This window comes from Papio anubis, chromosome 7 (assembly GCF_008728515.1).
Source record: "Papio anubis isolate 15944 chromosome 7, Panubis1.0, whole genome shotgun sequence".
Taxonomy (NCBI): domain Eukaryota; kingdom Metazoa; phylum Chordata; class Mammalia; order Primates; family Cercopithecidae; genus Papio; species Papio anubis.
The window spans coordinates 10465806-10537894 of NC_044982.1; the positions used below are offsets into that span (position 1 = coordinate 10465806).

General features: G+C 45.3%; 1 protein-coding gene across 6 annotated transcripts; it reads right to left on the reverse strand.

The window, feature by feature from the left end:
• Nucleotides 1-1172: 1172 nt before the first annotated feature.
• Nucleotides 1173-42714, reverse strand: C7H14orf132 (chromosome 7 C14orf132 homolog). 6 transcript variants are annotated; one of them, XM_031667867.1, is made up of 4 exons: nt 41662-41821; nt 40561-40708; nt 17313-17376; nt 1173-1761 (listed from the first exon to the last, which is right to left on the reverse strand). In XM_031667867.1, the coding sequence occupies exon 4, from the start codon at nt 1753-1755 to the stop codon at nt 1537-1539; it is 219 nt and encodes a 72-aa protein (XP_031523727.1). In that variant the 5' UTR covers nt 1756-1761; nt 17313-17376; nt 40561-40708; nt 41662-41821; the 3' UTR covers nt 1173-1536. The 6 variants fall into 6 exon arrangements, with proteins under 6 accessions (XP_031523727.1, XP_017817001.1, XP_031523726.1 ...); XM_017961512.3 differs by lacking the exons at nt 40561-40708; nt 41662-41821 and adding an exon at nt 42493-42691; XM_031667866.1 differs by lacking the exon at nt 17313-17376.
• Between the last annotated feature and the right edge of the window lie 29375 nt (nt 42715-72089).

Here is a 72089-nt window from a genome sequence, read left to right on the forward strand (position 1 = left end):
TCGTCAAGAACGCTCATTTCTCCTGAGACCAGAGTGAAAAGTCCAGCTTTCTTGTAATTGTCCCTAAACCTACACGTGAGCTTCCTAACCAGCTTTTTAAGTTTCTCTACCACAGAGGGTGTCATTGACACAATTTTTCTCTTTTTTTTTTTTTTTTTTTTTTTTGCAGTGTACAAAGTGAGGAGAAAACCTCTCTGGGCCTAGAGGTGAGTGAGCCCCCTTCTGGGACCTTTGCCACTCTATCTGCACAGGGAGGCTGCCTTGGGAAGGTGTGGGGGTGGGGGTCGTTCCTGTGCAATAAGATTTCCTAAGGAAGAAAGAAAAGTGTGCCCTTCTTTCTGGTTTTTACTTGGAAGCTTCCTTGTTTGCCAGGACCTCAGATGCTGATTTTTGAGAATTTAAGGAAGTGGCTTGGGCAGAAGCACTTTCACGCTGCAGGAGAATGCACGGTATCCACACTGAGTGTAAAGGACGGGTGACTGAGCAGCCTGCCAATCTTGCATCCACCTTCAAGATGCCTGGACATTCTCCCCAGGGCAGCTTCTCAGCAACCTCCTCAAGGAAGTGCTTAGTTGGGGCAGAGAGAGCAGTGAGCTGAGCAGTGAGAGAGAGCAGTGAGCTGAAACAGAAAGGACACATCTTCCTGTCCCAACTCCTCCATGAACGTGCCTGGTGACCACAGGCAAATCACCCCCATCTCTGACCCATGCATTGAATAATTCAGTGGACATGAATCTTGTTCATCTTTAAAATTCCACGATTCCTCAGAGAAGAAAGAGCATCCTCACGTGGGTGGCCTGAAGAGTCCACTGCCTGGCAGATCCAGCTCTTAAAGACATCCTCTCCCATCCTCTCCCCTCCTCTTCTTAAAAAGAAGAGAAAGTCCAGCCAGGAGATACAAACCACTAACAACACTCCCAGAAACTCTACCCTATGACCAGTAACCTCCCATCCCTGGGTCTCCGGATGCACTTGGGTCTCGGAAGGGACCGGGTGTCTCGTGACAAAGGTGCCATTTCAAAGTCAAATTAGGAACATCCAATGGCCCTACTAGGTGGCCAAGGGACTGAATGTTAAACCAGAATTGGGTCGGGAACACTGAAGTCCTGAGGGTCGCTCCTGCCCCAGCACCCCACACCCTAGGTTCGATAAGTTTGCATAAAAACAAGACACACGAGTGATTATTTACCACCAGCAAGCGACCATCAAACCGTGCCTATGTTTTAAACCTAACTAGCTGTTCCATCTAGTCTCCTGTTCCTGGAATGTAGTTTCAAGGATCCCCAATCTGCCCTCCGAAGGCCTTGCCCCATCATGCCTCTAGGGGTGGGAGACCCATACTTCCATGTCTTCTGACTCAGCTTGACCACAACGTGGGATATTTGAAATCAGGGCTGCTGGGTGGGAATTCCAGAAGGATGGCTGCTGCCTCTGGTCAAAACTCCTGGTTCTAGAACATGAGAGCAGCCAAAGGCCAACAGCAAGTCAGAGCTACGTGCCAAGCCTCACCCCATGGTGGTGGAGGGTGCGCCGTCCTCAGAAGGTGAAGGCGTACACCACACCCACCACCACGATGTTCCCCAGCGTGGCTATGATGGCAATCCATAGCAAGACCGCGTCGTTGGAGGACCGAGGAGGATCTTCCGGCTGGCCCTGGCCGTTGGCAGCTGCGTGGACATTGGCAGAGGAGTTAAACAGGGAGTATTCGGTGCTGAAGTCCTCGTTGGGCGAGTCCATGAAAGCTCCTCCCATCATGGGCAGCTGCAAAGAAGGAGAGAGAGAGACAATTATCCAGGGCCATGGGAGCTTGGGTAGATGTGCCCTCCGAAAGGGAAGTGGCCTGGCCAAACAGCCCCACATGAAGCTACAACTTCTACTGCACCTGCAAAACAGGGCTTTGCTTTCATGGTTTTATAATTGATGGTGCATATGGTAATCTATAAAAAATTAATGTTCACAGCAGCCTGTTGAGGCAGACGTTGTCATGCCCACGCTACTATGAAAGCATCAAGGAACTCACCCAACAGCTAGCTGGTGACTCACTAGGACTCACAGCAACCCCTCCAGCCATTCCCCTCCCCCAATGCCAGGCTCCTCCGTGACAATATGGGTTGTAAATACCTTCATTCCTCTTCTAATTTTAAAAATAATATATGCTCAGCATAGAACACTAAGAAAACACAAAACAGGATAAAAAAACGAGAATCATGATCCCACCACATAATCACTGCTAACATTTTGATGGTTTTTATTTCCAATCTTTTTTCCTCTGTGTGTGTGTGTACGTGAGAGAGAGAGAGAGGGAGCGAGTGAAAACACATTTAAATGTGTTTTTTAATCCATGTTTCAAAATGACCATCAAAATTCCATTTTAACAGTTGTGTATTATTCTATCACGAACATAAGCCAAAATGTAACCACTGCCCTAGAGTTGGAGATTTAGCAATTTCCACTTTTCCTATGAAAAATAATGCACCGATCAACATCCTTGTACATCCTTTAGCATGTACCTGCATCCTTGTACACACATTGTTATTTATTAGGGCAGACTCCCAGACACACAATTTCTGAGTCGATGAGTATGAACACTGTATACCTGCCGGTGGATAGGAACAAATGCCCCAGAAGAGTGACCCTAATTCCCACCGCCTGCGCCGCACACCACTGCACACGGGATGCCAGAATGTTTGCATTCATGGATCAGAACTTCCCATCTCTGTTTTTAAAGGTTCTCTGCTGCTCAGACTTCAGGTGGGAAGTGAGGTGCTCCAAGGGAGGGGGTGATCCTGGACACAGCAGTGAAGAGGAGGCCCCTCCCTGCCCCAGCCCAGGAGGCCCACATCCAGGCTTCCCAGGCCCTCTCCAGAGGCAGAATGTGCATCTGCATTCCCGGGCTGGCACTGACACCTATTTGGCCCATAATCAATGTTTCTTTTGAAGGGAACCTGAGTGAATGAACACGACACAGTGATGCCTGCGTTGGATGCACAGTTACCAAGCACTGCATGAAACAGTATTCTGCGTGGAGCTCCTGCTATGGTCAGGGGCGGTGCTAGAGATATTAAAATACTCTCAATCATTCAACTATCCTGGCGGAGGCTACTACTGCAGCCCCATTTTACAGATAGATAAGCAGAGGTCAAGGACATAGCACTAATCTGTGGTGGTGTCAGGGTTGAGTGCCAGGAGTGTCCGACTATGAGCCCAGGTACTCCCTGCTCCGCATGCAGCCCCATGGGCTTCAGGGTCAGGCTCCTGGAACATGAGAGGCACACGGGTGCCTGGGCAGCTGCTGCTCAGAAGCTCTCTGGCCTGCTTTGAGTCTCGGTGGCCTCTTCTTAAAGGATGACCATTACCAGGTCACCAGGTGGCCCTTGAGTATCTGCTTCTGATGGGCTCCTGCCAGGAGGCACTCGGCACCTATATTCCTAACATGGTGCTGTCCTTGAGGGGATGGAGCAAGGCAGTTGTGGACCTTGACAGTGCAGTGACTAGAAGGGACTGTTGTGGGGCTCAGGGCAAGCCAGGCGCAATTTCCGAGTGGGGGCTGCAGGTTACCATGCTGTGTTCACCCCTCGAGGGGTACATTTTTATATAAGTACTTCTTATATGTATAACATATTCTATTAATATATTTAAGTGAAATATAATGACCAATGCAAACAAGAATATTACAACAGCTTTTTTAGGCTAAAAATACAATTATAAGTGGAAACAAAAGAATTGCAGGTCAGATGGGGTGCGGGTGAATCAGACACATGCCAGCCTAATGGGCGGCTTCCCCTTCCCCAGGTGACATCGTCAGTGCCTTTGCCCAGCCTGTCCACAACAGAAGGCCTCCCAGGCTAAGGTAAAGTCACCAACATTTGCTGGTGGCCTCTTGGGAAGCAGGTTCAGTGTAGGAAGCTGTGCTTTCTTCCTCTTCGGTGTGACGAGGGCTGCGGGGGCTTGTTCTGCCCCCACGTCCCCCCATGACCCCTGCCAGATTCCCCGGAATTAACCAGAGTTCCCGTCCCTTCCCACTCATTGCTTCTTGTCTCTCCTCCCTCACCAGGCCCATGCTGCTGGGTGCTTAGACAGATGGCTTCCTGGACTCCACGCATGGGATCTGATCCACTCTTCCACCCCATGGAGCTCTCTGGGCATATGTCCCGTCTCTCTCCTCTCTTTAGAGCAAATATGAATGAGATGAGTATTTTCATCCAAATTACTGGGGAAAGAGGGAGGGAATCTGGACAGATCCTTTTGTAGGACTCCCGCACCTCCCGTGCCCTTGAGCACCTGCTTCCGATGAGCTCCTGCCAGGAGGCACTCGGCACCTGTATTCCAAACTCTCCTGCCAAACAGGTCAGAGTGATGCCCTCCAGCCTCTGCACCCCTCACTTCTCTGCCTCCCTGCAGGTATTTATTTAATACCTTTGCATGTCAGTTTCCTGTTGCTGCTGTGACTAATTACCACAAGCACAGTGGCTGAAAACAGCACTAATTTATCATACAGTTTCAGAGACCTCACTAGACTAAAATCGAAGCGTTGGCAGAGCTGCACTCCTTCTGGAGGCTCTAGGGGACAATCTGTTTTCTCCTCTTTCCCAGCTTCTAGAGGCCGCCCACATTCCTGGGCTCATGACTGGGCTCATGGCCCCTTCCTCCATCTTCAAAGCCAGCCGTGTAGCATCTTCCAATCTCTCTCTCTCATCTTCCAATCTCTCTTTCTCATCTTCCAGCCTCACTCTTATAAGGGCCCTTGTGATGACACTGAGCTCCCCTGGCTAATCCAGGCCACTCCTACCATCTCAAAATCCTTAACTTAATCACACCTGCAAAGTCCCTTTGGCCATGAACGGTAACCCGTCCACAGGTTCTAGGGGTTAGGATGTGGACATCCTTGGTGGGGGCATCATTCTGCCGACCACACCCCGGACTTCTGTTCCAGAAAGGAGTCAGGATGGTGTGCATAACTGGATGTCCACTTCCCATTAGACAGAGAACTCCTGAAGGCAAGGATATGGTCTACTCATCACAAACTCCCTCAGCCCCATCCTTAACATACAAAAAAAGTGACAAGTAAAAGCATGCGGAATTAATGAATATGAAATCAGCAGGAGGGTTCCCCACAGGTGGTACTTCATAAACCCCAATCCTGGAGCTCCCAGACGTGGGGCAGGCCTCATGGGGAGTCCCCTTTGCCCTGCACCTGTGGTGGGAGCTCAGAACTGCCAGAGAGGATGGTCAGTGTTGGATGGATTCTGCTGTCTCGGAGCGTGGGAAACGAGGGTGGGTTCTGGTGTCAGAAAGGCTCGGGGTGAATCCACATACGGTGGGGCTTGGGTGAGTTACTTACCGACTTGCCTCAATTTCCCTTCTGTAAGTGATGAAGAGAATGCAGTCCAACCAGCGAGACTGTTGCAAGCAATGAATAAGATCATGTATAAGAAAGCATGGCCCCAAACAGTTACACAACAATTACCAACCAGTATTCCTTCCCTCTGTCGTCCTTGTAGGAGAGTATTACATGCATCTCTTATCCAGCTGCTTAAGCTAAAGTGAGGAAATCAGGAACACGGCATTTCTAGTCATGTGCTTTTTGTGTGATCGATAACTAGATACTCATTTTTAGTTGTCAGCAGATGGCCGCCCGTGCCCCCACCGTATGCTGAGACAGGCGGCTGAGAGGTGCTCCAAAGCCGGTCAGCCCTGTTGCTCCATCCGTCTCAAGTTTGTTGGTTTTATTTTGTTTTGATATTTTTTTCTTTGTAAAATAGGTTCTAAATGGAAAGTGCTGAGTTAGACATAAAAACAACTTCAACCATCCTGGCTAACACAGTGAAACCCCACCTCTACTAAAAATACAAAAAATTAACCAGGCATGGTGGTGGGCGCCTGTAGTCCCAGCTACTCCGGAGGCTGAGGCAGGAGAATGGCGTAAATCCAGGAGGCGGAGCTTGCAGTGAGCTGAGATCGCGCCACTGCACTCCAGCCTGACTCCAGAGCGAGACTCTGTCTCAAAAAAATAAAAATAAAAATAAAAAAATAACTTCAAACAGCAGAATTCCATGACTCGAAAACAAAAAGTCAGTCTCAATTCCAACACTTGGAAGTTACGAAAATTTGATGAGGATCTGGCTTGTGGTCAGCACAAGGGGTGTTGGCTGAGGTCATCCTGGAAGCAGGTGGTGAGAGAATGTCACTCTCAAAGCCCGCCCGACCAGCTCCAGTCTACTTTTAGCCACTTTTAAAGATGGCCTTTTGGTGGTACGCCACTGCTGGAAACGAGCAGCTGGGCTTTCTCACACCAGTGGGCAGGGGTGGCCACCAGCCTTCAGAGAATGGGACTCTTGGATGAGGTTTTGACTCAGATTTGGGGGTGTGATCCTAACCTTAAACCCTAGAAAAGCTACTGTGCAGAAGAGAGAGTGGCTTAAGGGGGCAGAACTAGAAAACTAGTCTCCTGTTGCTGAGTTAGACGCTGGCAACCAGGACAACACGAGGTGACCTGGGGGGCGATGGTGGCCTTGATTCCCTATCGGAGGAGATATTCATGTCAAGATTAAAAACAAACAAACAACAACAACAAAAAAACATTTGTTGGCCGGGTACGGTGACTCATGCCTGCAATCCCAGCACTTTGGGAGGCCAAGGTGGGAGGATTGCTTGAGGCTACGAGTTCAAGATCAGTCTGGCTAACGTAGTGAGACTCCATCTCTACAAAACATAAAAAAAATTAGCGGGGTGTGGTGGTGTACACTTATGGTCCCAGCTACTAGGGAGGTTGATGTGGGAGGATCACCTGAGCCCAGGACATCGTGGCTGTAGTGAGGTATGATGGCACCACTGCACTCCAGTCTGGGCACCAGCAAGACTCTGTCTCAAAAAAAAAAAAAAAGAAAACAGAAACACTTGTTGGCTTGTCGAAGAAAGAAGGCTGTATTTTTCTGCCTACACTTTTCAGAAGGCAGGGATCTTCCACAGTATCACAGTATCCCCAATACCTAGACTAGAGCAGACACTCAAAAAATATTTGGTGAATGAATGAATCCTAGGAGCGTCAGTCAAGAATCCTGAGGGCATGATAAGATTTAGCCCCAGGGCCAACATTGCCTCCTGGTGTGATCTAGGCCCACTTCTTAACCTCTCTGAGGCAGAGGGTTCTCAGTTAAAAACAGGGAAAATAATAAAGACAGCTCATAGAAGGGGGCTGCTGGGAGGTTCTTAACACTGGATGAAAAATGCTTTCTAGGGGAAAAAGGCAAGTCACAAAATAAACTCATTCTTGAAATCAAAAACATGCATGCATAATATTACCATGTACTATGCATGGATTTATACAAATGTTAGTAAAAGTACCAACTTGGATTGAGAAGCCAGACTTGATCGTGGCTGCCTCTGGGAAAGGGGAAGATGGGACAAAGGAGACCGATTTCATCTGCAGTCGTTTCTTATGAGGAAAGACAAGGCAGACATGATGAAATATTATAAATGGCCTATTCTGGTCAGTGGGTATATGAGTGTCTGCTATAGTTTGGTATTTTTGAACTTCCTAAAATTAAGAGCAGTGCTTCGAGCATTGGAGTGCACCGCGCGTGATGGTTACAATCGACTGTGGCTGTGGGATTAAGCACTCTCTGAATTCAGGAGGGTGCCCCAGGCTCGGAGTCCCTGCCCTGCAGTGTTGGGGCACCATGTGGCATGTGGTGGCTGAGTGTGATGTGGGGTGTTCCAGGTGGTCCGGGCCATTGTGGACAATGGGATGACACCCCCCAGGGGCCTCAGAGGGCCTTGCCTTCCCGACAGTCTCCATCCTGCTCCCAGAGCAGAGCTGCTCTAAGGAGTGGGGTGGCCTTTAGGTCTCCACCTGTTCCTGCTAAGGAGGTGACTGTTATATAAATCTCCCCTAAGCGCCACCTGTACAGAGAAAGGAATGGAAAATGCTTTCAGAAGGAAATCTTCAAAGCATGGTTATCAGAGGTGACCTTGGCAGGCCTTTCAGAGGACGGGTAAACACAAAACAACAGAAGTGTAATTGTGATGGCTTGTGATACGGGGGCCACCAAACCCTCCTCCCTTAGATGCAGTCTCAGTGCCCGGCTTGGCTTCGCCCGTCCTGTGGCATCCTGGCCCAGAACAGTTAGAATCTGATGCTCCTGGGCTGTGAATTTTAAAGTTAAATTTGTAGGGGGGTAAAGACAGCCATGTCCCCAGTGGGCTGTGCTGCTCCCATGCTGCTCTGGGTCTGGAGAGCCGAGATCTGGCCCTGCTCCAGCCCTGCCCTGTCTTGGAGCTTTACGTACTAGGGAGCAGCTTGGATGGGGTGATATCTAAGGTCAGAAGTCCCTGCCCAATACTAAGAAGGCTGAAGTCAGTTATAGACAGGCCTAAAGTGACAGCCTGTGTGGCAAATATTGCCACACAAAGCCTTCAATAAAATTCTCAAACAAAATATAAGATGCCCAGTTAAATTTGAATTTCAAATAAACAACACAATTTTTAGCATAAGTATATCCCACATATTAGCATAAGTGTATCCCACATGTTGCATGGCATATACTTATCCTAAATAATTATTTGTTGTTTATCTGACAATGAAATTTAGCTGTGCATCTTTTATTTGCTACATCTGACAACTCAATATGTGGCTAATCTAAAAAATAGCAGCAATTTCAGAATTTGTACAAGGGACCACGCCTTCAGTTTTGTCTCTTCAGAACACACCATCTGTGGCCCAGGCTCTCCGGGGGACCTAGCACATCAGAAAATTCCAGAGAAGCCTCCAGTTAGTGTACAAACATTATAAAGATAATTTCTCTCATCGCTAAATTCTCGCAGGCTCTCTGTGGTCTAAACATAAAGCCCGGATAGATTTGAATACCATCCATCCATCCTTTCGTCATTCATTCAACAAATACCGAAGGCCCACTGGCACCAGGAAGTGACAGACAGACATTAGGCACACCAAGGGTTACTCATGACCTCTGAAGGGCTCAACATTTTAAAAGAATATAGACTTAAACACACAGTCACAAAATAGTGTCATGTGCACTTTCACAGAGAGAGGAAAAAGGCGATGGGATTTTGATGGGGTGAAGACATTTCGGCTAGAAAGAAGCAACACAGGCCGGGATTCTTTACAAGAGCTGCAGAATCAGGCATGAGACTGAGCTCCCGCGTGATTCCTTTTTAGCTGTATGATGAGGGCAAATGACTAACCATCCCATGCCTCAGCTTCCTTATCTGTAAAATGAAGATAAGAGCAGGAACCACCTCCTAAGGTGCTGTGGGGTGACAGAAACTCACAGCACCCGGCTGTGTGTGTTCCATGCTTGTGAGCTGTCATTGTAAGTTTCATCTTTGCCGTGTGGCCCCGTGACTTCCAAGGCAAAGAGCTGGACCTGCTGTCTCAGGCTCTCTCTAGAGTGGGGTCTCTTTTGATTTTCTCCATTTTCCACTTTTGGGTCTGGTTTACTTTATGTGGATTCCACTGGGAACGTAAGAAAAGAAATGAAAGGCGCATGGCGAGGTACACGCTGATCCCCTCATAATGTCCTCTGATGGGGAGGGCTGAAGCCCCACAGAGCAGGAGGGTCAGCAAAGGATGGAAAGGCGCCTGAGTTTTCATTGCCCACTCATGGGCTCTTACAAATCAGCAGGAACTGCTGGGAGGCTGGGCTCTGAATGGCACAGTGGCCTCCTGACCTGGGACGGGCAGGACCGCAGGACCGTGAACAGGCAGTCAGGTCCTCCAGAAGGAATGGGTGGTACCTGAAGGGGCCCCAAGGGAGATGTAAGATCCTGGTGCCAGCCCAGTCTGCCTGCTGGACTAGGCCACTTCTATTGCTGGATCTGTTCCCTGTCTCAACACGAGAACTCCTGCCTGGGACCCACGGGACCATTATGAAACTAGGAGAATATGATAAAATGCTTGCAGTGCCGGCGCAGATAGAGTAAGCCCACTGCAGATTACAACTAAGAACCCCAGGCAGGCTCCAATAAGCAACGGCGAGGCCCCTGACAAGAAAGCCGCAGCAGCTGGCTCGGGGAGGGAAAATAAACCTGGAGAAAGACAGGCGTCATGAGCTTACTGGGGTTTTTGCCATTTTTATCTCCCAGGATTGAGCACAAAAGCTCTAGAAGAAACCCCCTCTCTCTAGACAGAAGACTGAGAAGCCAGGCTCCTGTGAGCTGGCAGTTTGAGGGGAATCCCTGATTTTTGCTTGTTTTCTCTTTTTTATCTCCTGGCCCTGCCTCACAAGGCAGTGTCAGTTGCTGAGCTGTGTTGCCACGGTCGCGACGGCAGCAGTGACAGTGACCTAAACACAAGAGAAAACCTTCCCACTGGCCAGAGGAACCCGGGGAAGGGCCTCATGTTCTGAAGAGTGTGGAGGGTTCCCTTGATCTCTTCCATTTTCTCTCACTGCTTTGCCTACAGGGTGCCCCGGCGGTGCAGACCGGTGTAGCAGCACAGGAGGATGCAGCAGGCAGAAACACCGGCTTTGCAGCCAGAGGTTTAGACAGAAAGGCTCCTGGGAGCTAGACAGTGTCAGGGGAACCCAGAGGGAGGAAGCTGGAGAACGGAATGCCCTAAGTTTGTTGTGTGAACCTCTACGCATTTTGGGCTCACCCCAAACTGCATGCACAAAAGAGATTCAAAGGAGCACAGTAAAGGCTCTGATAACTACGGTGCAAACCCCTGCCATGTCGAGACTAACCCTTGAGGGGTGCACTTGCAAGACACACCCAAGCGACATGCAACCACTGCTTATAGAAGGTGACAGAGAATTTTCAGACCAGACCCAACCTGCTAAAACAAAGCAATGCTCTAAAACTTTTAACAAGACATAGTATACTAGTTTGCTCTGGCTGCCATACAAAGTACTGCAGACTGGGTGGCTTAAACAACAGAGATTTACATCCTCACAGTCCTGGAGGTTGGATGTCCAAGATCGAGGCGTAGGTAGGGCTTGTTTATTCTGAGGCCTCTCTCCTTGGCTTGCAGGTGGCCGCCTTCTCCCTGTGTCTTCCCATGGTCTTCCCTCTGTGCATGTCTGTGTCCTAATTTCCCATTCTTATAAGGACTGCAATCATACTGAACTAGGGCATACCCTAGTGACCTCATTTTAACTTTTAAAGACCCTATCTCCAAATACACTCACGTCTAAGGTATTGGGAGTTAGGGCTTCAGCATGGGAATTGCGGGGGTGGGGCAGGGGGCAACAACTCAGCCCATAGCCGCCAGCATCTCACAACATAATATTCAAAACACCCAGAATCCAATCCAAATTATCACACCTCAGCACTTCTCTCTTGGTATAGGAAGAAATAGGAAATCAACAAGGACACAGAAGACCCGAATGCCACCATCAACCAACAGGATCTAACTGAAGTGTACTGAACCTTCCACCTGACAACAGAATGCACATTCTTCTCACGGGCACGTGAAATAGTCACCAGGACAGATCATATCCTGGGTCACAAAGCAAACCTTCACAAGTTTAAAGGAATCAAAATCCTATGAAATATGTCCTCTGATCATAATGGAATTAAACTAGGAGTCAATAACAGAAAGATATCGGGGAAATCTCCCAAAACTTGGAAGCTAAACCACACACTTCTAAATAATCCATGGGTCAAGAGGGAGGTCTCAAGGGAAACTCGCAAATATTCTGAACTGAATAAAAGTGAAAATACAAGTTATCAGCATGCATTGATGCAACTAAAGCAGTGCTTAGAGAAAAAATTACAGTACTAATTGTTTATATGAGAAAAGAAGAAAGGTCTCAATTCAATAATCTAAACCAATCTTGTCCAACCCACAGCCTACGGGCTGCACGCAGCCTAGGACAGAATGTGGCCCAACACAAATCCGTAAACTTTCTTAAAACATTACTAGATTTTCTTGCGTTTTTTTTTTTTTTCTTTTTCATCAGCTATCACTAGTGTTAGTGTATTTTATGTGTGGACCAAGGCAATTCTTCTTCCAATGTGGCCCAGAGAAGCCAAAATGTTGGACACCCCCGATCTAAACTATACCTTAAGAAATTAGGACGAGGGGAAAGTTGAATTAAACCCAAAGCATACAGAAGGCAGGCAACAATACAGATAAGAACAAAACTCAATAAAATTGAAAACAGAAACAATAGAGGAAAATCAATGACTCTAAAAAAGGGTTCTTTTAAAAGATCTATAACAATGATAAATACCTCTCGCCAGGCTGAGCAAGAAGGGAGAACACACAAATTATCGATATCAGAAATGGAAAAGGGATATTGCCACAGACATTACTGACAGCAAAAGGACAGACAATAAGGAATTACTGAGATGATTAAAAACAACTACATACCCATAGGTTTGACAATGTAGGTGAAATGAACCAATTCCTTAAAAAACACAAGCTACCAAAACTTACTCAAGGAAAAAAGATAAACCACATAGTCCTTTTAGCTATTAAATAAATTAAAATTTTAGTTTAAAATCTCCTGGGAAAAATCATCAAATGATTTTATTGAAGAATTTACCAAAAATATGAAGAAGAAAAATGCCAGTTGTAGACATTCTGTTCCAAAAAATAAGAGGAGGGAACATTTACCAACTCATTTTATGGAACACTTCCCAAATCATCTTAATGAGGCAGCATTACTCTGCTAACAAAATCAAAGACATTACAAAAGCAGAAAACTGTGGATCAATATCTCAATTGAACACAGACAAAAAGCAGTCAACGAGATATTGGCAAATTAAATCCAGCAATATATAAACAAGATAATGCAAAGCATTCAAATATTCAGCATTAAAAAAAATCAATCCATATAATTTATGCCACACTGACAGAACTACGAAGAAACAAAACAGTCATATCAGTAGATGCAGAAAAAACATTTGACAAAAGTAAACATCCACTCATGATTTAAAACACTTAGTAAAATAGAAATAGAAGGGAACTTCCTGGATCTGACAAAGAACATCTAGAAAACAAAACCAAACAACCTATAGCTAACATCACACCTAATGGTGAAAGACTGAAAGCTTCCCTCTACGATCTAGGGAATACGAGAGGATGTCTAACCTCACCACTCCCATTCAAAATCACACTGAAAGTTTTTGCTAGTACAATAAAGCAAGAAAAAGAAATAAAAGTCATATATACATAGATGCCTTATATATAAAGAAGACATAAAACTGTCTCTAATTGCAGAAGACATGATTGTCTATACAGAAAATCTCAAGGAATTTCCAAAACATCATATAACTAATAACTGAATTTTGAAAGATCAGAGAACACAAGGTCAATATTAAAAGATCAATTGTATTTCCACACTCAAGCAACAAACAATATGAACTTTAGCCAAAAAGCACTATTTACAACAACACCAAAAAATAAAATATTTAGCCTAGATCTAACAAATACGTGCAGGATCCGAATGCTTCATGAAAGCAGCATACTGATGAAACAGCAAAGAAGATCTAAATAAATGGAGAGAAATACTATGGTCATGAAATCAAAGACTCCATATTGTTAAGATGTGAATTCTCCTCAAATTGATGTAGAACCTCAATGCCATTCCAATGAAGGTCCCAGCAGGAATGTTTGTTGATGCCAACAAGCTGATTCAAACATTTATTTGCAAAGGCAAAGGACTAAGCATAATCAAAACAATTTTGAGAAAGAAAACAAATTTGGTGAGCTCATGCTACCGTATTTCAAGACTTATAATAAAGCTACAGTTATCAAGACAGTGTAGTGTTAGCAAAAGGATGGATACACACATTAAATAGAAGCTCCAGAAATGAGATGCACATAATATGGCCAATTAATTTTTGAAAAAATTGCAAAGGCAATTCAATGGAAAAAGGATAGTCTTTTCAACAAATGATACTGGAACAAGTGGACATCAATATGCAACAATATATAGAGAGATAGATATGTGAACTTGGAACCCAATCTCTTACACAAAAATTACAAAACAGCTGCAGCAATAAAACAAAACTCATGCCTCATACCAAAAACTCAAAATGAATCTTAGACCTAAATGAAATCATAAAACTATAACACCTTTAGGAAAATACGTAAGAGAAAAATGCCTGTAACCTTGTGTTAGGCAGAGTTATTAGCTCCAACATCAAAAGCATAATCCATACAAGAAAATACTGCAAACTGGATCTTATTAAAATTATAAAAGTTTTCTCCATGAAAAACACCATCAAGAGAATGAAAAGACAAGCCACAGGCTGGAAGAAAATATTTACAAATCATCTATCTGACAAAAAAAAAACTTATAAGTAGAATATATAAAGAACACTGAAACCAGTGTCCCCACATGTGTCCATGTGTTTTCATCGTTCAGCTCCCACTTATAAGTGAGAACATTCAGTGCTTGGTTTTCTGTTTCTGTGTTAGTTTGGTGAGGATAACAGCTTCCAGCTCCAACCTTGTTCTTGCAAAGGACACGATCTCATTCCTTTTTATGCCTGTGTAGTATTCCATGGCATATATGTACCACATTTTCTTTGTCTAGTCTATCATCAATGGGCATTTGGATTGATTGCATGTCTTTGCTATTGTGAATAGTGCTGCAATGAACATATGCATGCATGTATCTTTACAATAGTATAATTTATTATATATTCCTTTGGGTATAGCCCCAATAATGGGATTGCTGGGTCAAATGGTATTTTTGCTTCTAGATCTTTGAGGAAGTGCCACACTGTCTTCCACAATGGTTGAGCTAATTTACACTCCCACCAACAGTACAAAAGCATTATTTTTCTTTACAAACTTCCCAGCATCTGTTGTTTCTTGACTTTTTAATAATCACCGTTCTGACTGGTGTGAGATGGTATCTCATTGTGGTTTTGATTTGCATTTCTCTAATGATCAGTGATGTTGAATTTTTTTTCATAGGTTTCTTGGCCACATGAATGTCTCCTTTTGAGAAGTATCTGTTCATGTCCTTTGCCCACTTTTTAATGGGGTTGGAAAACAACCCACTTTTAAAAATAGGTAAAAGATCTGAACAGCTAAATAGGAAATATATCCCTGAACAAGAGATACATACACAGAGGGCAAATAAACACTTGTAAAGGTGCTCATCATCATTAATTAGGGAAATGTAAATTAAAACAACCATGAGATAACACTACACATCTACCACAATGGCTAAACTTAAAAAAAAAAAAAAAAAAAAACCTTCGTGTTACTAATTTCTGATGAGAAAGTAGGGCAACCGGAACTCTTCTACCTTGCTATGGGAAGCAATTATGCAGCCATTTAAAGAAAACAGTTAAGCCAGTTCTTACAAAGTTAAACATATGTTTATCATATGACCCAGAAATCCCACTTCTACATATTTACCCAAGAGGAATAAAAACTGATGTTCACCAAAAACCTGTGTGCAAATGTTTACAATAGCTTTATTCATAACTGCCCCACACTGGAAACAATGCAAGTGTCTTTCAACTGGTAAATGGGTGAACTGTCTACATTCACCCAATAGAATTCCACTTGACAATAAAAATGAAGAAGTTATTGATGTCCACAATGACATGGGTGAATCTCAAATGCATTAGGTTACCTGAATGAAGCTATATGGGAAAAGCCATTTAGATGGTATTCTGGATGATGCAAAAAACAATGGGGTGGACAACAGCAGAGACAGGGGTGTGTGCAGTAGGGGGTGGTTGGCTGCAAGAGACAGCAGGAGGAGATATTTTGGGGCGATAGAAAGTTCTAAATTTTGATTGTGGTCATGGTCACAGGGTTCTGTGCATCTGTTACCAGTTAGAGAACCATATCATCCCCTCCACCAAAACAATCTTCTGGTATGCATATTAGCAAGTAAATCAAAAGCACACCTGGGAAGGAGACTGCGGCATTTGCTCTGAGCCAGGCGCTGTGGCAAGCCCAGCGTTCGCCATTCCATGCAGTCCTCAGGGCCCCTGGGAGGTGGTGGTGGCCTTCCAACTGCACAGTCTCTCAGCTGAGGCCCCAGCGCCCAGGGTCAGGCTGGACCCCAAACCACATCTGCCTCCATGTCCCAAGCTCTTTCTACAGCGCCAAGATTTTACTGAATGTATGACAAAGGTGCTTGGCAAATCGAGACTCAGTGGACCTCGGCCCACAGCCGAGATCCCTGTGGCGTTTCGACAGGCCTGCAGAGGGCCTGCAGAACATGTGACAGCTTTCCTGAGGAAGTGCTCAGAAGGAAGTCTCCAGCAGCGTGGCACGGCTCTCCAGGTCCCAGGCCTTTCCATTCACATCTCCCACCTTAACCCTGATGTCCATTCCGACCTGGGGGCTCTCTTGAGCCCTGCATGATCAGCGTGGAGTCTGAGTCAGAGACAACTGCAAAGAGAGCTTCTCCCTTCACACCAGGTCTCCCTTCACCTCTCTGTGAGGCCACATTCACATGGCTCTCCCAGGCATGCCCTGGAGCTGAGGCTCAAGGTGGTTGATTTCAGCAAAAGTCCTTTGTGATGAAGGCCCAGGGCTGGACAGGCACAAGGAGACATCCCCCAGCCCTGGCAGAGCACCCTGTGTGCCCCACCTCCCTGTAGCTCTCCACACTCCCCATGGGGCTGGTCTCCTGCTGAGACATCTGGGGCTGTCACTCACCACAGACCAGGGCCCAGCTTCCCAAGGTTGAGCGGCACCATCCCTCAGGGTGGCAAAAGGCTGGGTCCACAGGCTGCCACCTGAACCCCTTCAGGAGAGAGGGCTGGGACTGTGGCAAGCTGGTCAAAGACTGGGGATCCCCAGGGGGAAGTGTGTGTGTTCATGGCTTAATTGGGGTGACAGCAGTAGCAATGATGACAATCAGAACACTTGAGTTTATGCCACCAAATCCAGGGAAGGTAGAGAAGAGACAGGGGCTTGCTTGCATTTCACTATAGGAGAAAGACCCCTGGTGATGAAGCCTTGAAGGGAGACATGGGCCACAGAGGGAGAGTGAAAAGACTGTGTTCCCACCCAAATCTCATCTTGAATCGTAGCTCCCTAAATCCCCACGTGTTGTGGAAGGGACCTGGTGGGAGGTAATTGGATTACCGGGGCAGTTACCCCCATGCTGTTGTTCTCGTGATAGTGAGTGAGTTCTCACACAATCTGATGGCTTTATAAAGAGGCTTTCCCCTCTCTTGCTCAGCACTTCTTCTTGCCATCATGTGAAGAAAAATGTGTTTGCTTCCCTTTCTGCCATGATTGTAAGTTTCCTGAGGCCTCCCCAGCCATGTGGAACTATGAGTCAATTAAATCTCTTTCCTTCATAAATTACCCAGTCTCAGGTATGTCTTTATTTGCATCATGATAATGGACTAATACAAACCTCATTGGATGTTGCTTCCCCTTCTCAGCACATCACCGAAGGCTCAGAGTGAGCTCAGCTGTCTCTGCAAATGGCAGACAATGATCAATGACCTTCACAGTGCGGCAGTCATTAACTCACAGTGGTTTAGCTGCCTTTCAGAGACCCTACCACCCTAGGGATGAAGAAACTAAGGTGATATAGGTGCACCCCACGAGGATGCAGGGCATGCAGCTACTCCCCTGCACACCTTCCATCGGAATCTTCAGAACTGCCAGTGACTCTGGTGGGGTAATTTCTATCCATGCCTTTAACAAAAGGGGATGCAGAAACTGCCCCTAGAAAGGGTTAAGTGATTTGCCCAAGGTTAGTCCCTCAGCTAGCAAGGAGTAGAAGGGGTCAGTGCAGTGTGTGTGTGTGTGTGTGTGTGTGTGTGAGAGAGAGAGAGAGAGACAGAGAGAGAGAGAGAGAGAGACTTCATGTACACTGGTGAATGAACCTTTGCAATCCAGTTCAAATCAGAATCTGGGTTTCCTGGGACATGCCTCAAGTATCTCCTCCTCCCTGAGGACTTGCATTTCTACAAACCTGGCTTCAGTTTTATCTGCCATGGGCTTCCTCAAGGAGAGAGAAAAGGAGAGATCTTTAGATGGTGCAGAAGAAGAATGAGGCAGCGATAGGTAACCGGCTCCAGAAAAGGCAGGCTGGGCTGAGGTCAGCTCCAGTGATCCAAGGGAAGGATGGCTACCTGGCTCATGACACACTGAGGTAGGCAATCAATTATTTAAAAAGTAAACAACCAGGTAAAGAACGTAGGACTCTAGGCACCTAGACTTAATTACCAAGGAAAAGGGACAATTCCAAGGGGCACAACTTGAGTGCCCTCCACAGTGGAAAACCCTCATTTGTCCACAGAGTTCCTACATTACAGGCTCTTGGTTTAGCCCTGGCTACAAATGGAGGTGAGGTCTGGGGGTGCATTTCAGTAAATCTGCCTGGCTTAGTACAAAAGTCAACCCCTCTTCCTGGGGCAGGGCTCTCCGCTGTGGAATATTAAGTGGAAGCAGGACAATAGCATGCTCTGTGAATTTCCTCCCAGGGGTCTTTGGAAGGCCCTGGAAGAAATGCTAACGAGCACAGGCTTGAAGACTTCTCCTTAGTGAGATGTCTGTGCCAAGAGCATCAAAACAAACTTCCAGGCTGTAAAAATAAAGGTTGATTGGTGTTTGCTGGGAAGAAGGGATCTCAAAGTAGAAAGCCATCCTCTCTAAAATAATACATATTGAGGTCCTTCAAAACTTAATAAAAAAGCAGGATTTTGTGGCGTGCAATTCCACATCATCAAGGCCCTCAACACCATTACATGAGTAACTCATGGAGGTCCCTGGTCAGATGTCAGCCTCTGAGTCCTGGGCCCTTGAAGCCAGTGCAGGAGGCTGAAGCCTTCGAAAGCTGCCTGTCTGCCCAGGCTGACTGTGCCAGCTCCAGACTGGGCTGCCTGTTGTACAGCTTCATGCACACCCCGTGCCTGCCCTGGCTAATCACGGTGTGTCTCACAGTGAGGTGGAGGTGGTGTCTTCCCACCACACAGGTATTATAACTGAGACTTTGACAGTTTAAATATTTCCAGAGAACCAGAAACTAAATTCAAACTGCCTGAGTATCATGGTATACTCTGCAATATTCCAGGATTATAGAAATCAATAGTCTCTATCAAACCTGTATTAGACCAGGTTCTCCAGAGAAACAGAAACAGAACCAATATGTATATATATGAACAGAAACAGAACTAATAACATATATATATACACACACACATACATACATATATGAAGAGATTATGAGGAATTGGCTTACGCAATTATGGAGACTGAGAAACCCCACCATCTGTCACCAGCAAGTTGGAGACCCAGGGAAGCTGGTGGCATAATTCAGTCTTAAATCCAAAGGCCTGAGAACCAGAGGAGCTAGGGTGGTAAAACCCAGTCCAAGAGCAGAAGGCCAATGTCTCAGCTGAAGCAGGCAGGCAGGAGATAAAAGGGGCGAATTCCTCTTTCCTTCTCCCTCAGTGGACTGGTTGATGCCACCCACATTGGGGAGGATCATCTGCTTTACTGGGTCCACGGATTCAAACGCTAACCTCATCCAGAAACACTGTCATGGACACACCCAATCTGGGCATCCCAGGGTGCAGCCAAGTTGACACCTTAAATGAACCATCACAGTCCCCTGGTGCTCAGCACAGCGCCTGGAGCACAGCACGTGCTAAAGGTGACAAGAGCTAATGGGAAGAATTTTGCACAGAAGCCAGGTACATAGGCTTTTGCTGATGAATGTGGCCAAGCTTTTCTCCCGGGGGTACTAAGCGGCTGCTGCTCTCTATGTGGTCCGTGTGCTCATCCTGATGGAGGTGGAAATAGAGAGCTCCAAAGAGTCCCTGCTTTGGTCACATCTGGAAGTGAGAAATTCTTTTCTACTCCCTGTAGAGGTTATCAGTGGGTGGGGTCTGCCTCTTTCTACAGACAGGGGGCTGAAGGCTGGAATCAGTGCCCACGCATCTACAGTGAGTGTCTGCTGGACGGGGCACGGAGCACCCCGCCTAAGATCACTCACATCACACACCTGGGAATGGCGTCCAGGCCTCCTCCGATCCCCAAATCCCAAAGGCTTTCTCGTTAACTTGCCCAGCCCTGCAACACGTTGGGGTGACATCCTGCAGAGAATTGGCCTCCGAATCTGGCTGTTTTGCTGAAAAAACATAATCTGCCCTTTCATTAAGCTTTCCAGTGCACAGGGAGCTCCCAAGCCTTTCTGTGCTGCTCGCCCATGCAGGCTGCAGTTAAGGGCAAGATTTGCTACTGGATATCAGTACTTGCCACTCTCCTTGGCTAATGTTTCTATGCTGGAGAGTCTTCAATTTACAATGAGGTGGATGAAATAAAAATGAAAGCTAATATTTATTGAGAGCCTGCTCTGTGCCAGGTATGGGCTGAGCACATTACAGGCATGATTGGGTTTTATTATCGCAACCCTATGAGGTGGGTACTATTGTCACCCTTGTTTGACAGGCGAGGACACAGGCACACATGGCAAAGAAGACAGAACCCTCTTTGGAACCCCTGTAAGTGGTCACCTGCATGTCCTTACATTGCGCAGGACAAAGAGGGCTGCTTTCTTCCCTCAAAGAGCATCTAAGCTGGTGGAAGGTAAAAGGGCACACCTACGGCACTCCAAATGTGACCAGGCACAATGACACTGGGACCTAAGCTGAGTGATGCAAATTTTTTTTTTTTTTTTAAATACAGAGTTTCACTCTTGTTGCCCAGGCTGGAATGCAGTGGTCTGATCTCCACTCACAGCAACCTCCGACTCCTCGGTTCAAGCGATTCTCCTGCCTCAGCCTCCCAAGTAACTGGGATTACAGGCGCCCACCACCGCGCCCAGCTAATTTTGTATTTTTAGTAGAGATAGGGTTTCTCCATGTTGGTCAGGCTGGACTCAAATGCCCGACCTGAGGTGATCGGCCCGCCTCGGCCTCCCAAAGTGCATGCTAATTTTTAGAGCAGTGTTCATGTTTGTTGCGGTGACTCCCTTGTAAGCACTTTACCGCTGTGCTATCTTTCTGGTTCAGCGGAAGCTTTCAAAAGGGGTCCCACCCAGAGCCCAAGGATGGCAATGGGTTCAGATCCAGTTCCCCGCACTGGCCACACTGGCTGTCCTATCTCCCCACGAACTGATGTGTCAAGTGTGCTCACGTGGCCGCCTTGCTGCTGGCGCGACTGACTTTGACGGAAGTGCTGGCCTGCCTCTTCGCTGCCTGCGGGTCCCTCTGTCTATGCTCACTTCCTCTCCTGAGCCCCTTCTGGGCGCCCCAGCACCTGGGCAGGGAGGAGCAGTATCTTTCGAGTAACAGCTGCTCCGGGACTGGCTGTTGTAACTTTGTGGTGTCCCCTTATTTTCACAACAGCTCAGGATGAGATGGAGGATTGGAGCTCAGAGAGGGACGTTCATTTCCCTGAGCTGGCACAGCTCGTATGTAAGTGATCAGGAATCAAACTCCAGATCTACCAACTCCTAACCCTCCTCACTCCAGGCTGAATTAACAGCTTTCTCTACTGGGAGAGAAACAGCTTTCTCTCCCAGTAGAGAAAGGAATAAATACTAATTTATTCCTAGAACTGACAAAATATTCATTACATTATATTATATTTATTATATTGCATGTATTATAGTACATTACATTATATTACTTTACAATATATTATGTTATGTTACATTACCTTATAGTTAGATGTGTACTTATGTTACATTATAGTTAGCTGTGTACTTATCTATTTTTCTTAGGGACTGTGAGCACTTATAGGATATGAGTTGAGTCTAACTTCTCTTTGAATCCCAGTGCCTAGCACATCTACTGACATAGAGCAGATGCTAAAAATATTTTTTATTAAAAAAAAGTGTACCCAATCAATAGCTGTGCATTGAGCTACTTGGTATAATATATACATGGCGGAGGAGATGGCTGTATTTTCTGTGTGTCCGACATGTAGGACCCAAGGAAATAAGGATATTTTTGGAAAGCCTGAGAGCATTTCAGAATTAAGAGGAAAAAGCAAATTCACCTCTTCTGAAAGTGTTGCCATAGTACCTCAGCACAACGCAGGGGGAGAAAACGCTGTCTCATCAGAGTACATCATCTCAGATTAGCAATAATGGAGGAAGCACTTGCCCTGGGGGGACAGAAAGGCTCAGATGGTGTGGTCCAGGGCCCTGGGAACCTTGTCCTCCATATGCATCCCATGGTCCATGGTAAGAACTCAGGGGACTGGGACAAGCCCCAGAGCCACAGCTTGCATTCAGAGGAGGCTGGCTAAGAACCTTAAGAAGAAGCAGCCAAGGCCAGTTTGAGATGCCTCACCTCCCTGGCTGTACCTGAGGAGCTCCTCCACCTGGCTGTGGCTTCCTGAGGTGGGGATAGCGGGGAGGAGTCTGTGCCTCTGTTTGTTCAGCTATGAGAAGTTCAGGCCACTCTTACTGGATCTCAGCAGTCAAGCAAAGCAAGAGGATGGGGAGTTTAAAAATTTTCCCTTAGGGAATAGCTGGCAAAGATTGCTATAAATTAGTATTTATTCTACCCCAATTAACTCGATGGCATCTTTCAGGTGATTCAGCAGTGTCATTGGAACCAAATGGATGTCCCCTGTGTGGGCCAGCAGCCTCCTAATCAGATTAAATTCCTTTCCGCTGTGGAGAATAAAGTATCAGGGCCTTAGGAGGATGGGTGGGGAATTTGTTTGTTCCATTGTTATCTCGTTCATTGGCTAAACAGACATTTTACTGGGCACCTACGACATGCCAGGGAGTCAGGTTGGAAGCCAGAGGTACCAAGAGAAAAACTATGTAATCCCTATTTTGGAGGAAGAGAGAGAGAACGGGAAAGTGGTGGTGGGTGATGAAGGCTGAGAAGAGAAGACAAAAGGAATGAAAGTGAAATTGAGCATCATTCTCCATCAGTGAGCACGTGTATCCTGGAGTGAAGCGGGGGCTGGGGCAATGGCAAGTCCAGCGTGTTTACCTCCCTGAGTGGATCCTTTTGGTTTATTTTTAAACATCTTCTCCTCTATATGGCAAAATTGTCTTCAGTCGTAATCACAGCATGAAACAACAGCAACAAAAGGCCAGATTCTCCACTGGAGGTGCACATCGGAATCTCCAGGAGAACATTCTAAAATGCTACAGTCTCCTCCAACCAATGTAGCTCTCAGGGGAACTCACTGCACCCTCCTCCCCAGGGGCACCTGTATGAGCAGAAGAGGAAGGCACAGAGGTGGCCATCCTGTGCCAACATAATCCGGCTCAGGACTCTGCAGCCTCAAAGTTATTTCAGTACACCCAGCTGGGTCAGAAGCCAGAGAAAACTCCCCCCACCACTACACATGATGTTCAGGAAGTCACGTCAAAACCCCCGACCTGTGTACGGGAGGAAGAGTGCACACTAGGTTAGGAAGAAAACAGGGCCAGAAAAGCTAAGGGAGGTGGCACCATGTGTGTGCACAATCCCTGCCAACCAACAAGCCTGTTCAACAGAGCTGGCCTGAACAGAATCCCAGCATGGAAAATGCAAAATGCCAGGAAAGCAAATTAAGACTAGGATGTGACTTTTTTCTTTTTTAATTTTTTTAAATTTGATTTTTCCATAAGTTATTGGGGTACAGGTGGTTTATGGTTACATGGGTAAGTTCTTTAGTGGTGATTTGTGAGATTCTGGTGCACTCATCACCTGAGTCGTATACACTGCACCACATTTGTAGTCTTTTATGCCCCCTTCTACTCTTCCCCCAAGTCCCCAAAGTCCATTGTATCATTCTTATGCCTTTGCACCCTCATGGCTTAGCTCCCACATATCAGTGAGAACATAGGATGTTTGGTTTTCCATTCCTGAGTTACTTCATTTAGAATAGTAGTCTCTAGTCTCATCCAGGTCATTGCAAATGCTATTAATTCATTCCTTTTTATGGCTTCCTAGTATTCCATCTCATATATATATACACACACACACATATATATATATGTATACCATAGTTTCTTTATCCACTTGATAATTGGTGGGCCTTTGGGTCGGTTCCATGATTTTGCAATTGCAAATTGTGCTGCTATAAACATGTGTGTGCAAGTATCTTTTTCTCATATGACTTCTTTTCCTCTGGGTAGTTACCCAGTAGAGGGATTGCTGGATCAAATGGTAGTTCTACTTTTATTTCTTTAAGGAATCTCCACACTGTTTTCCATAGCGGCTGTACTAGTTCACATTCCCATCAGCACTGCAGAAGTGGTCCCTGTTCACCGTGTCCATGCCAACATCTACTATTTTTGATTTTTTGATTATGGTCATTCTTGCAGGAATAAGGTGGTATCGCATTGTGGTTGTGATTTGCATTTCCCTGATCATTAGTGATGTTGAGCATTTTTTCATATGTTTGTTGGTCATTTGTATGTCTTCTTTTGAGAACTGTCTATTCATGTCCTTAGCTCACTTTTTGACGGGATTGTTTTTTTCTTACTGATTTGTTTGAGTTCGTTGTAGATTCTGGGTATTAGTCCTTTGTCAGATGTGTAGATTGTGAAGATCTTCTTTCCCTTTGAGGGTTGTCCGTTTACTCTGCTGACGGTTCCTTTTGCCGTGCAAAAGCTCCTTAGTTTAATTAGGTCCCAGCTATTTATCTTCATTTTTACTGCATTTGCTTTTGGGTTCTTGGTCATGAAATCCTTGCCTAAGCCAATGTAGGGACATGACTTTTGTTGTTCCTCAAAAGGACGCCACATGGCTGGGCATGGTGGCTCACCCCTGTAATCCCAGCATTTTGGAAGGCTGAGGCAGGTGGATCACCTGAGGTCAGGAGTTCAAGACCAACGTGGCCAACATGGTGAAAACCTGGCTTTATTAAAAATACATAAATTAGCCAAGAGTGGTGGTATTTGCCTGTAGTCTCAACTACTAGGGAGGCTGAGGCGGGAGAATCACTTGAACCCAGGAGGCAGACGTAACAGTGAGTCAAGATTGTACCACTGCACTCCAGCCTGGGTGACAGAAGAGACTCCGTTTCAAAAAAACAAAACAAACAAGCAAACAAAAAGGATGCCGATGCCACAGTACTGTTCCTTGGGTGGACAGCACTTTTCGAGAGGTCAGTTCTTATAAGGAACCTCCTTCCTATTCACCCTCTGTTTCTGAGGGGACGGCAGCTTGGACAGGAGCAAGGAGGCCTGAGACTCACCCCAGCTGCAAGTCAATGGCTGCTTCACAGCTCCCTGGCCTCTGCTTACCCAGCTTTCAAACAGACATGATGATCCCTGCCTCATCCACCTCCCAAACTCTTTAAAAGCATCAGATGAAAATAAACATTTTCTGTGATAAAGGTACTGATACCCACTCTTTTTGTGACTCTGGGCAGAAAGGGTCTGTGGTATCTCTTTGATCCTCAGTGTTTTGCACATAGCAGGCACTCAATAAATGCTCAGTGGCTTGTTTGGGCAACATCAAGTCTATATTATGCTCCATAAGTAACCTGTCTGTTGGAGAGAAAATCATCTCAGAAACAAGATTGGATTCGTCCTGAGAGTATGTAAGGGCACTCCGAAGGCCGAGAAAGAATGTACCTGGCAGCCCAGGAGAGAAGACAGCACTTTAATCCGCTGTTGAAAAACCTGAGTCCAGTTGCCGAAATGTTTGGCAAAGGGATCTGGGCCACTCTCTAGGGGTTCTGATACGGACGCAGCTCAGAGTGGTGGAATTGAGGGGGTTGTAAGCGTTAGCATCCGTGAGAAGGGAGCTAGACAGGAGGACTTTTTCTTAAGAGGCAGAAAATGTCTCCTTTCCAATTGAAACAGACAGTGCTGGTGTTTCAAATTATTCACATAAAGACACATGTGGAGGGCTGCGATCCCCATGTCAGCTTTTGCAAAAGGCAGGGGAGATATAAAGTAGATTAATGAAAGGAAAACACGAAGATCCATTGGTCCTTTTTGCTTTCTTTCTTGCTTAATGGGGAACATTTAGAGCTGGTGATGCTCATCTCATGGTTGAGGGGGAAAGAGGACTGGGGGTTCAGGCCAGGGTGCAAAGTCAGGCTCTGTCTCCAACTGGTAATATAGCCACACATCCACTCCTTCACTACAAGCCCATTTCACTCCAGTGGGCAGACTGTGGAAGGTTCAGAGATGACATATGTACATAGCAGGGACACAATCCATGGAGCGACTTGCTGGAGAAAAGCCATGAGCAGATAAGAAAAGCTGCCTGCAAGGGCTTTTGACTTCAACCTGTACCAAAGGACCAGACCAGCTGGATACAGGGTTTATCCTCAGGAAGTTTGATTAACTCCTCGTTAAGGGGGAATGTGGTGACTTAGATAGAGACAAAGTATTAGAATAATGGTTCTGTTGAGCATTTGTAAGAAAGTTGTGGAATTATGCTGAGATGTTTATTTATTTATTTATGTATCGATTTATTTATTTTTAGAAAGAGGGTCTTACTCTACCACCCAGGCTGTATGCAGTTGTGTGATCTTGGCTCACTGTAGCCTCGAAATCCTGGGCTCGAGCAATCCTCCCGCCTCAGCCTCTCAAGTAGCTGACACTACAGGCATGCACCACCACACCCAGCTAACTTTATTTTTTGTAGAGACCAGCCCTGGCTGGTCTCCGACTCCTGGCCTCAAGCCATCCTCCTGCCTCAGCTTCTCAAAGTGTTGAGATTACAGGTGTGAGCCACTGCGCCCACCCTGAGATGTTTATTTCTTTAAATATTGCCCACCCCAAAGCACATGATGGCTAATTAGTGCTACTTAAAAGAAAACACAGTAAGTTAAATCCACACACAATCAGAACCCCCGTGAATCATATCTGCCACTGCAGACGTTCATCACACACAGCTCTAGCTCTGGCAGTGGGCTCTCCAGGCAGCCACATTTGCTGTTTGTCACACACACAGGTAGCTCCTTAAATGAACCTATGAACTAAAATGAGGGGTGTGACTACACATGCCCAGTGGCAACAGATAACACCAACCCCAGCTACTCCAACAGGGAGAAGGTGCAGGAACAAAGAGCTGGGCCATCCGCACCCCTGTCTGACTTGGCTACCATGGAGCTGTGTGACTGTGGACTAATCCCTCACCCTCTCTGGGCCTTATCGTTCTTATCTCTAAATGTGGGTAATGAAAATATTTCCCTCCTTGAGGTGCTGTGAAGGCTTCTTGAGCTGACAGAAGAAAAGCCCTGAGAATGAGACCCAGTGCATGGTTCTAGGCACAGAGCCTAGCACCAGGGAAATGGTAATTTAATAAGCTGCCGTTGTGTTTAGTTTTGGTAGCACTAGTAGTAGGTGACGGTCGTGGCACTGTCTTTGTTTTTACTAATTTAAGATGGTGCATGTTCTGGGAAGAACTTTTTCAAACTTGAGAATTATGAGCTTACTGTTTCAGTTCCTATTCAAAGGTCTACAGCAAATACACAACGGGCTATGGAAATGCGCAGGGGTGTGTCTCGGGGCCTAGGGAACCCTTTACCCAGACCCTTCCCATCTCAGCTCTTTGGAAGTCTGGCATGAGAGATGTGGGACTTATTCCTCTTTAGACAGATGTGTTTGCTGGATTTGCTGATGCTGGGCTGCATCCCTGGCACTGGGCACGGGTGGGAGGGAAGAGGCCTCTGGCCAAAGCATAGAGGTGAAGTTCCCGCCTCTTTCAGGCACACAGCGTGGGAATTGGGGTGGCTAACGAGGAAATCAGGTGAATGGGTGAGGCAAGGGAGGAAGACAGAGTGAGGAGGGACATTGCTCTGTCAGGAAGCTGAGCCCTGAGTCCCCAGATGGTAGCACAAGAATGAGGGTGCAGAGGATAAAACAAAAATCTGCTGAAGAAACTCAACATTCTGTTTAGCCACTCAAGCAACAAACATGCACGGCGCTGGAACTCTCTACATGTCACAAAGCACATCGCAGCTCCCTTGGCTGGTCAGTGCTCGCTGTGACAATAGAATGGCTGTCATTCCACTTTTACTGTTGCAGAGACGGTGGTTGTAGGGGGTCACCTTTGCAAAGATCCCACAGCCAGTGTGGGGGCCAGCAGAGACCTGGGCCTGTGACACCAATCCCACCTCCTTCATCTTCTGTGCAGAATCGACTTCATACCAGCCCTATGTCCTGTGCTAGGGGGAGCCACACAAGAACCGGCCAATCATCTCCACAAATGACAACCTAGCGGATAGGGAGGGAGAAGTCCCCGGGAATGCTACAGAAGAGCACTGGCCACTCAGAAGGTCAGCATCTTAGAGTGTGGGATCCAGGCACCTGGTTTTGTGGGAAGGGGATTCTGAATCCAGCATTGAAGGAGGGGAGGGGGGCATCCCAGGGACAAGGCACGGAAAATTTGGCACACCACTATGGAGAGCTACATGTGTCTCAGCCTGGCTGGTGTGGGCACCAGGAAGACGCATTTCGGGCCCAGGCCTAGAGATGGGGTCTGTTCATGGGAACAAGGGTTGGACCAAGGCCTTGGCACTGTATCCCATGGATGGAGGAAGCCACAGAAGACCCTCAGCAGGAGGAAGCTCCCTCTGGCAAGGGTGAAGAAAGGAAACAGATCAGGAAGCAACTGGAGACACCCCCCAGGTGAGAAGCACCTGCAGTGGTCCAGGGAGGAGGAGAGGCGGGGCCGAGGGCTGCAGCAGTGGCATGGCGATTTGGACGGATGTTACTGGGTCAAGAAATACCCAGCCCATCTAGGACCCCCTCGGCAGAAACTGCTGCCAGGTTAAAGAATATCCTACGAGCTATGCTGCCGTGTGACAGGTGAGCACAGCACAGTGGCTGACAGCAAGGATGCCCAAACATGACCTGCAAATCCCCCTCTGCCACTTCCTCCCTGTGTGGCTTGGTGCCATAACCCTGGAGCCTCAGTTTTCTCATCTATAGAATGGGAATGATAAGAAGTGCTGAGAGCAGAGCCTGGCCTTTCATGAGTGCTCAATACATGTCAAGCTGTGTCATTACTATCTGTTATATTTACAAAGCTATTTGCACAAATTACCCCCTCCAACGTTCAAAATAAACCCATGGAGCAGGTTTTTTGTTTTGTTTTGTTTTCTGAGTGTCTCATTCTGTCACCTAGGCTGGAGTGCAGTGCTGCAATCATGGCTCCCTGTAGCTTCGACCTCCTGGGCTCAAGCCATCCTTCCTCTTCAGCCTCCTGAGTAGCTGGGACTATAGGTGTGCACCTGGCTAGGCTAATTTTTTAACACCACGCCTGGCTAACTTTTTTGTAGTTTTTGTAGAGACAGAGTCTCACTCCGTTGTCCAGGCTGATCTTGAACTCCTGACCTCAAGCAATCTGCCCGCTTCAGCCTCCCAAAATGCTGGGATTATAGGTGTGAGCCACTGCGCCCAGCCTGGGGAATGTAATCTTGAGCCCCTCTTCAAATATGCAAACAGGCTCAGTCATGACTTTCTGGGGACATGCAATCAGGCTCACTGGGGAATTGAAGCCCCTTGGGCAACCTGTGGCTACCCTGCACAGAAGATAGCCCCCAGCTGTTCCCAGCCCTGCCAGTGGCAGCCCTACTGCCACAATGCTTCGGGAGGCACCTGAGTGGGCTGGGCCAGGTAGGGGAATCTATGGAGGCCCATCCTTCTCATTCCCTGTTTGAGATGCATCCTGTCTGATCCATGAGCCCAGGTGGCTGCTGCTTTCTGCTTGAGGGCACAGACTCGTGGATACATTCTCCGACATCACTTTTAATCTCCCCAACATGCCTCAGTGTCTGGCTGTGTGGGAAAAGCCACAATAGTAACTTCAATTAAAAACTGTTCTCATGCATCTTGCTTTGCTTGAAATGTTCTCAGCATGGGTGAGGGATTGGAGTCTTTCAAGATGTCTCCAGCAAGAAGGTAGATGATTAAAACCTGCCCCGGGAAGCCTGAGATGGTGCATAAGTATAAATAAACCAATGTTCACAAGATTCTTAAAAGAAGGGGAAGGTGAGTTGAGAGTGGAAGTCAGGGAAGAGGGGAGGTAGAAATGGTGTCATTAAGGATCTTTATTCCGGTGGAATAAAATAGCACTGGGTCACAGAGGCAGTTATTTCCAGGAGCCACAAGTTGTGTTTGTGAGTAAGTCGGACATAGATAGAGGTGTAGAGTGACCAAGTGAGGAGGATCTGCCCCATGAAGTGTGGGCAAGGAGGAGAGTGGAGACCCTGAGCTGAGGGAGTGAGCCATGAGACGCAGCACGTGGGAGCCAGGTGGCTGGTTCAAATCTGCACCTCAGTTGCTTCACCTGAAAATTGGGCTTAATTGTAATCCTGACTTCAGAGCATGGTGGCGAGGCTTAGCTGTGCTGCTCCGTGTAACACAGAGAGCCTGGCACACAGCAAGGCAGGCGTTAGCATGGTCGGTATGGTCAGTTCTGGTTATGGTGACTCAAGCGACCAATGGCACCTGAAGGTTAACTTCTCCAACCTTCATGATAGGAACCAAGAGAAGGAAAAAGCTTCAGTGCCTTCACGTTGTTCTCCACAAAGGATTCAGGGGTGGAGGCGAGCTTCCTTCCAGATAGACTACGGGAGGCCTGCAGGATCCTCTCCCAGGATGTCTGCTAGCACCATGTGATTTTCCCGACCAAAAATATAAAAAATGGACTCCACTTCCAAGGGCCGATAGACATCATTCATCAGCAGGAGGCCAAACAGATTCCCCTTTTGCAGAAGACATCACTCCTGCAATGTTGGGCAGAAAGGAGTCTGCTGCTGGGCCCTCAAGGGAACCTCAGAAGGGAGGGATGCCCTGATGGTGAGCTGCTTGGAGCTGCAGGGGCAGAGGAGAGGCATGGCCCCTCCCCGGGGGAGCAAGCTTCCTGTCCTCCAATGCCCCTCTCAGTTCTTTCAGCCTCCTGTGGGGTCCTCACCTCCACCTCTGGCACCAGCCCGTCTGAGTCGTGGGACACCTGTCTTCAGCCACAATCCACTCTGCCCGGACAGGCTGCAGAGACAGCCAGGCTGGAAGGGGTTGTGACAGAGAACCACACTCTCTGAGGTTCAGATCTGCCTCCATCTCACCCCAACACTCTACAATCCGTCAGCTGTGACTCAGACCTAGCCTTGGGCTCAGATCTAGCCTTGACCCCAGCTTAGCCTCTTCTCACCTGGATGACTTTAGGCAAGGCCCCAAAGCTCTCTGAGCCTCAGAATCCTCTTCTCTAAAATGGGCATGCTGAATGTGTTGCCTTCATAGGCTGCCCGTGCAGCACAGAACCTGGCTGTTAGCAGGTGCTCAAGATTCACCTACACCATCTGTCCTCTTCTTCCACCAGAGGGTGGGGCTCCTGTCTCACGGGTCTTCGTGCCTAGGAATGATGTTCTGTATGCAATGTGTGCTCTCACGCTGTTGGTAAGGATGACAAAGACGATGAAGGCTGGCAATCACTTCTTTCTGGCTTTCCACATTCCTCAACACAGCCTGCCTGCAAGGCTGGCCCTGCCTGATTGACTGATTATTGGGATATGCAGCAGGGCCCAGATGGAACCTCCTCAGGGAGAGAAGAAGGATTGGCAGGAGGTCAGAGAGAAAGCAGGAGATGCAGGAAGGGCTGCTAGGACTCGGTGCAGAGTGACGGGGGTGCAGGGTGCCTGGGAGAGCACATTAGTCACTCCCCCTCAGGTGTCCCTCAAAGCTGCTGGAAATCAAGTCTTAATTCATTTCTAATCAGCTTCCAGAGCTTCATGCTGAGGATATGGATGCGGGGTCTTCACGAGGGCTGGAGGAAATAAGCAATATTCCACCTCTTGGCTAAATGGTAGGCTGGCAAACTGCATGGGCCTCAGGCTGGAGCAATCTGCTTCCACCATTTCCCTTCACTTTCATCCTTCTGGGGAACCAGACTTCCTAGGGCCCAGGTATTTGGAATGGAGGCCTAAATAACCCATCCCTGTTCACTGAACTACCCAATTCTGGCTCCTGGTATGCAGACCCCACACCTGAATTACAGACTGGCTCCCTCAATGTCTCATGGAACATCCTGTCACAGGATACCCAGAAGAACTCCAAGTGGCAATGGCAGGATGGAAAGGAGTTAGGCTGGTCCATGCATGATTTGGTTTTCTCACTGTTGTTCCCCATGCTCACTTGACCTGTAGAGTATGTATGTATGTTACTCACATTCTGTGGCATTTGGGAGATGGGGAGAAAGAGAAGTGCTGGCTGGACCAGGGTCCATAGCTGGGAGGTAAGTAAGGGTGACGGTCTAGATTTAGATTCAAGTGTTAACATTCCTGTTCCCACAATTGGAGAAAAGGAAGAAGGGTGGAAATATAGCTGTTAAAAACACAGGCTTAAGAAAATTCCACTTCCAGTCAAAATGGAGTAATAGGGACTAGATTTACTTTCCCAACTGAAACAACTGAAAACCAGATAAAATACTTGAAAATGATTTTCAAGACACTGTACATCAGACAATGAAGGACAGTGACCCTTGAGAGATGGGAAATTAGCAAGGTGAGCTCCAGGTTACTGCCAGTGGAAAGTTTCCAGGCCATGGAGCAGGAAACTCAGGCAGGGCTCAATGGACTCCCTGAGTTGAAGAATGGAAATGAGTCTGGGGAGAGTGAGGCAGCTGGAGACCACAGGGCAGAGTACAGAGAGAAGACAGCTGCCCAGAGAGAGAACCCTGGGCTTTGAGAGAGGGACCACTCAAACATTCAACAGTGCATGTTTGTGCAGAAGCTGCCTGAGGCAGGGAAAGAATCACCCAAAAAATTGCAGGAACAGTGCCTGGCACCCATACAGGGCCAAAAATAGTGCCTGTTTCCCTCAGCCGTTTTGAAAATCTCATCATTTATGGGGCACTGAGTAGGTAGAATACTCAGAACAGCATTGCCTTAGTGATGGGGAATAATTACTCTTAGATTAAATATGGCTTGATCCTGCCTAACAAATCTTAAAAACAGTACTTACAAAAATCAAACTGTTCTCAAGCATCTGAACCGCATCCCAGAACAAAGCACAAGAATATTTATGGGAATATAAAAATATCTAGCATATACCACAGTAAAATTCACAATGTTTGGCATCCAACCAAGAATCATCAGGCATGTAAAGCAGCAGGAAAATATGAACCATATGTGGAGAAAAGGCAATCAATCAAAAGCAATCCAGAATTGACATATTCATAATTAATAAGTGAGGACATTAAAACAGTTGTTATAAGCATATTCCATATGTTCAAAAAGCTACAGGAAACAATGAACATCTTAAGAAGAGAATGGAAGAGATATGTTTTATGTAAAAGATCTAAATTAGCTTCTAGAGATGAAAACTATAACATCTAGTATCAAAAGTACACTGGGTGGTGCTATTATTAATAGCAGATTGGATCTTCAGAAGAAAACCTTGTTAACTTGAAGGCATATCAATAACAACTATCCAAATAAAACACAAACAGAAACAAAGACCAAAAAAAAGAGAAGAGAGCATCAGTGAGCAGTGAGACAACTTCAGGTGACCTAATATATGTGTATTAGTGGCAAAAGAAGAGGAGAGAGAAGACAGAACTATAAATATATATATACACACACACACGTATACATATATATATCCATATGTATATCCATATATATACATGAAGGACAGTGACCCTTGAGAGATGGGAAATTAGCAAGGTGAGCCATACAGATGCTCCAGTTTACTGCTTGTGGAAAGTTTCCAGGCCATGGAGCAGGAAACTCAGTCAGGGCTCAATGGACTCCCGGAGTTGATGGAGATATATATATATATATATATAGACGTATGTGTGTATATATATCTCCAAAGAAATAATAGCAGAAAAATTCCAAAAGTGATGCAAACTATAAATCCACAAGTGCAAGAAACTCTCCAAACTCCAAGCACAAGAAACATGAAGAAAATGACACTAAAGTACATCATAATCAAATTGCCCAAAAAAAATGATAAGGAAAAAAATCTTAGATGCAGCCAGATGTCAAAAAGATGCATTACGTTCAGAGAAACAAAATAAGGATGGCAGCAGATTTTGCACTAAAAATAATGTAAACTAGAAGATGATGGAACAATATCTTTAAACAAACTGTCAACTTAGAATTCTATACCCAGGAAAAAACAAACAAACAAACAAACTTTAAAAAAACAAAGCCCTTTCCCCCCACACACATACAAAAGATATAAGAATGAATTCATCAGCACTTCTGCATTACTAAAAAAGTCTTTCAGGCAGAAGGGAAATGATACCATATAGAAACATGGATCTGCACAAAGGAAGGAAGGGCACTGGCTATAATAACAACATGGGAAAATAAATGAAAATTGTTCTTACTATTTAAACCATTTAAGAGAAAACTGACTTTCAACACATAATAACAATGTAGTTTGAGGTTTATAACATATGTACAAGTAAAATGTATAACAACAGTAGCACAAAAACTAAGAAGGGAGAAATAGAGTTTTACTGTTTTAAAGTTCTTTCTGTATGTACACTTGCAGATCCAATCTGACAATCTCTGCTTTTTTAATTGGAGTGTTTAAACTGTTTACGTTTAATGTGATTATTAATATGGTTGGGTTTAAATCTATTATTTACTGTATTTGTTTTCTATTTTTTCATCTGTTCTTTCCTTTGTTTTTCTTCTTTTTCTGCCTTCTTTTAATAGGTTATAATAAGTTAAAGATCTATCCTATAAATACAAAAGCAACCATAAATTAACAAAACAAAGGGTTGTGTTTAATAAGCCAACAGAGGAGATAACATGGAAACATTTAAATTTCCCAACCCAAAAGAAGGCAGAAAAAGAAGAAAAACAGAGCAAAGGAAGGATGAAAAAATAGAAAATAAATACAATAAATGGTAGATTTAAACCCAACCATATCAGTAATCACATTAAATGTAAAAAGTTTTGGCCAGGAGCGGTGGGTCATGCCTGTAATCCCAGCACTTTGGGAGGCCAAGGAGGACGGATCACAAGGTCAGGAGATCGAGACCATCCTGGAACCTGGGAGGCGGAGCTTGCAGTGAGCTGAGATCATGCCACTGCACTCCAGCCTGGGTGACAGAGTGAGACTCTGTCTCAACAAAATAAATAAAATAAAATAAAATAAAATAAAAGTTTCGACACTCCAATTAAAAAGCAGAGATTGTTAGATTGGATTTTAAAATAGGCTCTTAAAAATTTATGTCCACAGAAAAACCTGGACAGAGATGTTTATGGCAGCTTTATTAATACTTGCCAAAACTTCAGGCGATCTGCCTGCCTCGGCCTCCCAAAGTGCTGGGATTATAGGCGTGAGCCACCACGCCCAGCCCAACACGGCGAAACCCTGTCTCTACTATAAATACAAAAAATTATCTGGATGTAGTGGTGGGCACCTGAAATCCCAGCTACTTGGGAGGCTGAGGCAGGAGAATTGCTTGAACCCAGGAGGTGGAGGTTGCATTGAGCTGAGATCATACCACTGTACTCCAGCCCAGATGACAGAACGAGACTCCATCTCAAAAAGCAAAGCAAAAACTTGGAAGCAACCAAGATGTTCTTCAATAGATGAATGGATAAACAAACTGTGGCACATCCAGACAATGGAATATTATTCAGCACTAAAATGGAAAAAGCAGGCTGGGCGCAGTGGCTCACACCTGTAATCCCAGCACTTTGGGAGGCCAAGGCAGGCAGACCACCTGAGGTCAGGAGTTTGAGACCAGCCTGGCAAACATGGTGAAACCCCATCTCCTGTAAAAACACAAAAATTAGCTGGGCATGATGGTATGCACCTGTAATCCCAGCTACTCGGGAGGCTGAGGCAGGTGAATCACTTGAACTCGGGGAGCAGAGACTGCAATGAGCTGAGATCATGCCACTGCACTCCAGCCAGGGCAACAGAGTGAAACTGCATCTCAAAAATATAAAAAATAAATAAAAATAAAAAATAAAATAGAAAAAGCTATCAAGCCTTAAGTGCATATTACTAAGTGAAAGCAGCCAATCTGAAAAGCTACATACTGAATGATTCCAACTATGATACCCTGGAAAAGGTAAAACTGTGAAGACAGTAGAAAGATCAGTGATTGCTAGGGGTTAAGGGGAGGAAGAGGTGAATACATGCAGTCCAGAGGACTCTTAGGCCAGTGAAAATACTGTCTATAACATGGATGCACGTCATTATACATTTGTCCAAGCCCACGGAATGTACAACACCAAGAGAGAACCCTAATGTAAACTATGGACTTTGGAGTGTTTTGTTTTTGTTTTTCTTTTTGTTTTTTGAGATGGAGTCTCACTCTGTCGCCCAGGTTGGAGTGCAATGGCACAATCTCAGCTCACTGCAACCTCCACCTTCCAGGTTCAAGCAATTCTCCTGCCTCAGCCTCCCAAGTAGCTGGGATTACAGGTGACCACCACCACGCTCAGCTAATTTTTGTATTTTTAGTAGAGACAGGGTTTCATCATGTTGGTCAGGCTGGTCTTGAACTCCTGACATCAAGTGATCCTCCTGCCTCGGCCTCCCAAAGTGCTGGGATTACAGGCATGAGCCACCACGCCCAGCGACTATGGAGGATTCTGATGTGTCAATGGAGGTTCATCAGTTGTGGCAAATGCACAGCTCCAGTGGGGATGCTGATGGTGGAAAAGGCTGTGCATAAACAGGGGCAAAGGGGTATCTGAGAAATCTCTATGCCCTCCTCTCGATTTTTCTGGGAACCTAAAACGTCTCTTTAAAAAAGTTCTTAAAAATAATAGGCTGATGTGATGCAGAGGCTTTTGTTTTATCCCCAGCTGTGTGCCCTCCAAGCCTCAGTTTCCTCACCTATAAAATGGATCTGAATGTGCCTATTCCACGGGGCCACGGCAAGGATTCAGTGAGATTCTGTGTATTGCTCAGCACAGGGTTTGTCTGGTACCTCAAAGGCATCATTGAATGGTAGCTGTGATGGGAAGGTACAGGGACGTCTTGAGGGGACACAGTGAGGAGGGAGTGAACACAGATGGGTCTCCATCACCTCAGTGTAGAAAGAGCTGGGGTACAGGACCTCAGCAGAACATAGCACACAGCAAGTGCTCCCTAAACACTCAAGCGTTTCATTGGAGACTTGCCATCCACTCGCATATGTCCCAGTTCTCTTAGCTTTGTGAGATTCCATTGTTCAAGTCAAATGTCTGAAATCTTAAAACACTAGAAAATTAGTCTACAAAAATCACTGGAATGTTTACTTCTTGAACTGCTCATTACACCTCTGCATAAAATGTAGCCTTGTACTCTCTCCTGAAGCGGGTCTAATTGGAAGGATAAAATATTTAAATCTTTGCAATGGAAACCTGAAGTACAACAAGACAAGCCCTAAGATAACAGACAATTTGTATTTTAATGATAATTCTTGCTTGAAGGAAAAGAAGCACTCATTGGCTGAAGAAAATATTCTCCAAGAAGCAGACTGCCAGATTCCCTGGAATTCTATTTTTCTAGACAGTGATATGTTCCTCTGGGGATGGACAATTTCTGCCAGTCTCTTGCGGAATTCTATTTTTCTGGACAGTAATATGTTCCTCTGGGGATGGACAATCTCTGCTAGTCTCTTGCGTATCTGTCAGAATGAGGCCCTTCCCCGTAGCTAAGAGAGTTTCAGGAGATAAAAAAATCACCTCTCCAATACGAAGAGATGTCTTTTGTGTCTTTTTCCTCCTGAAAAATGACAGAAATGCAAATTAACTGAGTCTCTCAAGGTCCTGGGGGTAAAGAGAAGGGGAATTAGCAGGGGATATGCCAGCATCTCAGCTGTGATTAGATACACGTGTGGTGTCTCCCAGAAGGACAGGCCCAGTGTTAATATGATGTAAATATGTAGGTGAGACTGAATCCTCCCACCTAGCAAGGGCCAGATTCCAAGAGACAGGCGGAAGAGAGAGGTGGGGGAATTCCCAGCTCCTCAAGCACAGGAAGCCTACTTGGATCTCCCTAGTATGAATTTGAACCAAATAAAATGGTCATTTGATAGGTCAAAAATGGTCAGATGTCAGCAGTTTCACATGGTTTAGCCTAATAAGGTCATGGCCTACCTCCTTAGGAATAAGTGACTTTTCTACTGGGCCTGGCAGTGTTTTAAGGTTGTGCCAAGCTCTACACACCATTATTTAGTCTAGAGATAATACACTGGCAGCCCCAGGACGAAACCAGCCCACACGCCTGTTTCGTTTGGTCCAGGTAGTAGCCAGTCCCCAAGGACAATGACCATCCATTCTGTCCCTCTCTCCTAGACACACACGCTACATCAAAAGCTGGAATCCGACTCTCCTTCCTTTAAATCTGGGCTGGCCTGGAGACTTTCTTGACCGAAAGAATGTAGTGTTAATGACATTCTGGGACTTCCAGGCAGGTCTAGTAAGCCTGCAGCTTCTACCTAGAACTGCTGGAATACTCTTGGGGGAGCCAACACCATGCAAGAAGAGCAACAACCCTGGGACCTCCATACTGGGAGGAAGCCCAAGCCACCTGAAGAAGCCCTTGCAGGATGAAATCCCAAGAGGAGAGAGTGGTCAAGTTGCCTGGAGGCACCAGACAAGTTCGGAGGAAGCTACAGGCTAGAAGCCTAGACTCCAGCCCCTGCTGTTCCAGCTGATGCCACTGGGGCAAAAACAGGACTCTTGAAAGCTCCCAGGTGATTCTAATGGCAAGAACATTTGAGAACCACTGGGTTGAAACCACTCACTACAGGGACGAGACAGTGCAAGACAAAAATAAGGTTGAGCTCTTACGCCCGAGGCATGCTTTCACAGGACAGTTACACCGTAAGAACAAGCAAAGGAGTCCTCCTGTCTCTGTTGTCCATGCCAATCCCCCGTAACACGTGCTGGCTTAACCTGCAGAACGTTCCTGAAATGCTCGCTCCCTTCCCCCAGCACCATGCACTTCTTGGATGATGTGGGCTTCCCCTGGAGCAAGTGAGCGTCCCAACAGGCCCAAGTGGAAGCTAAGGCTTTTTAGGACTTAACCACAGAATGTCACCAATACTGCATTCTCTTCACCAAGAAAGCCATTACACTTTCTCTTCACCAAGGATAGTCCCAGATTTAAGGGGAGAAGAATCAGATTCCAGCTCTTGAAGTGGTGGGCAGCAAGCGTGTCCAGGAGGGAGAGAGGAAATGCACAGCAGCTGTCTTTGAACATGGGTGACACCACCAATGACACAGGGATTTTGGACTCAGTCCTAAAAGACTGATTCTCCCCTTATCCCCAGCCCACTGGGCACCCAGGTGACCCTGTCCTCTTGGCCACGCCTGGTCAAAGAGAAATGGATGCCCTTTTTCACTGTTTACATCCTCCAGACTCTCCAGAGACTCAGGGACTGTGTGGAGTGGGGCTGGGGTGTTTCCAGGGTGGGGGAGAGGGCAACCAGGAGCCTCCAGGGCTCAGAAGCAAGATGGGGCCCATGAGCACACCCTCAGTGCCTGCAACCTCTGTTACGCTGTCACATAGCCACGTATACCGCACCAGGGAGGGTGCCTCTGCATAAGAGGATTTGCCAGATAACTGGTGTCTACTCTGTACACCCAAAGAGGATATCTATTTAATGCTTAGCTTCCGAGTGGAAAATCTTTCTAAAATGGCTTATGTGTTCTGGGTCCTCTTCAGCCAAAAACAGGAATCACATTTAACAACATGGGTAAGAAGAAACATGGGCTTGGAGTCACGTGGATCTGGCTTCACTGACTTAGTTAATCACACAAGTGTGCACGCCCAGCCCCAGGCATCCCTCCAGCTTCTCTCCTCTACAGGAGCTGAGGTTTTCCCAAGGAACTGCTCCAACTCTATGCCATTCCCCTGCTCAATAACTTGCAATGGCTCCTACTGCCTACCGATTAGATGCAAACTTCTCACCCCAGCAATCAGCACCTTCTATAATCTGGCCCTGGCCTCTCTCTCTCAGCCCTCCTGCACCCCTATCTTCTAACTTTCTGAAGGACTCTATGAATATTTCCTGGGCTTACCTATCTTGATACCTCTCCACCTAGAACAGTCTTAAAGCCCAGGCCCACCAGGAGATATATGCCTATAGTTCTAATCCATCTACAGCCCCCATTCTCAAAGTCCTGATGATGACAGCTGTTCAGTGGCATTGGCATTTGACACTTTGAATTCACTGTCTTTTCCTGTTAATGTCTCTTCGTGAACATACATCTGGTCCTCATCCAATCCTCTAACAAATACTTGTGGACCTACTTTGTGCTGGGCACCTTCTTCAATCCAGCACTTTAGCCATTCCCCTCTTTGGGTCTTGACTGGGCCCATCATTTCTCCAAGATTTGATAAGCATGCAGAAAGAAAATCTACGTTCCATTCAAGTTTGTCCCGCAGGATCCCTGTCCCAGTGCCTGACACGGAGCTTATTACAAGGCAGGTACTAGACATTTGCTGAGCAAGTGGATGGATGCACCAACATTTCTCTGCAAACTGCTCCCTGCTGAGGGAAAGACTGCACAGGGAGACTGTGACTGTCACCCTCACCTGGTGGCCACAGGACACACCAGGGGCAGGGTCTGAGCACTTACTCCAGCCAAGCACTGCGAAGTGTTGCAGGTAGTGAAGTAACAGTTCCCATCCTTATGGGCATAATGGGATGAATCAACAACAGAAAGCAATCCACTAGAAAGGCACAATAGTAAGACCACTTCCCAGAGGGAGGAGAAGAGAGAAATCACTCTGAAATAGATCTGTACTGTACCTTACATCAAATCTTTCTCAGGCTGCAGCAATAAGGTGGAAACCCCAGTGGCTTTGCAGACACTCAGACTCAGATTTGAAATCCAGTTCTCCTCCTTACAAACGGCATGTCCTTGGGCAAATTATTTAATCTCGTTTAGTGTCCTGACCTGTAAAATGGGGCCTCCATCATGGACTTGTAAGGGTTTGCTGTGATAAAATATGCCAAGTACCCAGCATCTGGCACTTAGTAGGTGCCCAACAAACCTTAGGGTCTGTTCTCACGTGTGTGGCACTTCATGTTTCTGTCCCTTGTAGCTAGCACAGTACTGCGCATGTAACCAGTGTCAAAAATGTGTCAAGGAGAATACGTTGACCAAGTGGAATGTGAATTGTAAACAAAAAAGGAAAACTAGGAACCTGGTCTCTGGGCAGACTCTGCCTAAAGAGGTTGAAAAGCCCTGTGTTTATTTTGTCAAGTTGCCATGGCAGCACTGGTGCTCCAGCCAGCTCCAGGGTTAGCAAGGATCAATTTATCTTGTAACCATGGAAATTCCGGAGGTTCGGTGGGATCCAGAGGGGAAGGCAGACACAGTTCCTCTCCACTCTAGAAATAAATCCCGGAAAGCCTCCTTAGTTTTCGTGCAGCTAAAACCATCATTATCTAAAATGATGTTTACATGACAATATTTATAAGTATGGATTTAGGCATAGGAGATGTAAAATCAGGCAAAAAAAAGGGGCGGCAGCAATACTCAGAAGGGCAATTAGCATCATGGAACACTTAAGAGGCTGCCAGAGAGCCAGGATCTAGACCCCTAGAGCTAACTTGGGGCTTCTGCATTTTTTATGCTTCCATTTGCAGACTCGCTGCCAACACACAGCCTGGATTTTGCTGTCACTTTTCAAACAGGCTTCCACTACAGGTGAAGCTTGGGGAAAAAGAAAGCGTCCCCTCAAATGTCATTCCCTGTAAAAGAAAACAGCAGCAGATGGGGTCCCTGCCACACACCATGGAGACAGAAGGGAGCCTGGGTGGCCTCCCGACGTCTCTGCTCCCACCATAACCAACCAACACAACCAGAGAAGTTGCAAGACGTGGCTTTGGTAGATTGGGACTTACTCTCCCAAGCCAAATGCAGCCCTTCCCTGGAGCCAGCTCTGGGTCTTCTCTAGGGCCCCAGACGGATGGAGAAATCCGGGATTTGTCTTTGTTCTGGCTCAAGAGAGTTAAGGCACAGAAACAGAATCATCACCCAAGCTCAGAACTCCAGGGGATTCCGCTGGAGGAAAATTCAAGCTGTGAGAGATTTGTTTTTCCGGCCATTGGGAGCCTGTTTGTGTCGGGGGAGGGTTCCGGCCGCGCTGGGCACTGGTGGCTCCATTAGACTCTACACAAAGCAAAAGAGGACAAATGACCGCGGCGCGTCGACGCTTGGCGAGTCACGGTCACAAAGCGGGTCTCAGCGCCTTCCTCGGGCGGCGGCAGAGGGGGCGCTCGAGGTCACTGGCAAGAGACAGATTACCCGCGCCTCGGCAAAACAGAGCGGGGAAGAGCCAGACTGTGCGCCCATCCGCGTTCGCGCGGGTCTGAGCCGCCCCGGTCTTGGAGGGCTCCGGGACCCCAGAAGGGGGACAGCAGTGGGGGATGGGCAGGAAGGGGGCGACTCGGGTTGCCCAGGCTCCTCGCAGCCTCCCTGCCAGAGAGAGGGGCCCGAGTGGGAACAGCTCGAGCCACGGGGGTGCAGGGCGCGCAGCCCGCCCCACCCCGGGAGAGCCGCGATCGCCGCCCCCGACGCGTGCACCAGGTGGGGGTGCCCGGCTCGGGACAAAGGACCGGAACGCGGATCGCGGGAGGGCGCCACTGCCCAGTCCCAGCGTGGAGGGCGAGACCGTGGCCCCGAACCTCCCCAAACTTGGTGGCCAGGGGCGCGTGGAGAGGGCGCCCCGTTACCTGCGCGGCCATAAAGGAGAGATCCATGGTGTCGCTGTCGCCGCGGCTGTTGCTGCCGCCCGCGCTCGAGTCCTCGCTGCTGCAGCTGCCGCTGCGGGTCAGCAGCCTGCACAGTTGGCGGGGATCGGGCGGAGCAGCTAGCGTCTGGAGCCCGCACGGCGCCCTCGGCTGTCTCTGGGCTTCTGGCTCCAGACAGCTACTGGGCGGAGGGCTCCGAGCGCGGGGGCGGGCGGGGCGGGCGGGGCGGGGCGGGGCGGGGCGGGGCTCGGGGGACGGGGCGCCCCTCCACGTGACCACTCCCGGCCCCACCCCTGGGGCGGGGTCCGTCAGAAACCCCAAGCGCTCACAATCGCCTCCCTTCGTGCGCGGGATGGGGAAACTGAGGCCCGAGGCCGCCCCGCTGGTTGGTGCAAAAACCAGCCTGGAACCCAAGTCCTGAGCTGTTGGCGCCCCGCCCCGTGCAGTTGAGCCCAACCCACCCGGGGCTGTGGGCAGCTCTCTCTTGGGGCTGACACGTTATCCAGTGCCTGAGGACCAAGATCGGAGTGACCTGGCTTTCCACGCCAGCGCTCCTCCCAGGGTCCAGTGTGCTCCCGGCTCGGCATCTGGGCAGAACGAGGTTTAATCCTAGCTCTGCTTTGTTGTGCGGCTTGAACAAGATAGTGTCTTTGAGCCTAGATTTCCTCATCTGTGAAAAGACAATACAGATCCGAATAATTAAATGAGATAGGGAATACAGCACGGGGTGTCCTCAATAAATGAGAGCCCTAACATGGCTAATCATGCAATAGAGATGAGGCTGTGAGTGGTGTCTTCGAGGACTGCACGGTGCTCAAGTTGCACAGCGGGTACTCTATGGCTCTCTGCTCAAACAAGTATCGAAACTCATGCAGCTGCCACAAGTAAGGGGAACAGTGTGTGTGTGTGTGTGTGTGTGTGTGTGTAGAGTACCACTGGTCCCTTCGGGTGGTATCTCTTCCAGGTACTTCACACTCATGGTCATCATGAGCCTCTCTGAGGGGCAGCCTGGGACTCCCAGACTTTGTCACAGGCAAGGAAGCTGTGGCACAGGGAGATGGAGGGGTTTGTTCAAGGTCCCGCAGCAGCTAGGGGCCCAGCAGGGACTGTGGCTGTGGGAATGGGACCAGAACCTCACTGACTTATAGAAGGCTCTCAGTGTCATCTTTCCTATAACTTTCCTTTCTTTCCCTTCCCTTCCTTTCTCTCTCCTTTTCTACCTCCTCTTCCTTCTCTCCTTCTCCCCCACCCGCCCCCCACCACTTTTTTCTTTCTTCTCTCTCTTCACTTTTCCCGTCGTGCTTGCCTCCTCCCTTCCTCGTCTGGTCTCTAAACCTTACAATTCCCTGGCCCTCCCTTCCCTCCCTGTTTTTAGTCAGTACTGTGCTCGCCACACCCATCATTCCTGCCACCTCCCAGCGTCGTCCACACGGGGCAAGCCCAAACAGTCCATGCCAACAGCCGTCCACCTCCTTCCATCCTTCCTGTGGCCAATAGCAGAGCAGCTTGCCCAGGACTGTCCAGGGCTCCCTATCTGCTGTAAGAAATATGTACATTTATTGTGAAGTGTCATACTTCACAATCAAAGGGCATGTATGTTGTGTGTGTGCAATTTGAAATATAATATAGCCTTGCATAGGTTAAAAAAATGGAACAATAAAAAACAGTCTTCAAATCCTACTGTGTATCCCTCCTAAGGCATCTCCTACCTGCCCCGTTTCCAGGGTCACCTCCATCCTATTTAGTATTCATTCATGTCAATTCTCTTGCTTTCCTTTATAGTTTTACCTTTATAGTTTGCCTGCTTTAACCCTTTGTAGAAAAATTAAATTGCTCTAAATTTGTTCTTCCAAGTCTTCTCTGTTCCTTTCTCAGCATTGTTTGTGTAGTTGATGTTCATTGTTTTTCAGTGCTACACAATGTCCCATTTGTATGTCTTTATCACAGTTTTTATTGATGCACTAGCCCTTTGATGGATACTTTGGTCATCTCCAGGTTTTCTGATAACGCCAAAAAAAAAAAAAAAAATGCTGCTATGAACACTCTCGATCTTGTCTTCGGATGCACAGGTGCAAGGGGTCCTCAGGAATGGAACAGTTGGGTCTTGTGGTCAGCTCCTCTGTGCTTTTACTAATTGATGCCCATTGTTTTCCAGTTTCTGATTTCCAAGGTGGTTTCACCCATTTTATTGTCCTACCTATAGCAGGCATGGGTTCTTATTGCTCCACATTGACCAACACTTTGTATTGTTAGGACTTTTTTTTTTAATTTTGCAAATATGATATGATGAAGTAGTGTTTCATTCGGATTTGATCCTCATTTCTCTGACTACTAATGACACTAAGCATCTTTTACACACCTATTGATCAGTTTCATTTCCTTTGATGAGAAATGCCTTTCATCAGGTCTTTTGTGCGTGTTTTAAAATTTTGCTTATTGTTTTTTATTGACTCAGGAAAAGTATGTATATGTTTTAGATACTAGTCTTGTTAGTTATAGGTTTTTAAATATCATCTTTCATGTTTACATTTCTTTTCACTCTATTATATATTTTCATGAACAGAAGTAAATAATTTTAATTTGGTCAAAATTTATTAACATTTTCTTTTATAGTTAGCCCTTGTTTAATAAATTATTTGCCAATTTGAGACCATAAAGATATTGTCCTGTAGTATTTTAGTAAAAATTTGAATACCTTTTCTCATATTTCAGCCTTGTATAACTGATATATTGTGTGTGAGGCGGGAGTAAGGAAGCAATTTTATTTTTCTCATATTAATGTTCAATTATTCCAGCCCCATATTGACTAGATCGGCTCTTTTCTGTTGATCTGCAACACCAAATTTGTCAGGTGTCCATCTAGCCATGAGTCTGTTTCTAGGCTGTTCTGTTCCATTGGTTGTTCATCTGTCTAATACTAATGCTATTCTGGTTTAGTTACTCTAGTTTCATGCTAATTCATGTATGGGAGAGCAGGTTTTCTCACTGCGTTCTTTGTTTCCTTACTACCTGTGGCTCTTTGCTCTTTGGATACATTTTAGGGTGACCTCGTCAGCTCCCCCAAGTAACCTGGACTTGAACACAATTCTATTAACTCTTTTTGGGTATCATTGACATATTACAGATAACAAATATTTCTCTTGAAGAACATGCCATATCTCTTTATATGCTCAATTTTTCTTTAGTATTTCTATATAAAGATCTTGCAAATCTTTTGCTGAAGTCATTTCATGGTGCCTTTCTTAAAAATTTTTATTTTGAGATGATTATAGGCTCATGTGCAGTTGTAGGAAATAATACAGAGATCTCATGTACCCTTTACCCAGTTTCTCCCAATGATAACATCTTGCAAAATTAGAGCACAATATCGGCCCAAGGATACTGACATTGATATGGTGAAGATACAGAACATTTCTATCATCACAAGCATTTCTCACTTTGCTCTTTTACGGGGAGACCTACTTCCTCCCAGCCCCACCCACTCTTTAACCAGGGGCAACTACTCATCTGCCCTCTCTTTCTATAATTTTGTGATTGCAAGAATGTTATAAAAGAATCATACAGTTTATACTCTTTTGAGATCAGCAGTTTTCACACAGCATAGTTCCCTGGAGGTCCATCCAGATTGTTGCCTGTATCAATAGTTTGTTCCTTTGCATTGCTGGGTATTATTCTATGTTATGGATGTATCATAGTTTGTTTAACCATTCACCTGTCAAAGGACATCCTGGTAGTTTCTAGCTTTTGGCTGTTATGAATGACACTGCTATAGACATGGTGTATGGCTTTTTGTATAAACATGTCTTCACTTCTCTGGGATAAGGGCCCAGGATCATGTGGTAGTTACAGTTTTCATTTCAAAGAAACTGCCAAACTGGTTTTCACAGTGGCTGTAACATTTTACATTCCTACCAGCAACGTAGGAGTGGGTTTTCCACATCCTTGCCAGTATTTGGTGTTGTGATAGTTAATTTTATGAATCAGTTTCTATCGGGTGCCCAGATAAAACATTATTTATGGGTGTGTCCCTGAAGGTGCTTCTGGATAAGGTAAGCATTTGAATCAGTGGACTCAGTACAGTAAATTGGCCTCTCCAAGGAGGGTGGGCATCTGTATTAGTCTGTTCTCATGCTGCTAATAAAGTCATACCTGAAACTGGGTAATTTATAAAGGAAAGAGGTTTAATGAACTCACAGTCCCACAGGACTGAGGAGGCCTCAGAATCATGGCAGAAGGCAAAGGAGAAGCAAAGTCACGTCTTACAAGGCAGCAGGCAAGAGCTTGTGCAGGGGAACTTCCCATTTGGAAAATCATCAGATCTTGTGAAACTTAATCACTACCACTAGAACAGTATGGGGGAACCACCCCCATGATTCAATTATCTCCATCTGGTCCTACCCTTGACACGTGGGGACTATTACAACTCATAGTGAGATTTGGGTGGGGACACAGCCAAACCATATGAATGTCATTCATTTATTGAGGTCCTGCATAGAACAAAAAGCTGGAAGAGGAAGGCATTTGCTTTTTTTTTTTTTTTCTCCCTACTTTACTACCTGAGCTGGGGACATCTCATCTCATCTTGTCCTGCTCTCAGACTGGGATATAGATATGCATCATATCTATATCCTCTGATTGTCAGGCCTTCTGATTTGGACTGAATTACACCACCAGCTCTCCTGGGTCTCCAGCTTGTGGATGGTAGATTCTGGGACTTCTTGGCCAACTCTTCATAATAAACGTCCTCTTATTTATCTCTAGGAATGTCCTACTTGTTCTTTTTCTCTGGAGAAATTTGACTAATATGAGCATCATCCTTTTTTTTTTTTCTTTATTTTAGCCATTATGATAGGCATGACATGATATCTCATTGTGGTTTTACTTTATGGTTTCCTAAGAAAAGGTTAACAATGTTGGACATCTTTTCAGATGCTTATTTGCCAGTGGCATATCCTTTTTTTGTAGAATGTCTATAGATGCACTCATACAACTGTACTCTTCTCTTCGTTTGACTCTTTTGTTTGGCATGATATTTTGAGAATCACCCATGTTGTTGCCTGTGTCAGTAGTTCCATTTTTACTGCTGAATAATTTCTGATGTGTGGATATAGCACAACTTGTTTATCAATTCTCCTGTGGACGGGCATTTGGGTTGTTTCCAAGTATTTGGCTATTATGAACAAAACGCTGATGAACATTTGTGTGTCAGAATTTGTGTAGATATTTTGTTTGCTTAGTTGCTTGTTTGTAAGAAGCTGCCAAACTGTTTCACAAAGTGTTTGTACATTTTACATTCCCACCAGCCGTGTATGAGAATTCTAATTGCCCTACATTCCCTGCCACACTTGGTATTTTCGTTGCTTTTAATTTAGCCATTCTAATGGGTGTAAGCCAGTATTTTATTATGGCTTACATTTGCGTTTCTCTGATGACGGATGATGCTGAGCATCAAATCATGTGCTTATTGGCCATTCTTTTATTTTCTTATCTTTCACCTATTTTTTAAAAAATTGGATCACTTGTCTTTTTCTTATTTTTTATTATTGAGTTGTTCTTTATGTATTTTGGGTACAAGTTCTGTGTCAAATACATATGCTGCAATAATCCATGGTATTTTTTCATTAAAAAATTTTTTATTTATTATTTAATTTTATTGTTTCTGGTCTTTTAACTGTATATATTTAAGTGTACAACATGCTGTTTTGATATATTTATCTTATACACATATATAGTGAAATGGTTACTGCAGTCAAGCAAATTCGCACTCATCATCACATAGAGTTACCTTTTCTTTTCTTTCTGTTGTTCTTTCTTTATAGTAAAAGTAACTAAAATGTACTCTTTTGGCAAATGTCCAGCATACAATATGATATGATGAGCCACAGTCCTCTTGCCGTCAGATCTCTAGACTTCCTCATGCTGCGTAAGTGCAACTTTGCACCCTTTGATCTACAGGTTCCCATTTCCCAGCTCTGTGCCTGGTAACCATTGTTCTATTAGGTTTCTACGTGCTTATTTAAAAGTTTACGTACGTAAGAGAGATCATACAGTATTTTTCTTTCCGTGTCTGGCTTATTTCACTTAGCATAATGCCTTTTAGTTTTGTCTATGCTGTCGCAAATAGTAGGGTTTCTTTCTTTTTTTAAAGTGGAATGATATTCCACTATATATGTGCACACATACACACACAATGTCTTTATCCATTTATTTGTAGTTTGTTTCTGTATCTTGGCTATATAAATGGTGCTGTAATGAATGTGGGCATGCAGGTATCTTTGCAATGTGGTGATTTCATTTCCTTTCTATATATACCTAGAAGACAGATTGCTGGGTTATGTGGCAGTTCTATTTTTAATTTTTAAAGAATCTCTATATTTTTTCCATAATGGCTGTACCAGTCAACATTCCCACTAATGGTGTGCAAGGATTTCTTTTTTATCACATCCTCATCAACACTTAGCTATGTCAGTCCGTGGCTTTTTTCCTTCATTTTCTTAGCAGTGTTTCTCAAAGTTCTTAGTTTTGATAAAAATCCTATTGATTTATTTTTTATCTTTCAAGGTCCATGCTTTTTGTGTCCTATTTAAGAAATCTTTGCCTGCCTCAAGGTCACGAAGATGCTTCTCCTTTTTTCCCTAAAAGTTTTATAGTTATAGCCTTTATGCTTAGGGTTCTAATCTATTTTTGTTTTTATGTATGGTCTGAATGAAAGGTTAAGGTTCTTTTTTTCCCTAAAGGGATGTGCAATTATACCAGCACCATTTGTTGTAAGCACCATCCTATCTGCTCAGTTACCCAGGACTGGGGCTAGACTTAAGGAGACACAAAATTTAAGGTTGCACTCACTCTCAGGCACCAACCCTACATTGGCAGGAGCCTGGCAGTGAGTGCCTCCTTAAATTTTGATTCATTGGCTCCTTGCTGGCGTCACCCACTATCTGGTAAGCACCTCCCAGGCAGATATATACATTAGAAAGATCACCCTACATGATCTGCGTGAGTGACCTCATCCAGGCCTGTAAAATGACCCACTGAGGACACCCAGACCTCTGTTGTCAGCTTCAGGGGCACATTCCACTGTCTCCTCAGCACTGTCTCCTGAGTGGCTGATGGCATCTCACATTTAGCCTAGCCAGCACTGAGCTGATTTCCCTGCCCACCTGGCTCCATCACAGGCAAGTAATGAATGGAACTACCCGAGTCCTCCATGTATGATTCTGAAGGTTGTGCACTACACAAGGGCACCTGGTGGAGAGGCAGGGAGGGCCTAAAATTCATAGAAGCGTCTTTTGCGGGAATTAACAAAGTCATCCTCATCGCCTCTCTTTCTTATACCCATTCTCAGCCCACCAACCCTTGAGTTCACTGTGCTCCAGCATAGGAGGCTTCTTTCTGTCCCAGGAGCACACCATGCAAGCTGTGTTTCTCCCTAGGGAATTAGTCTTTGCTATTCCTTCTACTTGGGACTCCCTCTAGATCCTTCTTCTGATGGTTCAGATTTCATTTCAAAAGCCACTTCCTCCAGGAGGCCCTCCCGGATCACCCTAGCTTAAGTAATTGGCCACTCTCTATCATAGCACATTGTTTTGTGTTTTCCATAGCATTTCTCCACTTTAAAATTATTTTTGTTGGGAGAAGCAACCTGCCATGGGCCCTGAGCATCCCCTGTAGGGTCTTACAGGGGTTGGCAGGAAGGCAAAGTTCTGGTGATTCTTTTCCTGGGCTACTTTTCAGGGTTGCATTTTTTTTTCTTGAATTTTTATTTTAGATACAGGGGTACACATGCAGGTTTGTTACATGGGAACATTGCAAAATGCTGAGGTTTGGAGTACAAATCCCATCCCCCAGGTAGTGACCACAGTACTGGAGAGATAGTTTATTTGGCTTTGATTTTTGTTTTTTTAAGATAGTCTCACTCTAATGCCCAGGTTGGAGTGCAGTGGCACAATCTCAGCTCACTGCAACCTCCATATCCCAGGTTCAAGTGATTCTCTTACCTCAGCCTCCCGAGTAGCTGGAATTACAGGTGGCTGCCACCAGGCCCAGCTAATTTTTGTATTTTAAGTAGAGACAGGGTTTCACCCTGTTGGCCAGGCTGGTGTCGAATTTCTGGCCTCAGGTGATCTGCCCGCCTTGTCCTCCCAAAGTGCTGGGATTACAGGTGTGAACAACCAAGGCCCAGCCTAGAGAGGTGGTGTTTTTAACCATCCCCACTCAACCCTCTAATAGGTCTGTTGTTCCCATATTTATGTCTATGTGTACTCAATGTTTAGCTCCCACTTATAAGTAAGGATTCTGTTTTTAGTGAGCACCTAGAGACAGTGGGGTCAGATCTCCCCATGGACACAGAGCAGACTCACTCACTGCTCACCTTCAAAGCACTGAATCCTCGAGGCTCTGTGTTGCCCTCCTGTAATACAACCCAGTGCGTGAGAGACACTGATCATGAGACAAGTGTCAACTCCCTGGGGACACAGAGGCGTGGGGAGAACCTTTAAGAGTAACAGGGAAAACAGCACCAGCTTTTGTGTTGGCAGCCCTTGATCTGCATGAGGAGCTGAACCGGAGGGCTTCCTCCATGTCCTCTCCTCCCATGCTCACAGGAGTCAGGCAAGATCACCTAATTATCCCGTCTGAGGCCAGGAGCAGCAAGGTGATTTAACCCAGCCACACAGAGCTGGTGAGGGCTGGAGGTGAGAGGAAGGGGACCTGGAGTCGAGTCTCAGGCCGGGCCACCTGCACGCTCTTGGGCAGTGTGGTGCAGGGATGGAGTCAGGGACTGCACCTTTGGGATCTTGGAATACTCTCCAGAGTGCTGTTACGCCAAGTGCTAGATACATAATTCATGTGTGCAGAGAACTTGGAATCTGTGAGAAGGAACATTCTGTTCCTTAAAAGGCTCTTGGCCTTAAGGCCATAGCAGGGGGGCATGACCTTGTCACTATGCCTCATCTGGGATCCAGATGGAGAAGGCAGGGGTCCACAGAGGCCTTGGGCTGGATGACTGCCTCCCTGGGAAGCCCTTAAAAGGGTTTAAGCATTCATGAGCTTCTCACTGAGTGACCTCATACATTATTCAAGGCACATCGCAGTGGGTGGACCTAGCCCATGACCCACCCTTTTTTAACAGGCAGAAGCAGTTGAGGCCAGCAGGGACAGCAACATGCACAGAAAATCCTGCTGTCCTTCAAGGCCTGGCCCCAGCACTCCCTCCTGTGTCCGCTCACTCAGTAAGACACATTTTTTTTCCCTGACCAGTCTCTACAGGGGGCCCTCCCCCCTGCACTTTGGAAAAGGTGACCCCTGGACCCTAGTATCTGGATATCTGGGTCACCAGGGGACCTTGTTAAAACACAGATTTCTCCTGAACCAGGTTCTCTGGAAGGGGGGCTCTGTAATGTGGATCTTACAGCTTTTCCAGGTGTGAGTCTGATGCCCACTCATCTTTCTTCCAATCCAAATTAAGCCTTCTCTTTTCTAGGGACCCCTAGGACTCTGCTATGAAATTGCAGTTCAACTCAATTTGATTCAATTTAAATCAATTCAAATTTAATAAGAATTTACTGAGCATATCACACTATGCCACACATGAGTAAAATACAAAAGACAGAGGCTCAGAAAAGTTAACTTGCTCAGGTTATTGAGCAAATATGGGCAAATCCAGGATTTCAATCCAGACCCAGATGAGTCTAAAGTCCCAATGTCTTCTGTGCTATTGTATCTATATTTCAGTCAGATCAATGCAAAAACAGAAATAATTAAAATGAGGAAGAATTAATCCATTCCTTCACCTATTCATTCCTTTATTCAGCAGGTATTCCATTCATTTATCCAATACATGTTTCCTGAGCACCTACTATGTGCTGAGCACTGTATGCCTGGAAAGGGTGACCAGAGTGGCAGAGTTTCAACAGCAGTGACAAGGAGCTGAAGTATGGCCAAAAGTTGCCTATTTGGGAGGCTGAAGAATCAGGTTTGCATCTTGACTCTGACCCTGCTAGCTGATGACATCGGGCAAGCGACTTAGCCTTTCTGAGCCAAACATTTTCGTCTGTAAAAGTGGAGGGCTGAATGAAATGGTGGTAAGAGCGCCTAGCGCCATACTTGGCACATAGTAGGCACTCTGTCAGTGGAAGTATAGAAGGAAGGTTACAGACCGCAGGGGGAGGGAGGGGCCTGTTGTGTGCAGGGATTGCTCGTGTGCTTATGTTTGTTCTAGTTTTAACAAATGTCCTGCTAGAACAAGTGCACCAGAGGATTACAGAAAAAGAGGCAGGAAGGCTTTTTGTTTATCCACAAAACATGCCAGCACCTGGAGATGTTGGGCTTGAATGGAGTGCTCTGAGAATGCTTCACGAATGAACAAACTAATGAGCTCATAAGCATCTATGGCTGGGTAAGTGGATGGATGAAAGTAGGCAGAAGAATGCGGAAAGTAAACATCTCCCTATGCCCATCTCAATGGTCCCACTTGCTTTCCTTTGCCCATGCACACCCATCAAGGCTGAGAGTTTTTTTTTTTTTTTTTTCTTTGGAGACGGAGTCTCGCTTTGTCGCCCAGGCTGGAGTACAGTGGCACCATCTCAGCTCACTGCAAGCTCCGCCTCCTGGGTTCACGCCATTCTCCTGCCTCAGCCTCCGAGTAGCTGGGACTACAGGCACGCACCACCATGCCCGGCTAATTTTTTGTATTTTTAGTAGAGATGGGGTTTCACTGTGTTAGCCAGGATGGTCTCAATCTCCTGACCTCGTGATCTGCTTGCCTCGGCCTCCCAAAGTGCTGGGATTACAGGCGGGAGCCACCGCACCCGGCAGGGCTGAGAGTTGTACTGAGTGATTTTCAGATGGACAGAAGCTCACCTGTTGGTCCCAGTTTCCTCATTGACACCAGGTTTCTGCAGCTTGGGAAAGAAAAGGGCACTAGAAGCGGGATGCCCTCACCATTGCTACACCGGGAAAATTAAATATCCACATTTTCTAGCATGATTTCTTAATGTGAGAGCAGAAGAACCCTCACATCCGATCATTCATTTACTCCAAAGCAATTACTAAGCTCCTACAAGAGCCAGGCATTGTGCCAGGGTCCCTGGGGGTGAATATACCTTCCTCGACCACCGTTCCATAGGAGGAAAATGAACCAAGTTGATAAATGGAAACAAGGCCACACCCAACATTAAAACACAGCACAGACTGCACTGTCCAGCATGGTGGCCACCAGCCACATGCGGCTACTGAGCCCTTGAGACACGGCCAATCCAATTTAAGATGTAAGTGTAAAATACATGACTTCCAAGACCTAGTCTAAAAGAATTAATGATTTTTAATATTAATCACATGTTGAAATGACAATATTTTGGATATACTGGACTAAAGGGAATATTATTAAAATTAATTTCACCCATTTCTTTTTCATGTTTTTAAAGTGGCAACTAGAACATTTTACATTGTCCAAGTGGCTTGCAGTCTGTTTCTGTTGACAAGCACTGGCATTGTCCATTCGCAGTACAGCTCATCTATGAGACTGGGCTGGGATGCAGGAGGACTGGAGGGGGCTAGGCTGGCTTCGTGGCCCTCGAGGATGACTGGTTTGGGACACGTAAGCAGAAGGAACAGACAAAGTGCTCCAGCAAGGGAGCCAGGCACAGGCAATTCTAACCAGAATAAAGCCCCCGTTTCCCAAGCAGACAAAACAGAGCCATTTCAAATGCAGCCATGCTGTATTTGAAGATGACAGCCCCCTCTACCCTGGCATCCCAGGCCTGGACCCAACACCTTAACTGGGAGCTGGGATATGAATGCTCACTCTCAGGAAGCCCACATCCCTCTCAGTAATCCCAATCCCAACCCACACTGCATGCCTGCCAGCTTCTCCCACATGCCAAGAGGAAAGTGTCTCCTCCCCAAAGCCCCAGCTAAATCCTTCCATGCCACCCACACTTGCTTTTCTTCACAGGAAACTTGCAAATCTCCAGGCACCATCCCCAGAAGGTAATTGCTGTTTTTGCTTCCTTTGTTGGCTGCACCTCCAAAGAGTCTGATGAACTCGCTTTGAGTAAAATGCGGATTGCATTGGGAGGAAATGATGGGGGAACATGCAGCTCTGCTGGGGAGGGTGGCAGAGTGGTGATGCAGGAAGCAAATTGTAAGATACTTCTTCCTGCAGCTCTGCCTGCCCAGGGCAGCCACGTCCCATCATCTTGCAGAACAACAATAATTGTGATGACAGTGATCACGTGGTCTCCGGCTTGCTCCTGTCTCCCTGCATGTCGATTTTCCCAGCCCTTAGCACCCATCACATAGTCACTCCCCAGAGCAGCCCCACAGGGCAGCCCAGGCCAGGGCAAGGTGTCTGCATTCGGAGAGGAGGAGCAACTTTCCTAATGACACCCAGCTCATGAGTTGAAAGGCAGGCCTTGAACTCAGCATCTAGGCTGGTAATTGCCACTGCCTCATGCCCCACTGCTTCCTGGAGTAAGTTGAGTCCCCTGGGAACCTTGCAGGGTGAGAGCACGGTCCAGATTCTGCCTCTGCCCAGACCTAGCAACTTAATCTCGAGAGCCTCTGTTTCTTTCTACATTGTATAAAATGGAGCTAATACCACCAACCTCACAGGACAGCCAGGACTGAATTGCAATCTCAGTGCCTCTGTTTGAGCCCCTCACTTGCCCTGCGATGCTCCTCACATCACCTAGGACCTGATGTCCTGATATCTTGATGTCTGAGCTCCTCAGCATGGCTGCCCCAACCCTTCCAGTTCTGCCCTCCCTCCGGCCTCTTAACTCCTCTTTTTCATTTCACTCTCTGCCATCTCTTTGAACTGATTTGTCCTCTCCAAACAAGCCGTGCTCCCTCTGCACCCTCAGCCTTTGCCCCGGTGTTCCTTCCTCCTAGAGCACACTCCTTCCCTCTCCTTCTCCTTCTGCTGCATCCTCCTCCTCCTTCATGGCTCTGTGAAGACATCCCCTCCTTCAGAACCTGCTGGGTCTCAGTGGGTACTTGGTTTCTGTGACCACCCTCCTTGGAGCACTCATTGCTTACCATACCAGATACATCTGCCTACACCCTAAAAGTCCCTGGAAGATACACTCCTGGCTTCCTTGCCACTGGGACCCAGTGGCTATCTCTTAGACTGGGGCTAAAGGTGGGCAAAGACTCTGGAACCAGGCTGGCCTAGATGCTGTTATGCATGTCCCAAAAAGATACAGGTTCTAGGAGTTGAATTCCAAACCCCTAGAACCTGTTAAACGTGACTTTACTTGGAAGTAGGATCTTGCAGAGGTTACCAAGTTAACATAGATCATTAAGGTGGGTCCTAATCTCTTATGATTCATGTCCTTATAAGAAAAGGAGAAGAGACACAGAGACTCTCAGGAAGAACAACGCATGATGATGAAAGCAGAGACGGGACTGTTGTTGCTGTAAGCCGAGGAATGCCAAGGCCTGCCGGCCACCACGAGAGCAGGGAAGAGGCAAGGAGGGGTTCCACCAGGATTCTTGGGGAAACACACCCCTGCTGACATCGTGATTAGGGACTTCAGGCCTTCAGAAGTGTGGAGAACAAATTTCTATTGTTTTCAGCCACCCAGTTTGTGATACTTGGTTGCAGTAGCCCCAGGAAATGAAAAGAGATGCTAAACTCTACAACTCATGGTGTCTAATCTTCAACAATTTGCTTATGCTCTGTACCTCAGTTTCCTGTGAAATGAGAATGATAATTATAGTCCTCACTTTGTGGATTTGTGAGGATTAAATGAATTAATAGTGTAAAGCCAAGTCAACAAAAAGGCTATGAATTAGCTGTTACTATTATTTGTAATAATAGGTGCTAAAAATTTTATGTTGAAAAAATAAGCAGAAGAAAGACACATAGTAGATATTCCAAAAGTGTTCTTTCCCTCTCGTTTTGTGCTGTCCAAGTACAGCTGCCTTGTGTGTCTGGCACCTTAAAGTGGATATGTGATGTTTGTGCCTGTCCAGTCTTCATTCTCCCTCCTCTGGTTACTGTGCTCGTTTTCCCCATCAACAACTCTCTGTCCAAGGAGTTCAGCTGGGCTGATCCTATCCTTCATCACCATGGCGATTTTATTCAGGGGAGGACACATGATCCCAAGGTGGTCCAATGAGAGTGAGCCTTGGAGTTTTGACTGGAAAGAGAAACTGTCAGTCTGAGAAGCTGCTAACCTGATAGGCTATAAACGGGAAACTGCTAGCTGCCATCTTCCTACCAAAGTCAACAAGTAGGGAAGCAGAGCTGAGAAATGAAGAGAGAGTTTCCAGTAACAGCATTTGAGCATCTGGATCCTTTGGGGCCTGAAGGCCTATCTACCCCTGGACTTTTCAGTTACCAGAAAAAATAATTTAGAGTTTTTGTCTCCTGCAACCAAAAGCTCTTACTCAGTGTTAAAGTTGGTAGCAGAAATGGGACGTTGCAAGTGATAGAACCTGGAATGAAGGATCAGCTGAAAGGGACTAGTGTGAGAGTGACGAGGATTTCTCTAACTGCAGGTGAGAAGTTGGCCTTCCCTGTTATGCAGGAGCAAATCAGCTGCCTGAGAGTTGCTTGCTTGTCCTGGGACTGGGGCTGCGTGCCGACTGGTATTGAACTTTAAGAGACATGGCAGGAAAAAGGATCTTGGAGCATGCTGGCTGCTTCTTACAGACTTCAGTAAATCCTTACAAGAAAGAGATGAGCTTTGAAGGAAAGTGACACATCCAAGTGGTGAGAGAGAATAAAATCTGGCTTTCTTGCAAGAGGCTTTATTTGGTGTCTGGCCAATAATCCAAATTGACCGAGAGTCAGATAATCTTACTCCTTACAGAATTAGAAAAACCAGTTCTGTTCCTTAATCAGGTCAATTTGCAGGAAAGAAGCAGAGAGAGACATGTAGGATCCTGGAAAAGTATGACATCCACCTCACACTCCACTCCCTCCAAATATCAATCTCATGTCCCATGTGTGCCAACCACCAGGGTGAGAGTTGCTCCAGGAAAAGACGTCACTAGGATTTAGCCTGGGCACAGAGCAGGTGAGTACGTTCACCTCTCCACACTTTGTTTGTTAGGTTGCCTAGCCAAGGTGGTGGCCACATTGTTGAGGGATGATTGGGGTTGAGAGAGAACAGAAGGAGGTCTGCTTCTAATCCGTAGAATTTCCCAAGCTGTGCACAACCTGCATGCAAGCACTAGACTTTGAACAAACTTCTAGCTTTGGGTGCTGGTCCATGGAGTTGTCCAGACATAATAGACCAGAATCTTAATGAGTTTGCAAGTTACTGGACTTCTAGAGAAATCCCAATCGTGGGAATTAAAAGCCTGAGTTACTCAACCCCCAAGAAAATGGTGAAGTTTTGAGCCCCCACCAACAAGAATTGGATTGCAAAAGACATGTAACTGTCAAAGGAGCATCCTTCATGATCCAGCAGTAAAGGTCAGCAGCTGAGGGAGATCTCCCCAGAGAGCAGAAACAGGGGCAGCCAAACATGGCTAAGCAAGGAACTCATCCATTGCCAGGAGGAACCCCTAGCGGCTATGCATAAGCTAAATAATGTGAAGTGACAACCTTGTGCTGCTTCCTCTTTTCCCAAATGAATTTTTCTTGCAATTTTTCTTTTTTATTGTCTCTCCACTGTTGTACAAGAGATAGGCTGAGTGGGGGAGTTCAGCTGTAGGTTACTGGAACTCTAGAAACTACATTGAGATCTAATGGAGATTAGTGAAATTTACCCATTTGGGAACTGGATATGGATGTGAACATGACTTTAGGTTGTCTCTATTTGGGGTAGGGGAGAGGGCAGTGTTTGGTTGTACATGATTTGTTGCATTCTGTTAAGTGCAGGCATTTTTGAGGGTGTCGGAAGACTGGTATATGGAAGTTGGACAGTCAGAGGGCATGATGTTGTTGACATCTATTGTTTTTGCCTGCCTCACACCCACCCTGGTCTTTTTTTGCTCTAAAACCCCTGCTTTTCTTCCAAAAACCTTGCCAATAGTTACACAGAGTGGTTAGACCAGGTTGACAACTTCTCCACCTTCCAGCTTCTCAGCCTTGGACGTTACTTTATGACCCAAACTTGGACTATCAGTGATTACATCTCACAGTCTACCAGGGATAGACATATTCCAAGAAGAGTCTAGAAATACCCTCTCTGGACCAAGGGGGAAAAAAGAGGTTTCCTTTCCTATCTGTATGAACTCTTGGATTCTTATTTTATTCAATGAATTACGATCTTACTATTGTCTTAGTCTGCTAGCAATGCCATGACACAATACCATAGAGTGGGCGGCTTAAACATCAGAAATTAATTTTCTCACAGTTCTAGAGACTGAAAGTTCAATATCAAGGCGCTAGCATGGTTGGGTTGCAGGTGACGCCATCCACTGTGTCTTGATGTGGTGGAGAAAGAGGTAGCAAGCTCTCTCGTGTGTCTGTTCTTCAAGGGCACTAACCCCATCATCATGGCCCTACCCTCATGACCTCATCTAAACCAAATCACTTCCCAAAAGCCCCATCTCCAAATGCTATCACCTTGGGGATTAGGGCTTCAACATAACGATTTGGGGACACAATTGAGTTCATAACAAGAATCATTATTCTAATGCTCACATTGTGGAATCTGGCCATTCAAATTGATTCAGGTCGCTTTCTGTGTCCTTTTTATATGTTCCAATCATTTTTCTTTTTGAGCACTTACTTACTTTTCAGAAACAATTAGATGTTATAGGCCCGTGTCATACTTTTTCTGTCTCAGCCTGGGGACCAGTCATTCTTCCAAGGAGCCTTGGTTTCTTTTAGTGGAATTGACATTAAGAAACCAATATCTAGTAACTGTTGAGCTTTTGAGCCTAGAATCTGGCAACACTTGGGACTGATGAGCTTCTCTGGTAGCTCAGAGACCTTGGGAGTAATTCTTCACCTCTGACTCTCATCTGTAAGATGCAAACAGTGGGCCCCAGTTTCAACCATTTTATTTTTTGCTGTGACATGCTTCGTTCAAAGAAGCTCAGTGGGTAAGATAGATGTGACTGAGTGAGTGTTTGAGAAATTAATTGATGTCTGGCTTCTTTGACTGCTGAGGACTCTTCAGGAAAAGTGAAAAGGAATTTGTCCATCCTTACACCAATAGGATGGGCAGCCAGGCTTTCTGTTCCAAGTTGGAGGCTCTCTTGCCTCAAAAAGATTTAATAATTTTGTGTTTTTCATGACTAAGCTGATTCTTCTCATAAAAGGGCCTATTTCTGAGCTTTGAGAAGGGGCATGGAGTGGTCTTGAGCTTGGGAAGGGGCTGATTTAGGGTGTCTTCGAGTGGAGTGTGGCTGGACTCTGTTCCCACAAACAGCCACTGTGGATAAGGATAGTGAACATAGGTACCACAGAGGAGAGTGCAGGTCTCTCTCCCAATTTTAGGGTCTGCGTAAGCTTTGGGGTTTCTGGTTTAACTGAAGGAGGTGGGAGGGAATCCTCCAGCATTAGATATTGGGCTTTTCAGAAACTTTTATGAGAGCAGCTCAGAACCAGATCTGATTTGATGTTTTAAAATTTTGTTTTCTAAGTGTGATATTTTGTGCTCATATGTGCATGTGGGAGGTGGGGGTGGTATTTATGCCTGCAATATAGATTTTTTTAAAAAAGAATTCTCTGGTTGAAGAAGGATGTCCAAAGGCTTATGGAATTTTCCACATTTTATGAACACACAGTGCTGAGATTTGACGTGTGTGGCATGGCCATGCCTGCTTCCAGGTGTTGAAGAGGAAACATTTCAAGACCTGGACTTCGAAGAGTTTCCTCATTTGTAAAGTGAGCACAATGATGGTACATCATAGGGTTGTCATGAAATTAAATAGAAAGTGCCTGTTCCAGTACTTGCACATAAGCCATGCTCGAAAAAGGCTACTATTATTCTTAGTTTAATAGTTAATTGACTTATTTTTTTATTTGTTCATAAGCTCCAAGTCCTAGATCTTTTCAGATCTTTTCAGTAACCTTAAGGCATACAGCCTGCCTGATCCACTTCCCAGTCTTTGGCTCTGGGTGTCCTAAAGGCAGGTGCCCCAAGTAAATGTCCAGGCCACCACAAATCATCTCTGTCCTCAGCTCCTCCACAGGGAGCTCTTTGTCTTGTATTCCATACATGTAAACCAATCTTGCCATCACCTGGTTGAAAAGGATGGGCATGAGCATGAGTGTTTGAGCCATTGGCATTGCCAGAGGGGCCCCACCTTGCATTGCCTTGGGAGGGGTGCCCTGCCACCTGACGGAGCACAGGCAGATTTCATGGGCATCCTGCCTTCTCTCCAAAGAGAGGCTTGGCAGCAGGAGACAGGTTCCCTGGGTAATGGCCTTGATTTCCAGTGATGGATTATTATGCCAATTAGCTAATTGTTTCCCAAGCTGAGTATCATCACTTTGGGGAATCTACTGATGCATTCAATCCAAGTGAGCCTGTGTTATCATCATGAATACCTTCTTGGACCTACCAAATGGGGCAGCACATCTGTTCATTCCACACTCTGGAAAACTTGGTTTGCTGAGCTCTACTCTGCAAAGTTGCTGGACTGCAGGCTTCTTCTGTCTAATTATTCCCTCATTCCTCAGTGTTGCCCTCAACCACTTGATCCAAGAAGCACCCCCACCACGTCTGTGCATAAGCCAGTGGGCAGCAGGAGTGGACACCTTTTAGTCTCAGAGACTCCCTATACCTGATATTCATGAGCCTCCCACTGCCATTTCAGTAAGTCCATTTGTATTTGAACTCACTTGAGTAGTTTTCTATTCCTTGCAGTTATATAACTCTAGCACATCCTGATTCTTAGGAAAAAAAAATTAAATTTTATCAACTTTAAGTTTTTGTTCCATAACTGAAGACAGAATAAGAAATGGACCTGCTATTGTGATTACTCTCATCAGAACTGAATATCTTAGCCCAGGCATCAGGCTTCCCTGTCCATTACGTGTGTGTGGAGCTCACATTATTATTATTAGTTTTATCCACTACACTTTTATTCACGTTGTGTATTTTGGCATTTTCCAGAGAAGGACAAGGAAGAGACAGGGTAGCAGAAAGACTGAGATAGAAAGGCAAGGGGAGTCCCCATTTTCCTCATATCCCTTCATATTAGTCCATGTTTACACTGCTATAAAGAACTTCCTGAAATTGGGTAATTTATAAAGAAAGGACGTTTAATTGACTCAGAGTTCCACATGGCTGGAGAGGCCTCAGGAAACTTATAATCATGGCAGAAGGGGAAGCAGGCATGTCTTACATGGTGGCAGGAGAGAGAGAGAGAGAGTGAAGGGGGAAGAGCCCCTTATAAAGCCATCAGACCTCGTGAGAACTCACTCACTATCATGAGAACAGCACGGGGGAAACTACCCCCATGATCCAATCACCTCCCACCAGGTCCCTCCCCTGACACATGGGGATTACAATTCAGATTACAATTTGAGATGAGATTTGGGTGGGGACACAGCCAAACCATATCACCCTTCTCCTTTCTCAACCACACATGGGACAAACACAAAGCAGATGATCCCTCCCCGGAAGAGGATGCACAAAGCTACACCCACACATGCACACAAGGAAGATCCCTTCCCTCCATGACAGGGTGCTCGGCAGGGTGATGGAGAGAAGTCGAGCACTGTGGATTCCGGGGGCAGGGGAAGCAAGAAAGTCTCCTTATGGATCAGTGGTTGGTCCCTCCTGTCCCCTTTCCTGCTCCATCCCCAGAGTCTATTGAGTGCTTCTCTGCTTTGTCTGGTCATTCTCTCATGGCCTCCAGCTTCTTCCCTGCTGCTGGAGACAAAGGGAAAAAGGTTATAGAGCAGGGGGGCTGAAGTCCATCCCTCAGGTCCTCTCCCTCATGCTAGGTGGTCTTCCCTTGCCCTCATGCTACATAGGGATAAGGACAGGCTCTTAGCTGGCCACTCTCTGGTAGAAGTAGATGTATTCCAGGTGGCTTCTTAGAGGCACTCACTTTCAGGTGGTTGTAGATCACCCATCTGCCCTCCTTCTTGATGTGGCAGATGTGGTGACCACACATGGCAGAGGTGCTCATGTGACTAATGAAGGCAAAGAACTGATACTGTCCAGGTGCTTCTCAGACTTTAGTCCCACAGGTCCAGACTTAGAGATGGAGCTGGCCGCTGAGTGGCCCTCTGAGATGTCCATGGCAGCTTCAGCATTCAGGTTCCCAGTGTAGTTCATATCATTTATTCTTCTGCTCCCAAATAGGATGCGAGGAGAACATTTTGAAATATTGACACATATATTGTTTAATTATAGGTAATTCCTTTTTACCCACAATCATTCCAACACTAAAAGTGTACTAGGTGACTGAGGCTTACAGCCTCAGGGGAATGGCCAACCTTTGAGAGAACGAAGTTGTCAATTGTGTTTCTATGTACATTATTTTTATACTCTTAGCCAACACAACAGTTGTGAAAGACAAAGTTTCAATCAATTGTAAAAGCAAGTATTTTGTTGAAGTTACAAAATTTTGCCTTTGAACATTAAGGGTCAAAACCTGAAGGACTCAGTACACAAGAAGTATCACATAAACAACAAAATTTAGAGGAATGCAGGGTGAGGTAAGAACTAGTTCCTGGACGAAAGCAGATAAAATTGATGGGCTAGGGAAAGAGGGGTCAGAGGGTACATAACAACAGGTGATTGGAGCTGGGGAAGCAGAGTTTTGCTATCTCAGATAAGTTTTGGAGGATTCAGAACAAAGAGACTGGCTTCCCAAGGATAACTTGGGCTGATGGCACCCCTTGGAAAGCCCTGGAGGGTGGAGCAGCAAAGGTGCTGGGTTATGTACCATATAGAATTGCCTTATTCAATCCTATGGTTGTATCATTATTATTCTCATTTACAGAAAAGATTTTGATTCACAAAGGCTAACCACTTCTCTCAGACTCTGTATCAGTCAGGATAGGATGGGTTATACTGTAAGCAACTGGAAAGTCTCAATTGCTTAAAATATCAAATGGTGTTTCTCATTCATACTGTATATTCATAGCAAATTGGAAGGGGAGTTCTGCTTATTGTACTCAAGGAGGAAAAGGAGGAGAAAGAGAAGAAGGAGGAAAGGGCAGAATTCCAAGACCCAGGCTGATGGGAGCAACCACCATCTTGAGTATTGCCAGTTGCCATGTGAAAGAGAAAGAAGCATTAGAAGACCTCACACTTCTCTGGAACAAAAGTGATATAGGTCGTTTCTCACAACTCATTGACAATAAATAGCTACATGGCCCCATCTACCATATGGAGGCAGGAAGTGTGGTCTACCAGATAGCCAGAGGAAGGAGAAAGCTCTGTATCCATAGGTGACACCAAAGATCATCACATTCCAAAGATTAAGTGGCCAATCAGAGATTCAAAACCCAGAGCTGCCAGGCATCCATTAATCTATCCATCTACCCATCCACCCATCCATCTGCCCATCCATCCATCCATCCATCCATCCATCCATCCATCCATCCATCCGTCCTTCCTTCCATCCATCCACTCACCCACCTATCCATCCATCCATCCATTCATCCATTTATCCATTCGCCCACTTACCCATCCGCCCATCTATCCTTCATTCAACAAATATTTTGAGCACCTTTTTCTCCCCATTCCCCTTCTCTCTCCCTCCTCCTTCTCTTCCCTCTTCTCCACTGCTGTCCTTTTCTCCCTCTTTCTCCTTGTCCCCTTTTTCCAATTACTATTTTATTATTACTTACACTGAGAGAAATTGTAGTCACTTCTGGAGGCCAAATGACTAAGAACACATTTATGCCTTCTTTCCTTACAGAGCTCATGATCACCATGTGGAATAACCAAATGACTAAATAGGTGATCACAATATGTTGCGAAAAGAGCTAGAATGTGCCAGAGATTACTAAGGCACAGAGGGCAGGCAAATAACCCAACTTAGGGGACAGCAAAGGCTTATGGGAGAAAGAAATACCTAATGGAGACCACAAAGATTATTAAATGAAGGTGAAGGAGAAGGAGGACAGGGGTGTGGAGTGAAGCTGGAGAGGTAGACAAGGGACAGGTCATGGCAGACTGGGATGCCACATGGAGTCGCGACTTTATTCCAAGGATGGTGTTGTGGGGTGTTAAGCAGGCTTGTTTCAAAAGATAACACTTCTGCTAATAGGAGAATGACATTAAGGAAGGCACCAGTTAAGAGATCAGCTGGGAAAAGCTTATAGTCCTTCTTGGGCACAGTCTGGATGTGGCTGTGATCATGGGATGGATAGCAGTCAGCAATTTCCAGAGACATTTATGAGAGAAAATTAAGTATACTCACTAGGACTGGGGATTGATTAGATGTGGGAAGTGATATAGAAGGAAAATGCCCAGGTTTCTGGTTTGGCCAAGCAAGTGGGCCATTTTGCCCACACTTTCCCAAGGTGAGGATGCTGGAGGAGGAGCAGAGTGGGGAAGCCATGTCCAGTTTTAAGCACATGGTAATTGAGGTGTAGATGGGCCATCCCAGTGGAGAGGTCTGGTAGGCAACAGACATGCACCTGTAGGGCTCAGAAGAGAATGCTGGGGTGGAGAAAGAGCTGTGGGAGCTGTCCTGTCTAATTACAAAGCCTGGGAGGATAAATGCTGTAATGAACTGGCTGGCCCAGACTGAATGCCTGGGGGTTTGTGTACTCAACACTTACTGCATACCTACTCCATGCCGGGAACTGCTAGCCACTGAGAATTCCACAGTGAATATCTTACCTGTGGTTCCTTCCCTATGAGTCTAGTGGATCCCTCCTAGTTTCAAGAGTCCATGGGTAACAATATATTTTTAAAATATAATATTTACATTACATTACTGTGGGAAACCACTGCTTCTCCTTCCTGGGGATTTTCAATTAGACACACACACACACTGCAGCAATCAGCCATGGAAGGTAAAGAAGGCCATTGATTATGGTAACTAAGGTTGTCCAGCATTGCTTTAAAATTATTAATATTTCTGCCAAAGAAATCCTGTGTAGCTTTAGAATCACATCTATTGGCTACCTCCTGAAACGGAGGATTGTTGGCAATCAAGATAAATGAACCACGGATGGGATATATATCAGCCAGTTCAACCCACCAAACAGAGAAATAATGCTGGAGACAAGTCTCTGAGCCAAAAATCAACTAACTTACAAAATGAAAGGCTGAGCAGCAATACTCAGCATTCAGCTGCATACTACACTGTACAGGAAGGCTCCAGGCTGCCACTTGGCAGAAAAATCTCCAAGAGTTTTCCATATTCTGCAAAACTGGACCTAGGAATTCCATTTTTACGTGTGTGTCTTAGTGAAATAAAAACATATGGGATAGGAAAGCAAGTACAGGAATATTTACCAAAGCAATGCTATAACAGCAAGAAAAGGAAAGAAAAAGAACAAAAAGGAACAACCTCAGTGATCATCAATTAAGGACTAGACAAACAGATTAGAATATATTTGTAGTGTGGAATCTATGCAGTACTCAAACACTCCCCGTACCGACAGGACTCTAAGGCATTAAGGAAGAAACAACCCATTTTAAAATTAAGGTATAATGCACAGAAAGCAAAATTTACCCTTTTTAGTGTATACTATTGTGAGTTTTGCCAAATGTAGGCAGTTGTGTAATCATCACCACCACCATGAAAAATAGAAGAGTTCCATCACCCACCCCCAAAGTGTACCCCATGTTCCTTTGTAGTCAGCCACTACAACCATCCCAGCTACAAGTAACCACTGATCTGTAATCTATCCCCATAATTTTGTCATTGCGAGAGTGTCGTAGAATGAAATAATACAGTATGTAGTCTTTTGAGTCTGGCTATTCCACTTCGTGTAATGAATGTGCTATACACCGATGTCATTGTGTTTCAGGAGTTCATTCTGTTTTGCATTGCTGAAGGGTATTCCAATGTATGACTGTGTGAGTTTGTTTATCCATTCCCCATTTGAGGAACTTGAAGTTGTTCTGCTCTTTTCTTCCCTTGCCCCTCCTCTTCCTTATCTGGCTTACAAAAAAATGAACCCACTATAAACACTCATACATAGTTTTAAAAAATTGAGCTATAACTCACATGCCTTTAAATACATCATTTTGAAGTGTACAGTTCAGTAATTTTTCTATATTCAGAGAATTGTGCAACCATTATCATTATCTAATCCCAGAACACTTTCGTCGCACCAGTAAGAACCCCATATCCATTTGCACTTACTCCCAATTTGCTTCTGCTGCCAGCCTATGGCAACCACTAATCTATTTTCTGTCGCTATTGATTTTCCCCTTTCAGTATATAAATGCACTCACAAAATATATGGCATTTTGTTTCTGGCTTTTTTCACTTAGCTTGTCTCAAGTTTCATCAGTGTTGGAGCATGTATCCCTACTTTGTTTCTTTTTATAGGAAACATTACATTGTATAGGCACACCACATTTTATTTATTCATTCATTAGTTGATGGATATTTAGGTTGTTTACTTATAGCTATTATGAATAATTCTGCTGTGAACACTCACGTACAATGTTGTATGAATGTACGTTTTCAATTCACTTTGAGTGGAATTACTAGCTCTTAGGATAATTTCATGTTTAACTTGTTGGAACTGCCCATTTTTTTTTCTAGCGTGGCTGTACCAATTTGTATTTCCACCAGCAATGCATGAGCGTTCCAATTTCTGCACATCTGAGTCAATACTTGTTATTGCCTGTTGTGTTGATTGTAGTGTCTAAGTAAAATGAAATGTAGAGATGAATCTTTACATTTAAAATGTTTTATTCGGAAAGCAAGAATTGCAATTCAGGGCACACACACAGACCAAGTGGTCCTCAGTATGTCCCAAAGAGAACGTTGGAAATTTTATTAGAAAGAGACGTATTCTGGTTTGGAAAGAAAGTTCATTCACACTAGAGAAGCTTTTGGGAGATAGCAAGCTTCTTGCTAGCTCTGATTAGTGAGTGATGGTGGTAAGTAAAACCAGTGTGAGGGTCCCAGCAGGTTGTTTCAGCAGCTGCTAGGTAAAGCTGTTTTTTGGGTTACAGCAGGCCATTTTGGCAGCTGGGCTTGTAGAAGATTTAATTTTTGGAGCAGGTACTATGAGCTCCCAGAGCTTTTTCCCCGTGGCCCCTTGACTGATTTATTTGGGTATGACAAGAATGACCCAATTTGAATAATTAACTTTCACACTAGCAATCCTAGTGGATGTGAAATGTTGCCTCACTATTTGAATTTCAGTAACGGTTAAATTATGTTAAGCATTTTTCTGTGCTTATTGGCCATTTGCATCTTAATTGGAGAAATGTGTATTCAAATTTTTGCCAATTTTCAAATTGCAGAATTTGTCATTTTATTGTTGAATGCTAAGAGTTCTTTATGCATTCTAGATACAAGTCCCTTATCATGGTTATGATTTGCAAATACATTCTCCTCTTTTGTAGATTCTGCGAGCTGTCTTTTCACTTTCTTGATGGTATCATTTGTAGTACAAGTGTTCTTAATTTGGATGTAGCCCAATTATCTATTGTTTCTTTTGTTGTTTGTGCTTTGGGGATTATATCTAACAGAACATTGCCTGGTCTAGGGACACATTGCCAGATCTAGGGACTTAAATCTACGTCCATTTCATCTAGATTATCTGATTTGTTGGCATACAATTGTTCACAGTATTCCCTTAAAATCCTTTTTATTTTTCAGAAGTCAGAAATAATGTCTCTTCATTTCTGATTTTATTTAGTAATTTGAGTCTTCTCTTTTTTTTCCACCAATTTAGCCAAAGTTTTGTCAATATCGTTAATCTTGTCAAAGAACAAATTTTTGGTTTCATTGACTTTGTCTGTTTTTAAAATTGTCGGTTTCATTAACTTCTACTCCAATATTTATTCTTCCTTTCTTTCTGCTGGCTTTGGGTCGGCTTTGGGATTGTTATGCCATAAGTGGAGGATAGGTTATTGATTTGGGAATTTCCTTTTTTGACATAGATATTTAGAGCTATAAATTTTCCTCTTTCCACTGCTTTGTCTGAATTTCATAAATTTTGGTATGATGTGTTTCTATTGTCATTCATCTCAAAATATTTCCTAGTTTCTCTTATAATTTCTTCTTTGATCTACTAATTACTTAGGAGTGTTTTGTTTAATTTCCACATATTTGTGAATTTCCCAAATTTCTTTCTGTTGCTGATTTTTAATTTTATTCCATCACGCTCGGAAGAAATACTTAGTATGATTTCAGTCAACCTTTTTAAATTTGTTGAGAATTATTTTATGGCCTAACTTATGGTTTATCCTGGAGAATGTTCCACATACATTTAAGAAGACTTCATTTTTCTAGTGCTGAGTGGAATGTTCTATACATGTTTGTCTTCCCTGGTGACAGATATAGCTGCTTTATAGTATTGTTCAAGTCTTGTATTTCTTTATCTTTTGTCTAGTTGTTTTGTTATTTAAAATGGGGTGGAAATTTGTTATGTAAGGTCCGTACTGCACCATTTCTTGTGGTGGTATCATTCATACACAGCTTTTATATGAATATAGTTTTAATTTCACTTGGATTAATACCTTGGAGTGGGATTGTTGTGCCATATGTTAAGTATGTATTTACCTTTGTGAGTGATATAGTTTGCATATTTGTACCAAGTCAAATCTCATGCAAAATTGTAATCTTTAATGTTGGAGGTCGGGCTGGTGGGAGGTGTTTGGATCATGGGGGCAGATCTCTCATAAATGGTTTGGGCCAACACCTTGGTGATAAGTGAGCTCTCGGAGTTCACACAAGATCTGGTCATTTTAAAGTGTGTGGCACCTCCTGCTGCCCACTCTTTCTCTCTCTATTGCTCTGGTTTTCACCATGTGATATGCATCCTTCCCGTTTGCTGAGAATGATGGTTTCCAGCTGCATCCATGTCCCTACAAAGGACACAAACTCATCCTTTTTTATGGCTGCATAGTATTCCATGGTGTATATGTGCCACATTTTCTTAATCCAGTCTATCATTGATGGACATTTGGGTTGGTTGCAAGTCTTTGCTATAGTGAATAGTGCTGCAATAAACATACGTGTGCATGTGTCTTTATAGCAGCATGATTTATAATCCTTTGGGTATATGCCCAGTAATGGGATGGCTGGGTCAAATGGTATTTTTAGTTCTAGATCCTTGAGGAATCGCCACACTGTCTTCCACATGGTTGAACTAGTTTACAGTCCCACCAGCAGTGTAAAAGCATGCCTATTTCTCCACATCCTCTCCAGCATCTGCTGTTTCCTGACTTTTTAATGATTGCCATTCTGACTGGTGTGAGATGGTATCTCATTGTGGTTTTGATTTGCATTTCTCTGATGGCCAGTGATGATGAGCATTTTTTCTTGTGTCTGTTGGCTGCATAAATGTCACATGTATTCTTCTTTTGAGAAGTGTCTTTTCATACCCTTCACCCACTTTTTGATGGGGTTGTTTGATTTTTTTCTTGTAAATTTTTTAAAGTTCTTTGTAGATTCTGGATATTAGCCCTTTGTCAGATGGGTAGATTGTAAAACTTTTCTCCCAGAAATGGAACAAAGCTGAACGGAGAATGACTTTGACGAGTTGAGAGAAGAAGGCTTCAGACGATCAGTAATAACAAACTTCTCCAAGGTAAAGGAGGATGTTTGAACCCATCACAAAGAAGCTAAAAACCTTGAAAAAAGATTAGATGAATGGCTAACTAGAATAAACAGTGTAGAGAAGTCCTTAAATGACCTGATGGAGCTGAAAACCATGGCACAAGAACTACATGATGCATATACAAGTTTCAGTAGCTGATTTGATCAAGTGGAAGAAAGGGTATCAGTGATTGAAGATCAAATGAATGAAATGAAGTGAGAAGAGAAGTTTAGAGAAAAAAGAGTAAAAAGAAACAAAGCCTCCAAGAAATATGGGACTATGTGAAAAGACCAAATCTACATGGACTCTCAGTGCAGGTCTGTTGGAGTTTGCTGGAGGTCCACTGCAGACCCTGTTTACCTGGATATCACCAGTGGAGGCTGCAGAACAGCAAATATTGCAGAAGAGCAGATGTTGCTGTCTGATCCTCCCTCTGGAAGCTTCATCTCAGAGGGACACCCAGCTGTATGAGGTGTCAGTCTGCCCCTACTAGGGGGTGTCTCCCAGTTAGGCTACCTGGGGGTCAGGAACCCACTTGAGGAGGCAGTCTGTCCGTTCTCAGATCTCAAACTCTGTGCTGGGAGAACCACTGCTCTCTTCAGAGCTGTCAGACAAGGATGTTTAAGTCTGCAGAAGTTTCTGCTGCCTTTTGTTCAGCTATGCCCTGCCCCCAGAGGTGGAGTCTACAGAAGCAGACAAGCCTCCTTGAGCTGCAGTGGGCTTCACCCACTTTGTTTACTCGCTCAAGCCTCAGCAATGGCAGACACCCCTCCTCCAGCCTCACTGCCACTTGCAGTTCAATCTCAGATTGCTGTGCTAGCAGTGAGCGAGGCTCCATGGGCATGGGACCCCCCTGAGCCAGGCACGGGATATAATCTCCTGATGTGCAGTTTGCTAAAGCCATTGGAAAAGTGCAGTATTTGGGTGGGAATGTCCCGATCCAGGTACCCTCTCTCATGGCTTCCTTTTGCTAGGAAAGGGAATTCTGCGACCCCTTGCACTTCCCGGGTAAGGTGATGCCCCACCCTGCTCCATGGGCTGCACCTACTGTCTTACAAGCCCCAGTGAGTTGAACCCAGTACCTCAGTTGGAAATGCAAAAATCACCCATCTTCCGCATTGCTCACGCTGGGGGCTGCAGACTGGAGCTGTTTCTATTTGGCCTTTTTGGAACCTCTCTCTTTTCATTTTATAAACGGTGTCTTTCAAAGGGCAGAAGTTCTTACTTTTGATGAGGCCCTATTTATCATATTTTCTTTTATGGGTCATGTGTTTGGTGTTGTATTTAAGAAAGCTTTACCTAACTAAGGCTATAAAGATTTTTTTCTTTTTTTCTTTTTTTTTCCTGAAAGTATTGTGGTTTTAGGCTTTACATTTAGGCCCGAGATCTGTTTTGAGTTATGGGGTTTTCTAGTTATAGGATCATGTCATCTGCAAACAGAGACAATTTGACTTCCTCTCTTCCTATTTGAATACCTTTTGCATGATTGCCCTAGCCAGAACTTCCAATACTAGGTTGAATAGGAGTGGTGAGAGAGGGCATCCTTGTCTTGTGCTGGTTTTCAAAGGAAATGCTTCCAGGTTTTGCTCATTTGGTATGATATTGGCTGTGGTTTTGTCATAAATGGCTCTTATTGTTTTGAAATATAATCCATTAATGCCTAGTTTATTGAGAGTTTTTAACATAAAGGGATGTTGAATTTTATCAAAGACCTTTTCTGCATCTATTGAGATAATCACATGATTTTTGTCATTAGTTCTGTTTATGTGATGAATTGCATTTATTGATTTGTGTATGTTGAACGAAGCTTGCACCCCTGGGATTAAGCTGACTTGATTGTGGTGAATAAGCTTTTTGATGTGCTGCTGGACTCAGTTTGCCAGTGTTTTATTGAGGATTTTTGCATCAATGTTTATCAGGGATATTGACCTGAAGTTTTCTTTTTTTGTTGTGTCTC

Coding starts and splice junctions, on each gene's coding strand:
- C7H14orf132 (XM_009212208.4), bottom strand. CDS start 32,111: ATGTTAACACTTGAATCTAAATCTAGACCGTCACCCTTACTTACCTCC. Junction 1,762..31,874: donor GCCACTTGGAGTTCTTCTGG/GTATCCTGTGAC, acceptor CCTTCTTTGCAG/CTGCCCATGATGGGAGGAGC.